This window comes from Hordeum vulgare, chromosome 2H (assembly GCF_904849725.1).
Source record: "Hordeum vulgare subsp. vulgare chromosome 2H, MorexV3_pseudomolecules_assembly, whole genome shotgun sequence".
NCBI lineage: Eukaryota > Viridiplantae > Streptophyta > Magnoliopsida > Poales > Poaceae > Hordeum > Hordeum vulgare.
Genome location: NC_058519.1, coordinates 475,917,629 through 475,989,717, shown reverse-complemented (window position 1 = coordinate 475,989,717; position 72,089 = coordinate 475,917,629). Strand labels below are relative to the sequence as shown.

General features: G+C 43.9%; 1 protein-coding gene across 1 annotated transcript; it reads right to left on the bottom strand.

The window, feature by feature from the left end:
* Nucleotides 1–54,224: 54,224 nt before the first annotated feature.
* Nucleotides 54,225–62,430, bottom strand: LOC123426728 (nicotinate phosphoribosyltransferase 2-like). The gene is made up of 15 exons (XM_045110602.1): nucleotides 62,092–62,430; nucleotides 60,353–60,497; nucleotides 59,827–59,946; nucleotides 59,569–59,703; nucleotides 59,409–59,470; nucleotides 59,180–59,255; nucleotides 58,521–58,622; nucleotides 58,331–58,447; nucleotides 57,320–57,378; nucleotides 56,637–56,811; nucleotides 56,119–56,253; nucleotides 55,936–56,034; nucleotides 55,597–55,705; nucleotides 54,637–54,749; nucleotides 54,225–54,548 (listed from the first exon to the last, which is right to left on the bottom strand). The coding sequence occupies exons 1-15, from the start codon at nucleotides 62,265–62,267 to the stop codon at nucleotides 54,471–54,473; spliced, it is 1,701 nt and encodes a 566-aa protein (XP_044966537.1). The 5' UTR covers nucleotides 62,268–62,430; the 3' UTR covers nucleotides 54,225–54,470.
* Between the last annotated feature and the right edge of the window lie 9,659 nt (nucleotides 62,431–72,089).

Sequence of the window (72,089 nt, the reverse complement as noted above, 5' to 3'; positions counted from 1 at the left end):
AGTTGATTATTATTTTACTCCTCCCTTTGATTACTTGCCGGCATATTCAATATGCTGACCTACACGGCTGCAACGTATCATGTTGCAGAGCACTTTTCCGACCAGGAGTGAGGCTACGATCTACGCTCAGCGACATGCCCTTGGAGTCGGATGGACTCGTCTACCTGATGCTTCCGCTAGTCTTCGTTAGATATCTCATGAGATGGCCTTCAGCCACTTTATTGTAATCCTTTATTGTAATAAAGTACTCTTTATGAGATTTCGTTTAATAAAGCTGTATGATTGAACTCTTGAATATATACATTATGTACTGAGTGTGTACCAGCATGATCTTGGGATGGTACGGAAACACCAGAGGCTTGACTCGTCTTGAGTCGGGTCGCTACATGAAGTGGAAGGAAAAATCTCGGGAAGCTAAGATGAAATATGACCCGAAGTTTGCCACTTCACCTATCTTTATCACCGATAATGATTATGAATTCTCTGTCGACCCTGAGATAATCTCTCTAGTTTAATCTGAGACGGTCGTAGCCCATCTTGCCAAACTACACGATATAGCCACCCTTTTCACTAATGAGGAGAAGATCCGCCATTACTATATCCTTAAGCTGTTTCCTTTCTCTCTAAAGGATGATGCTAAAGTCTGGTTCACCTCTCTTGCTCCTGGATGTGTGCGTAGTCCCCAGGAGATGGTCTATTACTTCTGTGAGAAATATTTCCCTGCCCATAAGAAGCAAGCTGCCTTGCAGGAAATATACAACTTTGCTCAACTCCAAGAAGAGAGTCTTCCACAAGCTTGGGGGAGGCTCGTCCAGCTACAAAATGCTTTGCCTGATCACCCTCTTAAGAAGAACGAGATACTTGATATCCTCTATAACGGACTTACCGATGCCTCTAGAGACCACCTAGATAGTTGTGCCGGTTGTGTTTTTAGGGAACGAACTGTAGAACAAGTTGAGACTCTACTGAATAACATCTTGATCAACGATAATGCTTGGATATTCCCGAACCACCTCCTAAGCCAACTCCTAAGAAAAGAGGTATTCTATTCCTCAGTCCCGAAGATATGCAAGAAGCCAAGAAATCTATGCAAGAGAAAGGCATTAGATCTGAAGATGTCAAAAATCTACCACCTATCGAAGAGATCCATGGTCTCGATAACCCGATACAGGTAGTACAAGTGAATTCTCTGTGTAGGTTTGATGAGAGTGATATTCCCTTTGATAAGTCTTCGTTCAGAGACTTTGTCTCGAGTATAACTGTTGGAGAAACCAGAGATACCACGCAAGCCACCATAGGAAGCATCCATTTCCCTTCCTTGCACTACCTTGCCCTCTTCATAGGTAGGTGCATTAACGGTAAGGGTGCACATTGTCACCTATGCGCTTCCGACCTTAGTATCCTTAAGAGCGCAGTAACAGGTGACACGAGCTTCAATATGGGAGCTCTAATAGCAAGGAGGCTGAATAAAAATGCCAGTGAGGGGGATTTATTTGGTGGAGATTATGCTACATGCTCAGCAAATTTTCATGGAGTATCCATCCGTCCAGAAGACCCTCCTCTCCGTACAGCCTACCTTGATCGTGTCGCTCTAACACACTACCAGTTCCTTGAGAGAGATCATGGATCCCTCCTATACCGCTTGATATTTAACCGGCTGCGTGTTTTCCATATTACCCTTTTTAAACACTGCAGGGGCTGTTATAGATTGCAACAAAGGCAATGTCACTTTCCATGTCAACGGTAATGAGCACACCGTGCACTTTCCGAAGAAACGATATCAAGTACATTGCATCAATGCTATCGAAAAGACTTCATCGATTCTTATTGGGAGCTTTGAATGCCCTATTCCTCGTGTCAAGATGAAGTATGATTTGCTTGTTGGGGAGATACATATCCCCATTGAGGTGACTTAGTGGCTATTCGAAAATTCTCCGTTCTCTCTTGCGATTCGAGAAGGTTTTGTCATAAGGACTTGATCAACCCCATTGACATATTTCTTTCGATGACCATGAAATGGGTGAATCAAAGAGTCACATACCTCTGTTTTGTGCTTTCATTTTCTCTTGCTTAGAAGAAAAAAGATAGAATTAGTTTAGTTTTTCCCTGTTTTCTGTTTTAGCGTCCCGGAGAAAAATACCTCGAAAATAAAAGTTCTCCGATGGTCCTGAAAATTTAGTATGATTTTTTATGGAATTTTTGAAAATTTCTGGGCCTGAGAGCTGGCCTGGGGGCCAGACCAGTGGGCCACAAGCCCTGCCACCGCCACCTACCACCATGGTGGCGGAGTGCAAGCTTGTGGGGCCCACAGGCACCCCCTCCACTCATTCCAGCTCCCAGCCTCTTCTTCCACGTCCAGAAAAAATTGTTTCGCAGCTCAAACCCGTGTTCTTGCTCATTTGGCACCTGATTTTCGATCTCCTTGCTCAAAGCACCATTCTCCGAACCGTTTTGGGGAAATTACTCCTTGGTAAGTGACTCCTCCATTGGTCCAATTAGTTTTTGCTCTAGTGCTTTATCCTTCGCGTATTCTTGCTACCTTGGTGACCCTGTTCTTGAGTTAGAAATGTTGATTTTAGCTGGTCCCAAGTAGTTTTAGCGCGTGATACGGTCTCTAGGCACTAGTAGGAGTAGTTTCTACAAGGTGTGGTGGATCTTCATTCACTTTTCTCTTAAACTTCAAAAATTTCAGCAAAAGGAAATTATGTTCAGGAGAAAGTTTCATGGTGGTTCCTCAAGTAAGAAGGGTCCTCGTCTCTCTTTTCGGGAGCCCGAACCTTTTCAACTAAGGGACGCACCGGTACAACCATGTGAATGGCCTTCCGATGAGTTCATGATCGAAGCAGGTTTCAAGGATGAGTTTAATACACTTGTCCGCAATGCCGGGTTAGAAGATTTCCTCTCAGATAAATGTGAACAGTATGCTATGCTCACTGCCTCTTTCGTGCGTAGATTTAAATTTTCAGTTGGCCGTGACTCATCCATACTGTTTGATCTGTACGATAAATCCTATACCATGGATTTGAAGGATTTCAATAGGATTTGCAAGATACCCGATGGGGGTAGTATTAATGATCCTTCTAAGTCTTCGGTCAGAGACTTTGTCTCCAGTATAACTGTTGGAGAAACCAGAGATATCACGCAAGCCACCATAGGAAGCATCCATTTCCCTGCCTTGCACTACCTTGCCCTCTTCATAGGTAGGTGCATTAACGGTAAGGGTGCACATTGTCACCTATGCGCTTCCGACCTTAGTACCCTTAAGAGCGCAGTAACAGGTGACAGGAGCTTCAATATGAGAGCTTTAATAGCAAGGAGGCTGAATAAAAATGTCAGTGAGGGGGATTTCTTTGGTGGAGTTTATGCTACACGCTTAGCAAATTTTCTTGGAGTATCCATCCGTCCAGAAGACCCTCCTCTCCGTACAGCCTACCTTGATCGTGTCGCTCTAACACGCTAGCAGTTCCTTGAGAGAGATCATGGATCCCTCCTATACCTCTTGATATTTAACCGGCAGCGTGTTTTCCATATTACCCTTCCTGCTCCTGCTTTCTTTGACTTTCAGGTAAAACGAAGATACTACATTACCATAGGAGAAGCAGAGGAGTATGAGAGGGAAGCGACTGCTGCTCGACTTCGTGAGGCAGCTATTCAGGCAGTGGCTGCAGCACTCCCGTATAACACCCATTATGATTTTGGGTTTCGCCAGGACCATCCTTGGGAGAAGACCGAGCTAAGCCAAAAGCCTAAGCTTGGGGGAGTACGTGTTCTCACCGACTTTACATTCATGCTTATGCTTTCACCTTGTTAGCCGGTGATTACACTTTGCCACTGTATTATCCATGCTAGTTTATTTTCGTTTTCTTGTTTTCTTGTTTTGTGTCCTTTTGAGAAAACCCAAAAAGATTTTTCTTTCTTCTTTTGCTTGTTGGGAGTTTTCCCATGTAAATAGTTTTCTTTTTCTTTGGGTCAAGGTAGAAAATATTGGTTACAATGTTTATTTGTTCTTGCATGCTTACCTGTTTAGCTTTCAACGAGCCATATTACTTTGTCTTCTCCTTTTTGTTTGCATGCAGATCCAGTTTAGTCCAATGCGCTTATTATTGTTCACATCGTTCGATCGTGCAAATGAAAGGCAACAATGATGATATATGATGAAGTGACTGAGACTGAAAAGCTGGTATGAACTCTCTATATATATTTTTTGTAAATATGACTAGCTTGCCGACCCAGATTTAGCTTTGTTGTGAGAGAACCATGTTTGCAATGTCAACTTAGAGATCATAGTTTCTGATGCCATGCTTATTTAGCTGAGAGCTTATAATGGTTTGTCTTGAATGCCAACATAGATTTTGAGATGACTATGATGTAGTATGATAGGATGGTATTCTCCTTTGAATGTTTCAAGTGGCTTGACTTGGCGCATGTTCATGCATGTAGTTGAAATAAAATCAACATAGCCTCTATGATGTTCGTGTTCATGGTGATTTATATCTTGTTCATGCTTGCATTCAATGTTAGTCAAACTCACTGCATCTTGATGACTGTTGTCGCTCTCTAGTTGGTCGCTTCCCAGTCTTTTGCTAGCCTTCACTTGTACTAAGCGGAATACTGCTTGTGCATCCACTTCCATAAACCCAAAAGTTATTCCATGAGAGTCCACCATACCTACCTATTTGCGGTATCTACATGCCGTTCCAAGTAAATTTGCATGTGCCACTCTCTAAACCTTCAAGAAATAATCTGTTTTGCATGCCCGAACCGCTCATGTGGTGACAGGGGGCTATTGGTATCTTCCATGCTAGGAGTGTTATCCTCGACATGTGTTTGTTCACTGTCATTCACGAGAAAGGGGCCGGTAATTGGAATGCCCAATTCCACGCTTAAATCGAAAACATAACTGTAAAACAAGACTACCCCCGGATTGATGTTAGTATGGACGGTACCCGAGGATTCGGCTAGCCGTGGAGTGTGATTGATTGGTGGTGGGGGAGTTAAAACTTTACTTTTCTGTTTGGGAACCGCCTATAGCATGAGTAGCATGGAAGATATTGAGAACTCTTGGTCATTGCGTTGACAATGAAAGCATGCCACCCAAAATTATTATCTCTGTTTTCAAAGCTTGAGCTCTGGCACCTCTGCAAATCAATGCTTCCCTCTGCGAAGGGCCTGTCTATTTATTTTCCTGTTGAGTCATCCTCCTCTTATATAAGCACCAATTAGAGAGCACCTCTGTCATTTTTATGCTTTGCTTTTGATTGATATTGAGTATGACTATGACTGGATCTTCGTTGCTATGAATTACAATGTTTAGTCAGCCCTTGATCTTTGAAAGTGCTCTGCATTTATATTTCGTGGTCTCAAAAAGAGCTAGCGAGATACCACCTATTCATATGGCTTCATGCTTGTTTTGATTGAAGTGTTGGTATTTGAAACTCATTATTATTTGCTCGTTAGCTGATTATGCCATTGATATTAGTTTACCGTGAGACCTTTGTGTCACTTGCTTATGTGGTTAACTTGTGATCTTGCTGAAATTCTGGTTATGAGTTAGACATAGTTGCAACAACAAGATCAAACAAAGTTTTTCAAAGTTTTTCTTTCTCTCTCAGTTTGTCAACTGAGTTGCTTGAGGACAAGCAAGGTTTTAAGCTTGGGGGAGTTGATACGTCTCCATCGTATCTACTTTTCCAAACTCTTTTGCCTTTGTTTTGGACTCTAATTTGCATGATTTGAATGGAACTAACCTGGACTGACGCTGTTTTCAGCAGAATTGCCTTGGTGTTATTTTTGTGCACAAATCAAAGTTCTCCAAACGTCCTGAAAATTTACGGGGAGCAGTTTTGGAAAATAAGAAAAATATTTGCGCCAAGTTCCACCTGAGGGGGTGGGCCAGTGGGCCCCAAGCCCTGGCTCCGCCACCACCCCCCTGGTGGCGGTGGGCAGGCTTGTGGGGCCCACACAGCTCTGTCGCCCCCAACCTCAGGTCTATAAGGTCACTTTTGCCCTAGAAAAAATAAAAAGAGAAGTTTTCGTCGCGTTTGCAATACGGAGCCGCCGCCACCACCTGTTCTTCATCTAGAGGGCAGATCTGGAGTCCGTCTTGGGCTCCGGAGAGGGGAAATCGTTGCCATCGTCATCATCAACCTTCCTCCCTCTCCAATTCCATGAAGCTCTTCATAGTTCGTGAGTAATCTATTCGTAGTCTCGCTGGGTGGTGATGAGTAGGATGAGATCTATCATGTAATCGAGTTAGTTTTGATGGGGATTGATCCCTAGTATCCACTATGTTCTGAGATTGATGTTGCTACTACTTTGCCATGCTTAATGCTTGTCACTAGGGCCTGAGTGCCATGATTTCAGATCTGAAATTATTATGTTGTCACCAATATATGTGTGTTTTAGATCCGATCTTGCAAGTTGTAGTTACCTACTATGTGTTATGATCCGGCAACCTCGGAGTGACAATAACCGGAACCACTCCCGATGATGACCATAGTTTGAGGAGTTCATGTGTTCACCAAGTGCTAATGCGTTGGTCCAATTCTTTATTAAAAGGAGAACCTTAATATCCCATAGTTTCCTTTTGGACCCCGCTGCCACGGGAGGGATGGACAATAGATGTCATGCAAGTTCTTTTCCCTAAGCACGTATGACGACACACGGAATGCGTGCCTACATCACATTAACGAACGGGAGCTAGCCACATATCTCTCCGTTTTATAGTTGTTGCATGATGAATATCATCCAAACAAATCACCGACCCATTGCCTACGAGTTTGTCCTACTGCTGCTGCTACTACTGTTGCTACTTGCTACTGCTGTCACTACCGCTGTTCCTTGCCACTACCGTTACTCGCTACTTTGTTGTTACTACTTTGCTTGCAGATACTAATCTTTCAGGTGTGCTTGAATCTGATAAATTCAGCTGCTAATACTTGAGAGTATTCTCTCACCTCCCGTCGTGTGAATCAACAATATTGGGTCGAATACTCTACCCTCAAAAATTGCTACGATCCCACGCGCTGGTGGGCGTCAACAACATTCTTCTAGTTTCGATTGCCGGAGAGTGCTAGCAGCATTCTTCTGGTGCCGTTGCAAGGGGAAGAACAGTTGACATCAGGGATTTGTCTACTTTGTGTGTTCTTGCCATTGCATTAGTTGCATAGCTTTGAGTTCTCCACGGTAATACGTGGAAGTGGGAAAGTTTGAGAAGCTTATTATCCTTGAATAATTGGTACCCTATAAATTGTTCTTCGTGGATGCTTTGGGGTCCTAGAAGCCTGGTGGTGCCTCAGAGCTCAATCATTGTGGTCTAAATCTCCGGGCAAGCTTCCGGGTCTCCAATTAGGCTGTAGAGATTGCCTCGAGCATTTGACATTACCTCAAAGTCATATTCCATTGGGGTGAGGCTTCGTGGTGTCGTTGGGAGCCTCCAATTAAGTTGTGGAGATTGCCCAAACCTTGTTTGTACGGGTTCGGTGACTACCCTCAAGGGTCCCTTAGTGGAATCACGACATCATGCATTGTGCAAGGGCATGAGGAGATTACGGTGGCCTTAGTGGCAGATTCCTTCCCCCTTATAAAAGGGGTCTTCTTCCCCAAAGGTCCCTATCCATTGAGCTCGTGTTCTTCCCCCATTGTTGACCTTAGAGCTTGCTAAACCTCAATCCCTTCAATGATTCTTGCTAGATATTGAGGGAAAATAGAGAGGAGATCTAGATCCACATCTCCACCAATCACTTTCTCCTCTATGCTAGGGGACCCCTTGGATCTTGATCTCGGAGTTCTTTGTGAGCTCCTTGTTCTTCCTCTCATATTCCTCCATAGCTTTTGTTGTTGTGGCGAGATTTGAGTGTGAGGGACTTGTCCACTTCGTGTGTTCTCACCATTGCGTTCGTTTCATCGATTTGAGTTCTCCACGGTAATATGTGCAAGTGAGAAAAGTTTGAGACGCTTATTACCCCCGAGTGCTTGGTACCCTAGATATTGTTCTGCATGGATGCTTTGACGTCCTAGAAGCTTGGTGGTGCATCGGAGCTCAATCATTGTGGTGGAAAGCTTCGGGCAAGCTTAGGGTTCTCCAATTAGGTTGTGGAGATTGCTCCGAGCATTTGAGGTTACCTATAAGCCTTATTCCTTTGTGGCAAAACTTCGTGGTGTCGTTGGGAGCCTCCAATTAAGTTGTAGAGATTGCCCCAACATTGTTTGTACGGGTTCGGTGACCGCCCTCAAGGGTCCTTTAGTGGAATCATGACATCTTGCATTATGCGAGGGCATGAGGAGATTATGGTGGCCTTAGTGGCAGATTCCTTCCCCCCTTATAAAAGGTGTATTCTTCCCCAAAGGTCCCTATCCGTTGAGCTTGTGTTCTTCCTCCATTGTTAACCTTCTTAGTGCTTCTAACCCTTAATCCCTCCAATGATTCCTGCTAGTTCTTGTGGTAAAAGGGAGAGGAGACCTAGATCCACATCTCCACCAATCACTTTCTCCTCTATGTGAGGGGAACCCCCTCAATCTTGATCTTGGAGATCTTTGTAAGCTCCTTGTTCTTAATCACATATTCCTCCATATCTTTTGTTGTTGTGGAGGGATTTGAGTGTGAGGGACTTGTCCACTTCATGTGTTCTTGCCATTGCATTAGTTGCATCGTTTTGAGTTCTCCACGGTAATACGTGGAAGTGAGAAAAGTTTGAGAAGCATATTATCCTTGAATAATTGGTACCCTATAAATTGTTCTTCGCGGATGCTTTGGGTTCCTAGAAGCCTGGTGGTGCCTCAGAGCTCAATCATTATGGTGTAAAGCTCCGGGCAAGCTTCGGGGTCTCCAATTAGGCTGTGGAGATTTCCTTGAGCATTTTACGTTACCTCGTAGCCATATTCCATTGGGGTGAGGCTTCGTGGTGTCGTTGGGAGCCTCCAATTAAGTTGTGGAGATTTCCCCAAACTTGTCTATACGGGTTCGGTGACCACCTTCAAGGGTCCCTTAGTGGAATCACGACATCTTGCATTGTGCGAGGGCATGAGGAGATTACGGTGGCCTTAGTGGCATATTCCTTCCCCCTTATAAAAGGGGTATTCTTCCCCAAAGGTCCCTATCCGTTGAGCTCGTGTTCTTCCCGCATTGTTGACCTTCTTAGAGCTTGCTAACCCACAATCCCTTCAATGATTCTTGCTAGATATTGAGGGAAAATAGAGAGGAGACCTAGATCCACATCTCCACCAATCACTTTCTCCTCTATGTCTGGGGAACCCCTTGGATCTTGATCTTGGAGTTCTTTGTGAGATCCTTGTTCTTCCTCTCATATTCCTCCATAGATTTTGCTGTTGTCGAGGGATTTTAGTGTGAGGGACTTGTCCACTTCGTGTGTTCTTGACATTGCATTAGTTGCATCGGTTTGAGTTCTCCATGATAATACGTGGAACTAAGAAAAGTTTGAGAAGCTTGTTACCCTTGAGTACTTAGTACCTTAGAGATTTTTCTTCGTGGATGCTTTGTTGTCCTAGAAGCTTGGTGGTGCCTTGGAACTCAATCATTGTGGTGTAAAGCTTTGGGCAAGCTTCGGGGTCTCCAATTAAACCGTGGAGATTCCCCGAGCATTTGGGGTCACCTCGAAGGCATATTCCATTGTGGTGAACCTTCGTGCTGTCGTTGGGAGCCTTTAAATAAGTTGTGGAGATTTCCCCAACCTTGTTTGTATGGGTTCGGTGACCGCCCTCAAGTGTCCTTTAGTGGAATCACGAAATCTCGCATTTTGCGAGGGCATGAGGATATTACGGTGGCCTTAGTGGCAGATCCCCCCCCTTATAAAACGAGTCTTCTTACCCAAAGGTCCCTACGCGTTGAGCTAGTGTTCTTCCCTCGTTGTTGACCTTCTTAGAGCTTGATAACCCTCAATCCCTCCAATGATTCTTACTAGTTCTTGAGGGAAAACAGAGAGGTCATCTAGATCCACATCTCCACCAATCACTTTCTCCTCTATGTGAGGGAACCCCTTGGATCCTGATCTTGGAGTTCTTTGTGAGCTCCTTGTTCTTCCTCTCATATTCCCCCATAGATTTTGTTGTTGTTGAGGGATTTGAGTGTGATGGACTTGACCACTTCGTGTGTTCTTTCCATTGCATTAGTTGCATCGGTTTGAGTTCTCCACCGCAATACGTATAAGTGAGAAAAGTTTCACAAGCTTATTACCGTTGGGTGCTTGGTACCCTAGAGATTGTTCTTCACGGATTCTTTGGCGTCCTAGAAGTTTGGTGATGCCTCGGAGCTCAATCATTGTGGTTTAAAGCTCCGGGCAAGCTTCGGGGTCTCCAAATAGGTTGTGGAGATTGCCCCAAGCATTTCAGGTCACCTCGTAGCCATATTCCATTGTGGTGAAGCTTCGTGGTGTCGTTGGGAGCCTCCAATTAAGTTGTGAAGATTTCCCCAATCTTGTTTGTACGGGTTCGGTGACCGCCCTCAAGGGTCCCTTAGTGGAATCACGGGATCTTCCATTGTGCAAGGGCATGAGATGATTACAGTGGCCTTAGTGGTAGATACCTTCCCCCTTATAAAAGGGTTCTTCTTCCCCAAAGGTCCCTATCCGTTGAGCTCTTGTTCTTCCCCAATTATTGAATTTCTTAGATCTTGCTAACCCTCAATCGCTCCAATGATTCTTGCTAGTTCTTGAGGGAAAAGAGAGAGGAGATCTAGATTCTCATATCCACCAATCACTTTCTCCTCTACATGCGGGGAACCACTTGGAACTTGATCTTGGAGTTCTTTGTGAGCTCCTTTTCTTCCTCTCATATATCTCCATAGGTTTTGTTGTTTTGGAGGTATTTGAGTGTGAGGGACTTGTCCATTTCCTCTGCTCTTGCCATTGCATTAGTTGCATCGGTTTGAGTTCTCCATGTTAATACTTGGAAGTGAGAAATGTTTCAGAAGCTTATTACCCTTGAGTGCTTGGTACCCAAGAGATTGTACTTCGTGGGTGCTTTGGCTTCCTAGAAGCTTGGTGGTGCCTCGGAGCTCAATCATTGTGGTATAAAGCTCCGGGCAAGCTTCCGGGTCTCCAATTAGGTTGTGGAGATTTCCCCGAGCATTTGAGGTCACCTCGAAGCCATATTCCATTGTGGTGAAGCTTCGTGTTGTCCCTGGGAGCCTCCAATTAAGTTGCGGAGATTGCCCCAACCTTGTTTTTACAGGTTCGGTTACCGCCATCATGGGTCCCTAATGGAATCACGGTATCTTGCGTTGTGCGAGAGCGTGAGGATATTACAATGGCCTTAGTGTCAGATCCCCCCCCCCCTTATAAAAGGGGTCTTCTTCCCCAAATGTCCCTATCGGTTGAGCTCGTGTTCTTCCCCCATTGTTCACCTTCTCAGAGCTTGCTAACCGTCAATCCCTCCAACGATACTTGTTAGTTCTTGAGGAAAAAGAGAGAGGAGATCTAGATCCACATGTCCACCGATAACTTTCTCTTCTATGTGAGGGGAACCCCTTGGATCTTGACTTTGGAGTTCTTTGTGAGCTTCTTGTTCATCCTCTCATATTCCTGCATAGATTTTGTTGTTGTGGAGGGAATTTAGTGTAAGAGACTTGTCCACTTCGTGTGTTTGAGTTCTCCACGGTAATACATGGAAATGAGAAAAGTTTGAGAAGCTTATTACCCTTGGGTGCTTGGTACCCTAGAGATTGTTCTTCGTGGCTGCTTTGGCATCCTAGAAGCTTGGTGGTGCCTCGGAGCTCAATCATTGTGGTGTAAAGCTCCGGACAAGGTTCGTGGTCTCCAATTAGGTCGTGGAGATTACCCTGAGCTTTGGAGGTTACCTTGAAGCCATATTCCATTGCGGTGAAGCTTCATGGTGTCGTTGGGAGCCTCCAATTAAATTGTGGAGATTGCCCCAACCTTGTTTTTACGGGTTCGGTGACCGCACTCAAGGCCCCTTAGTGTAATCACGACATCTGGCATTGTGCGAGGACTTGAGGAGATTACGGTGGCCTTTGTGGAAGATTGCTTCCCACCTTATAAAAGGGGTCTTCATCCCCAAAGGTCCCTATCCGTTTAGCTCGTATTCTTCCCCCACTATTGGCCTTCTTAGAGTTTACTAATCCTCAATCCCTCCAATGATTCTTGCTAGTTCTTGAGGGAAAAGAAAGAGGAGATCTAGATCCACATATCCACTAATCACTTTCACCTCTATGTGAGGGGAACCCATTGGATCTTGATCTTGGAGTTCTTTGTGAGCTCCTTGTTCTTCCTCTCATATTCCTCCATAGCTTTTGTTGTTCTGGATGGATCTGAGTGTGAGGGATTTGTCCACTTCGTGTGTCCTTGCCATTGCATTAGTTGCATCGGGTTGAGTTCTCCACGGTAATATCTAGAAGTGAGAAAAATTTGAGAAGCTTATTACCCTTGAGTGCTTGGTACCCTAGAGATTGTTCTTCATGGATGCTTTGGCGTCTTAGAAACTTGGTATTGCCTCATAGCTCAATCATTGTGGTGTAATGTTTCGGGCAAGCTTCGGGGTCTCCAATTAGGTTGTGGAGATTGCCCCGAGCATTTGAGGTTACCTCGAGGCTATATTTCATTGTGGTGAAGCTTCGTGATGTCGTTGGGAGCCTCCAATTAAGTTATGGAGATTGTCCCAACCTTGTTTGTACGGGTTCGGTGACCGCCCTCAAGGGTCCCTTAGTGGAATCATGTCATGTTGCATTGTGCAAGGGCGTGAGAATATTATGGTGGCCTTAGTGGCATATTCCTTCCCCCCTTATAAAAGGGGTCTTCTTCCTCAAAGGTCCCTATCCGTTGATCTCATGTTCTTTCCCCATTGTTGACCTTCTTAGAGCTTCCTAACCCTTAATCCCTCCAGTGATTCTTGCTAGTTCTTGAGGCAAAAGAGAGAGGAGATCTAGATCCACATCTCCACCAATAACTTTCTCCTCTATATGAGGGGAACCCCTTGGATCTTGACCTTGGAGTTCTTTGTGAGCTCCTTGTTCTTCCTCTCATATTCCTCATAGATTTTGTTGTTGTGGAGGGATTTGAGTGTGAGAGACTTGTCCATTTCATGTGTTCTTGCCATTGCATTAGTTGCATCAGTTTGAGTTCTCCATGGTAATACATGGAAGTCAAAAAAGTTTGAGAAGCTTATTACCCTTGCGTGCTTGGTACCCTAGAGATTGTTCTTCGTAGATGCTTTAGCGTCCTAGGAGCTTGGTGGTGCCTCAGAGCTCAATCATTGTGGTTTAAAGTTCCGGGCAAGCTTTAGGGTCTCCGATTAGGCTGTTGAGATTACTCGAGCATTTGAGATCACCTCGAAGCCATATTCTATTGTGGTGAAGCTTCGTGGTTCATTTGGAGCCTCCAATTAAGTTGTGGATATTACCCCAACCTTGTTTGTATCTCGTTCGGTGACCACCCTCAAGGGTTCATTAGTGGAATCACGACATCTTGCATTGTGCAAGGGCATGAGGAGATTATGGTGGCCTTAGTTGAAGATTCCTTCCCCCCTTATAAAAGGGGTCTTCTTCCCCAAAGGTCCTATCCATTGAGCTTGTGTTCTTCCCCCATTGTTGACCTTCTTAGAGCTTTCTAACCCTCAATACCCCCAATGGTTCTTGCTAGTTTTTCAGGGAAAAGAGACAGGAGATCTAGATCCACATCTCCACCAATCACTTTCTCCTCTATGAGAGGGGAACCCCTTCGATCTTGATCTTGGAGTTCTTTGTGACCTCCTTCTTCTTCCTCTCACATTCATCGATAGCTTTTTTTGTTGTGGAGGGATTTGAGTGTGAGGGACTTTTTCACTTCGTGTGTTCTTGCCACTACATTAGTTGCATCAATTTGAGTTCTCCACGGTAATACGTGGAAGTGAGAAAAGTTTGAGAAGCTTATTACCCGTGAGTGCTTGGTACCCTAGAGATTGTTCTTTGTGGATGCTTTGGCATCCTAGAAGCTTGGTGGTTCCACTAAGCTCAATTATTGTGGTGTAAAGATTCGGGCAAGCTTCGAGGTCTCCAATTAGATTGTGGAGATTGCCTCGAGCATTTGATGTTACCTCGAAGCCATATTCCATTGTGGTGAAGCTTCGTGGTGTCGTTGGGTATGGACATTGCCTCAACCTTGGTTGTACGGGTTTAGTGACCGACCTCAAGGGTCCCTTACTGGAATCACGTCATCTTGCATTGTGACAGGGCGTGAGGAGATTACGGTGGCCTTAGTGGCAGATTCCTTCCCCACTTATAAAAAGGGATCTTCTTACCAAAAGGTCCCTATCCGTTTGAGTTCTCCACGATAATACGTGGAAGCAAGAAAAGTTTAGAAGATTATTACCCTTGAGTGCTTGGTACCCTAGCGATTGTTCTTTATGGATGCTTTGGTGTCCTACGTGGAAGTGAGAAAAGTTTAGAAGCATATTACCCTTCAGTGCTTTGTAAACTAGAGATTGTTGTTCATGGATGCTTTGGCGTCCTAGAAGCTTGGTGGTGCCTCGGAGCTCAATCATTGTGGTGTAAAGGTCCGGGCAAGCTTCGGGGTCTCTAATTAGGTTGTGGAGATTGCCCCGAGCATTTGAGGTTACCTCGAAGCCATATTCCATTGTGGTGAAGCTTTGTGGTGTCATTGGGAGCCTACAATTAAGTTATGGAGATTGCCCCAACCTTGTTTCTAAGGATTCGGTGACCGCCATCAAGGGCCCCTTAGTGGAATCACGACATCTTGCATTGTGCGAGAGCGTGAGGAGATTACACTGGCCTTAGTGGCAGATTCCTTCCCCCCTTATAAAAGGGGTCTTCTTCCCCAAACGTCCCTATCCGTTGAGCTCGTGTTCTTCTCCCATTGATGACCTTCTTAGAGCTTGCTAACCGTCAATCCCTCCAATGATTCTTGTTAGTTCTTGAGGGAAAAGAGAGAGGAGATCTAGATCCACATCTTAACTAATCACTTTCTCCTCTATGTGAGGGAACCCTTTGGATCTTGAGCTTGGAGTTCTATGTGAGCTCCTTGTTCTTCCTCTCATATTCCTCCGTAGCTTTTGTAGTTATGGAGGGATTTGAGTGTGAGGGACTTAACCACTTCGTGTGTTCTTGACATTGCATTAGTTGCATCGGTTTGAGTTCTCCATGGTGATACGTGGAAGTGAAGTTTGAGAAGCTTGTTACCCTTGGGTACTTGGTACCCTAGAAATTGTTCTTTGTGGATGCTTTGGAGTCCTAGAAGCTTGGTAGTGCCTAATACGTCTCCAACATATCTATAATTTTTGATGGTTCCATGCTATTATCTTGTCAAAGTTTCGATGTTTTGTATGCCTTTTATATCTTTTTTGGGACTAACTTATTAACTCAGTGCCAAGTTCCAGTTCCTGTTTTTTCCGTGTTTTTGACCCTTTTCAGAGGAGAATATTAAACGGAGTCCAAATGGAATAAAACCTCCGAAAAGATTTTTTTTCCGGAACAAAAGATACGCAGGGGCCATGAGAACCAAGGCAGAGGCCACCAGGGGAGGCCACAAGCCCCCTAGGCGCGGCGAGGTGGCCGCGCCTAGCCGGCTTGTGGGCCCCCTGTGGCTCGTCTGCCCTACTTCTTCCGCCTATAAATCCCCGACAAATCCAAAACCACGGGAGAGATCCACGAAAATATTTTTCCGCCGCCGCAAGCTTCTGTCTCCGCAAGATCCCATCTGGGGCACGTTCCGGTGCCGTGTCGGAGGGGGGATTCGGATACGGAGGGATTCTTCATCAACACCATTGCCTCTCCGATGATGTGTGAGTAGTTCACCATAGACCTTCTGGTCCATAGCTAGTAGCTAGATGGCTCCTTCTCTCTCTTGGATCTTCAATACAAAGTTCTCCATGATCTTCATGGATATCTATCCAATGTAATCTTCTTTTGCGGTGTCTTTGTCGAGATCCGATGAATTGTGGATTTATGATCAGATTATCTATGAATCTTATTTGAGTTTCTTCTGATCTCTTATATGCATGATTTCATAACCTTGTAATTCTCTTCGAGTTGTGGGTTTTGTTTGGCCAACTTGATCTATGATTCTTGCAATGGGAGAAGTGCTTGGTTTTGGGTTCATACCGTGCGGTGACCTCATCCAGTGACAAAAGGGGTAGCGAGCCACGCATCGTGTTGTTTCCATCAAGGGTTAAAAGATGGGGTTTATATCTATTGCATGAATTTTCCCTCTACATCATGTCATCTTGATTAAGGCGTTACTCTGTTCGTCATGAACTCAATACACTAGATGCATGTTGGATAGCGGTCGATGTGTGGAGTAATAGTAGTAGATGTAGACAGTATTGGTCTACTTGTCTCGGACGTGATGCTTATATGTATGATCATTGCCTTAGATATCATCATGACTTTGCGCGGTTCTATCAATTGCTCGACAGTAATTTGTTCACCCACCGTAATATTTGCTATCTTGAGAGAAGCCTCTAGTGAAAACTATGGCCCCCGGGTCTACTTCACATCATATTTTCAGCCTTACACTTTTACTTCGTTGCACTTTCCGCCTTCAGATCTCACCTTGCAATCAATCGTGAAGGGATTGACAACCCCTTTGTAGCGTTGGGTGCAAGTTTGCTGTTTTTGCGCACGTACTTTGGAAACTTGGCTTGATACTCCTACTGGATTGATACCTTGGTTCTCAAAACTGAGGGAAATACTTACTGCTACTGTGCTGCATCACCCTTACCTTTTCAAGGGAAAAACCAACGCAAGCTCAAGAGGTAGCAAGAAGAATTTATGGCGCCGTTGTCGGGGAGGATCAAGTCAAGAATAGTCTCACGTCAACGTGTCAATTTCTGGCACCGGGGACTATTCTAAGTGAAGCTTATCCAAGTAAGTGTCGCAAACTCATCTCCTGCATTTACTTTTTTGCCTCTCGTTTTCCTCTCCCCCACTTCTAAAAAACAAAAATTTACAAAAATATTTGCCTTTTTCGTTCGCCCTTTTCTTCCGCTTGCTTTCTGTTCGCTTGTGTGCTTGTCTGCTTGCTGAAGTCACCATGACTGAAAACACCAAACTTTGTGACTTCTTGAATACTAATAATAATGATTTTATTAGTACTCCGATTGCTCCCGCCACTAGTGTGGAATCATATGAAATCAATGTTGCTTTGTTGAATCTTGTTATGAAAGAGCAATTCTCCGGCCTTCCTAGTGAAGATGTCGCATCCCATCTTAATACCTTCATTGAGTTTTGCGATATGCAAAATAAGAAAGATGTGGATAATGATGTGATTAAATTGAAGCTATTTCCGTTCTCATTGCGAGATCGAGCAAAAACTTGGTTTTCATCTTTGCCCAAAAATAGTATTGATTCTTGGAACAAGTGCAAAGATGCTTATATATCCAAGTATTTTCCATCGGTTAAGATTATGTCTCTCCGTAATGATATCATGAATTTTAAGCAACTTGATCATGAACATGTTGCACAATCTTGGGAGAGAATGAAATTAATGATTAGAAATTGTCCCGCTCATGGCTTGAGTCTTTGGATGATTATACAAATCTTCTACGCTGGTTTGAATTTTGCTTCTAGAAATACATTGGACTCCGCCTCGAGTGGAACCTTCATGGAAATCACATTATGATAAGCCACAAAACTCCTAGACAATATCATGACAAACTATTCTCAGTGGCACACTGAAAGGTCACCTACTAGTAAAAAGGTACACGCTATAGAAGAGATTAACTCGTTGAGTGCTAAGATGGATGAGTTAATGAAATTGTTTGCTAGTAAAGGTGCTCCTTTAGATCCACATGATATGCCCTTGTCTTCCTTGATAGAGAGTAGCAATGAGAGCTTGGACGCTAATTTTGTTTGTAGGAATAATTTTGGCAACAACAATGCTTTTAGAGGAAACTATATTCCTAGGCCTTTTCCTAGTAATCCCTCTAATAACTTTGGCAACTCCTACAACAATGCTCATGGAAATTACAACAAATTACCCTCTGATCTAGAGAGTAATATTAAAGAGTTTATCAACTCGCAAAAGATATTCAATGCGTCCATAGAAGAAAAACTACTCAAAATTGATGATTTGGCTAGGAGCGTTGATAGAATGTCTATTGATATTGATTCTTTGAAAGTTAGATGTTCTCCTCCCAAGATCAATATGGATGAAACTTTGAAAGCTATGCGTGTTTCCATAAATGAGAGTAAATAAAGAACCGCCCAAATTCGTGCTAGACATGAATGGCTTAAAAAGGCGTGTTCTTGTGATGATAATCACGAAGATCTTAAAGTGCTTGGCGTGAATCCCATTGAATCCTTGTTTTCTAGTGTCAAACCTAATGATGATGGTGCTGGATATGAATCCACCTTGGTTGAAAAACACCGCAATGATTCAGAGTCTATCTATCTTGATGCTAAAAGCATTGAAAGTGGAGTAGAGGATATCAAAACTTTGAGTAGTAATGAAACTACTACTTTGGATTTCAAGGAATTCAATTATGATAGTTGCTCTTTGATTGAATGTATTTCCTTGATGCAATCCATGCTAAACTCTCCACACACTTATAGCTAAAACAAGGCCTTTACCGATCATATCGTCGATGCTATGATAAAATCTCTTGAAGAGAAACTTGAATTGGAAGTTTATATTCCTAGAAAACTTCATGATGAGTGGGAACCTACTATCAAAATCAAAATAAAAAACTATGAATGCAATGCTTTGTGTGATTTGGGTACTAGCGTTTCCGCGATTCCAAAGTCTTTATGTGATATTCTAGGCTTTAATGAGATTGATGAGTGCTCTCTTAATTTGCATCTTGCGGATTCTACCGTTAAGAAACCCATGGGAAGAATCAATGATGTTCTTATTATTGCAAATAGGAACTATGCACCCGTGGATTTCATTGTGCTTGATATTGATTGCAATCCTACATGTCCTATCATTCTTGGTAGACCTTTCCTAAGGACTATTGGTGCTATCATCGATATGAAGGAATGGAATACTAGATTTCAATTTCCTTTAAAGAAGGGCATGGAAAATTTTCCTAGAAAGAAAATAAGTTTGCCTTATGAATCCATGATGAGGGCTATTTATGGTTTGAGTACCAAAGACGACGACACGTGATTTTATCACCTTATGCCTAGCTAAGGGCTTTAAACAATAGCGCTTGTTGGGAGGCAACCCAATGAATTTATCTTTGCTTTTTTGCTTTCTGTTTTGTTGCGTCCACGCCATCATAATTCTGTTATGATTGTATATTTTGTGTTTCTTTTTGTGTTTGAGCCAAGTAAAACCTTTATGACTAGTTTGGTGATGGTTGTTTGATCCTGCTAGAAAAAGGCAGAAACTTTTCGCTCACGAAATTATTTTTAATTTTTATCCAGAAAGAGGTTTTGAGTTGATTCTTTTTGCTGCTGGTTGATATGCCAATTTTCCAAACTGTCGTAATTTTTCAGAATTTTTGAGATACCAGAAGTATACTATGTATACAGATTGCTACAGACTGGTTTGTTTTTGACAGATTCTGTTTTTCTTGTGTCGGTTGCTTATTTTGATGAAACTATGGATAGTATTGGGCGGGGGGGTATTAGCCATGGAAAAGTGACAATACAGTAATCTAACACCAATATAAATAGAAATAAAGTTTGCTACAGTATCTAAAGAGGTGGTAGTTTGTTTTCTTGTGCTAATGATATCACGAGTTTCTGTTTAAGTTTTGTGTTGTGACGTTTTCAAGTTTTGGGTGATGTTCTCATGGACAAAGGAATAAAGAGTGGAAAGAGCTCAAGCTTGGGGATGCCCAAGGCATCCCAAGCCAAATTCAAGGACATCAAAAAGCCTAAGCTTGGGGACGCCCCGGGAAGGCATCCCCTCTTTCGTCTTCAATCCATCGGTAACATTACTTGGAGCTATATTTTTATTCACCACATGATATGTGTTTTGCTTGAAGCGTCTTGTATCGTAGGAGTCTTTTCTTTTTGTTTTGTCACAATCATCCTTGCTGCACACCTTTTGAGACAGGCATGCACTCATCATGAATTTGCTAGAATACTCTTTGAGCTTCGCTTATATCTTTTGAGTTAGGCAATTTAGCTCACATGTGCTTCACTTATATCTTTTGAGCTAGATAACTTTGCTCTAAGTGCTTCACTTCGATCTTTTAGAGCACAACGGTGTTATATTTTGGAGAAATAAGAACTCTCGATCTTCACTTATATCTTTTTGAGAGTGATCTCTCTGAGTAACTTGGTAGTTGGCTTGTGCTATGAAGGTAGTCCCAAAGGTGATAGGTACCCAAAGAGGATACAATAAAACTTGCATATTCATGTGCATTGATTAGAAAGAGAAGTTTGATTCCTCTCAAATAGTTTTGGGACATGGATTTGGTAATATTAATAGTTATGTTAGTAGGGTGTTGTGAATCTAGAAATACTTGTGTTGAAGTTAGTGATTCCCGTAACATGCACGTATGGTGAACCGCTACGTTAGGAAGTCGGAGCATAATTGATATATTGATTGTCATCCCTTGTGTTGCGTTGGGATCGCATGATGGTTAACACCTACCAACCCTTCCCCTAGGAGTATGCATTTAGCACTTTGTTTTGATTACTAATAAAAACTTTCGCAATAAGTATGTGAGTTCTTCATGACTAATGTGAGTTCATGGTATAGATGCACTTTCACCTTCCACCATTGCTAGCCTCTCTAGTGCCGTGCAACTTTCGCTGGTGCACAAACCCACCATATGCCTTCCTCAAAACATCCACTATACCTACCTACTATGGCATTTTCATAGCCATTTCGAGATATATTGCCATGCAACTCCCACCGTTCCGTCTCATGACTTGTGTCGTCACTTACATATTGCCTTTGCATGATCGTAAGATAGCTAGCGAGATGTTTTCAACGTCATACGCCAAGCTAGATTGTTGCACATCCCGGTACACTGCCAGAGGCATTTCCTATAGAGTCATCATTGCTCTAAGTATTGAGTTGTGAGTAAATAAAAGTGTGATGATCATCATTATTAGAGCATTGTCCCATGTGAGGAAATAAAAATAAAGAGGCCAGAGTTGCCCAAAAAAAAGAGAGAGATATGGAAAGAGGCCAATGAAAAAGGTTTGAGAAAGTAAGAGTGCGAAAACAATTACTTGGCCAATACCAGGGTTTTGCATGATTTAAATTAGTTGTGTGGGGATGATGGAGCATGGCCAGACTATATGATTTTGTAGGGATAATTTTCATTGGCCTTGTTATTTCGAAAGTTCATGATTACCTTGCTAGTTTGCTTGAAGTATTATTGTCACATGTCAATAGCAAACTATTGTTTTGAATCTTACGAATCTAAACATTCATGTCACATGAAAGAAGTTACAACGGACAAATATGCTAGGTAGCATTCCATATCAAAAATTCAGTCTTTATCACTTCCCTACTCGAGGACGAGCAGGAGTTAAGCTTGGGGATGCTTGATACGTCTCCAACGTATCTATAATTTTTGATGGTTCCATGCTATTATCTTGTCAAACTTTGGATGTTTTGTATGCCTTTTATATCTTTTTTGGGACTAAATTATTAACTCAGTGCCAAGTGCAGTTCCTGTTTTTTCCGTGTTTTTGACCCTTTTCAGAAGAGAATATTAAACGGAGTCCAAACGGAATAAAACCTCTGAAAAGATTTTTTTTCCGGAACAGAAGATACGCAGGGGGCGTGAGAACCAAGGCAGAGGTTACCAGGGGAGGCCACAAGCCCCCTAGGTGCGGCCAGGGGGCCGCGCCTAGCAGGCTTGTGGGCCCCGTGTGGCTCGTCTGCCCTACTTCTTCCGCCTATAAATCCCCAAAAAATCGAAAACCACGGGAGAGATCCACGAAAATACTTTTCCGCCGCCGCAAGCTTCTATCTCCGCAAGATCCCATCTGGGGCACGTTCTGGTGCCCTGCCGGAGGGGGGATTCGGATACGGAGGGCTTCTTCATCAACACCATTGCTTCTCCGTTGATGTGTGAGTAGTTCACCATAGACCTTCGGGTCCATATCTAGTAGCTAGATGGCTTCTTCTCTTTCTTGGATCTTCAATACAAAGTTCTCCATGATCTTCATGGAGATCTATCCGATGTAATCTTCTTTTGCGGTGTGTTTGTCGAGATCCGATGAATTGTGGATTTTTGATCAGATTATCTATGAATCTTATTTGAGTTTCTTCTGATCTCTTATATGCATGATTTCATATCCTTGTAATTCTCTTCGAACTGTGGGTTTTGTTTGGCCAACTTGATCTATGATTCTTGCAATGGGAGAAGTGCTTGGTTTTGGGTTCATACTGTGCGGTGACCTCACCCAGTGACAGAAGGGGTAGTGAGGCACGCATCATGTTGTTGCCATCAAGGGTAAAAAGATGGGGCTTATATCTATTGCATGAATTTTCCCTCTACATCATGTCATCTTGCTTAAGGCGTTACTCTGTTCGTCATGAACTCAATACACTAGATGCATGCTAGATAGCGGTCGATGTGTGGAGTAATAGTAGTAGATGCAGACAATATCAGTCTACTTGTCTCGGATATGATGCCTATATGTATGATTATTGCCTTAGATATCGTCATGACTTTGCGCGGTTCTATCAATTGCGCGAGAGTAATTCGTTCACCCACTGTTATATTTGCTATCTTGAGAGAAGCCTCTAGTGAACACTATGGCCCCCGGGTCTACTTCACGTCATATTTTCAGCCTTACACTTTTACTTCGTTGCACTTCCCGCCTTCAGATCTCACCTTGCAATCAATCGTGAAGGGATTGACACCCCCTTTGTAGCGTTGGGTGCAAGTTTGCTGTTTTTGCGCAGGTACTTTGGAAACTTGGCTTGATACTCCTACTGGATTGATACCTCGGTTCTCAAAACTGAGGAAAATACTTACTGCTACTGTGTTGCATCACCCTTTCCTCTTCAAGGGAAAAACCAACGCAAGCTCAAGAGGTAGCAGTGCCTCGAAGCTCAATCATTGTGGTGTAATGCTCCGGGCAAGCATCAGGCTCTCCAATTAAGTTGTGGAATTTGCCCCGAGCATTTGAGGTCATCACGGAGCCACATTCCATTGTGGTGAAGCTTGGTGGTGTCGTTGGGAGCCTCCAATTAATTTGTGGAGATTGTCCCAACCTTGCTTGTACGAGTTAGGTGACCGCCCTCAAGGGCCCTGATGGGGATATGTACCAAGGGTAGGGTCTTAGGCCTGACTTACATGCCCCACCCAAGGACAATACATTAGAGGACTCTGAAATTACAAAGAAGATCCCGACTGAAATCACCAAGGCGCACGAGTTAGTCGACAGAACATCCACTTGGAGTTTTCTCCCTCCATTCGATAGTTTCCTTTCACTAGGAAGAACTAGAGATGAGTCGACCGCAGAAGATTAGAAACGTCTCTAGGGAGGCCAATGGACAGGCATTCGATTGGTCGTCATGAGTAGCATTTATTACATACGTTATAAGTAACATTTACCTTAATTACCATTATCGAACCCTTGGTTTCCGGGGATTGATGAGGGGCAGCGTACCCTACATCAGCCACCCCTCCCCTCTGGCACAAGGGTTGGCACCCCTTATAACTCACACATTCCACACGACAAAAGCTCCCGAGCACTGAGACGTAGGGCTGTTACCTCCACGAGAGGGGAGTGAACTCATACATTCGTGTGTACAATCTCGTTGTAGCTAGGACTCTGCCCTCTACATACGTACCCCTAACTTCTACTATCACACTTGTTCCCACGATAGTTGGCGGCCACCATGGGGCAGGCGTCTAAGCTATTCCGGCGAGTTTACAATTTTCTTCTTCGTCATGTCTTCTGGTGGCGGTTTGTTCTTGGGCCACGAGATCCATTTAGGTGTGCTGACCTTCGTCGCTGATGTCTCGACATTTCTTCAGGAAGCGCCTCTTGACATTGAGGCACTCCCGATCCGCGGGCCGATGCACTTCTGTGCAAGCACCTGCGGCTTTCTTCTTCGGCAACTGCCGACGCCGGTGTCATTTGCTCTCCCCACTGTTCGTCACCGCAAGCGATCTGGTCGCTCGCGGCTCCAGTGTTGGGTGACACATGCGGCGGCTCGCCAAGCGTCATCTCCTCAGATTGCAGCTATCGAGCCTGCCGAATTGCTTCGTTGCGTGTTCGACTCGCCGTCGGATCAGTCTGACGTTCCTTCTGAGTGTGAGAGCTGCAATCCAACGGCTGAGTTTCTTATGGCGGGTTCACATCAAAGCCCGCCTGGTTTTGGCCGCGGAGGGCGCGAGGTTGGAGAACCATCGAATGGGCAGCAGCCCCGAGATGAGGAAATTCTCAATGAGCGCACCCGCCAGCGTCTACCAGTTTCCAGTCGACGTTAGCGAAAGTTATTTCCGAGTGGATCCCAAAACAATGTCCAGGTATTCCGTACTCCAGTTCTGAATATTGCAGCCACTGCTAGGATTGCAGATTCCATTCAACAGTCAGGTTCAGAGGCTGGCAGAGGTTTGGAGCAGATCCGAGCATTGCTTCATGCAGCGCAACAGCAGAATTGGGCTATTTCTGAGTCGCACAACAGATTACACAGTGATTCACCCAGGGTAGACAAAGTTCAGTCGGCTCACTGCCCGGGGTCACCTCTGTGTCGCGGGGGCGGAGGTTACCGTGAAGATGAGTACAGAGACGAGGGGTGAGATAAGTTTACTATATCTCTGAAGTGTTGACTCCTTCCAACCAAAGATACCCTCAATATGAGTAGCTCGTTTATGGTATATATCTGTCAGCGAAGAAGGTAGCACACTACTTCCAAGATCACTCGGTCTCAATCGTCAGTGATGCTCCATTGTGTGATATCCTCAACAACTGAGACGCGACTGGTCAAGTGGCCAAATGGGCTATTGAGTTCCTATACTTTAATATTAAGTTTGAAGCAAAGAAGGCAATCAAATTTCAAGAGCTTGCTGACTTCATGGCCGAGTAGATAGAACAGCAGGAGCCAACTCAAATCCACTCGGCGCACTGGACCATGTTCTTTGATGGCTCTAAGATGTTGAATGGGTCTGGTGCTGCATGGTATTCGTATCTCCAAAGGGTGACAAGCTTAGAGCAACTCTAGCAGACCCCGCATCCGACCGGCCCGTGAAACACGTTTGCAGTTCGCGCAAAACCGCTTTTGCAGGACGGCGCGAGCTGGCACAGATATAGACCCCGCATAATGGACCCATAAAAAAGCATATTCGCGGAATATACTTTTTGTATGGGTCGGCTTCTGCGGGTTCTGATCTGGCGCGGCTCCTCCCGGCCATTAAAACTTAGATTTGCAACTTAAATTGATCTAGCACAATGCTTTTCTTTGCTTTCTTCATTCTTCATCTTTTGTTCCAAATAAGTAGATGTTGCTTCCCCTCTAGTTGCACATGCAGTCGCATCATTGCCTTCCCAAAACCAACATCTATTAAGTTTCTTTCTATCAACAAATCAAGGAGTGCACTAACATCTATTAAGTTTCTTTCTATCAACAAATCAATGTATTGGCCTTCCCAAAACCAAAATGAGCATCCATCGTCCTACACAAAAGAATGAGCAAGCTCGAAGTGAGCTAGCACAATTGAACTAAAGAATGAGCTATGGAACGAGCTACCGCAAGTGCACGTACCCCGTCATTTTCGCATTTGTAGAACACCCATCTGGTGTGCTTCGGCGTGCCCGAAGTGAGCCACAACACTTGGCGCGTGTAGTCATCGCACTCTATGAGCGGCATCAGCACGCCACAAAGACGATGCGCAAGCGCCGAGCCCGGTGGACGGCCGGATGAGTCCATGCCCGCAAACCTTCGGCGACGGCGGGCGGACGAACCCGTGCCTGCATACGGTGATGGGACCTTGTCTGGGCTGCGGGAGAGGCTCCCTGACCACTCGATCACCTGGGGCAGTAACCGGCGGCTGGAAAAATCCAAATACGGCGGCCCGCGATGAAGTGCCGCAGATATGCAAATCCGGCGGCCCAGCGATGCAGGGGGGAAGGGAGGGGAGGCCTCGTGCGTGTGGCGGCCTTTCGGCGTGCTCCTGCCGACTGCTGTCGCCGGAATCTTGGGCGATGGCCGGCGGCGGCGCGAGAGGGGGGAGAGGAGAGGTGGTTGGTGGGAGAAAGCGCGAAATGAAATGTCCCCCCACCAACCGCTTCCGCTTATATGCAGGGCACCGCACCCGCGAGGGGGACTCCCGCGTTTTCCCGGGTTGGGGTCGGGAGTTTGCCGCGCCCCCTAAATTTTTTTGTGGGTCGGGGCGGGATGCGGGGTCTGATCAGGCTGGTTTTTCCGCCCTAACCCGCATTTTCGCGGTTATTTTGCGGGTCGGGGCGGGATGTGGGGTCTGCTAGAGTTGCTCTTAGTGATGTCCTCAAAATTCACTTTGATTCCTCCAATAATGAAGCTGAATACGAGGCACTCCTCTACGGGTTACGTATGGCCATCTGATGTCTACTACGCAACCTTCTCCTTGTATACGTTGTTGGGCCTCCAAGTCCAGAGGTTTGTAGGACAGTAGCAATTTTCCCTCAAGTAGGTGACCTAAGGTTTATCAATCCGCGGGAGGCATAGGATGAAGATGGTCTCTCTCAAGCAACCCCTGCAACCAAATAACAAAGAGTCTCTTGTGTCCCCAACACACCCAATACAATGGTAAGTTGTATAGGTGCACTAGTCCGGCGAAGAGATGGTGATACAAGTGCAATATGGATAGTAGATATAGGTTTTTGTAATCTGAAATTATAAAAACAGCAAGTTAATTAATAATAAAAGTGAGCACGAACGGTATTGCAATGCGTGGAAACAAGGCCTAGGGTTCATACTTTCACTAGTGAAGTTCTCTCAACAATGATAACATAATTGGATCATATAACTAGCCCTCAACATGCAACAAAGAGTCACTCCAAAGTAACTAATAGCAGAGAACAAACGAAGAGATTATTGTCGGGTACGAAACCACCACAAAGTTATTCTTTCTGATCGATCTATTCAAGAGTCCGTAGTAAAATAACATGAAGCTATTTTTTCCGTTCAATCTATCCTAGAGTTCGTACTAGAATAACACCTTAAGACACACATCAACCAAGACCCTAATGTCACCTAGATACTCCATTGTCACCTCAAGTATTCGTGGGCATGATTATACGATATGCATCACACAATCTCAGAATCATCTATTCAACTAACACATAGAACTTCAAAGAGTGCCCCAAAGTTTCTACCGGAGAGTCAAAACGTGTGCCAACCCGTATGCATAGGTTCCCGATGTCACGAAACCCGCAAGTTGATCACCAAAACATACATCAAGTACTCACCTGAATATCCCATTGTCACCACAGATAGACACGTGCAAGACATACATCAAGTGTTCTTAAAGACTCAATCCGATAAGATAACTTCAAAGGGGAAACTCTATTCATTACAAGAAGGGAGAGGGGAAAGAACATCATAGGATCCAACTATAGTAGCAAAGCCCGCGGTACATCGAGATCATGACATCTCAAGAACACGAGAGAGAGAGATCAAACACATAGCTATTGGTACATACCCTCAGCCCCGAGGGAGAACTACTCCCTCCTCATCATGGAGATCATCAGGATGATGAAGATGGCCACATGAGATGGATTCCCCCTCTGGCAGGGTGCCGGAACGGGCTCCCGATTGGTTTTCGGTGGCTACAAAGGCTTGCGACGGCGGAACTCCTGATCTAGGTTTCTTTTTGGGGGGTTTTGTATTTACAGGAATTTATGGCGGTGGAATTACGTCAGTTGGGCCCACGAGGAGGTCACGAGCCTGCTAGGACCTCCCCCCAGCGGGGGGGTGGGGGTGGGGGCAGGGCACACCTACCAGGCTCGTGACTCCCTCGTGGCTCTTCTGGCCTTCTTCCAAAGCTTCGGGGGGTCTCTTTTGGTCCAAAAAAATCATCGCGAAAGTTTTATTCCATTTGGACTCCGTTTGATATTCCTATCTGAAAAAGGTCAAAAACAAGGAAAAAATAGGAACTGGCACTGGGCTTTAGGTCAATAGGTTAGTCCCAAAAATAATATAAAATAGCATATTCATGCATATAAAACATCCAAAGTTGATAATATAATAGCATGGAACGATCAAAAATTATAGATACGTTGGAGACGTATCAAGCATCCCCAATCTTAATTCCTGCTCGTCCTCGAGCAGGTAAATGATAAAAACAGAATTTTTGATGTGGAATGCTACCTAACATATGTTGTAACATCAATATTCAGATACATATGATTCAAAGCAAAATGTTTAATATTGACATAAGAGCAATAATACTTCGAGCATACTAACAAAGCAATCATGTCTTCTCGAAATAACATGGCCAAAGAGAGTTATCCCTACAATATCATATAGTCTAGCTATGCTCCATCTTCCCCACACAACGTATTTAAATTATGCACAACCCCGGTATTAGTCAAGCAATTGTTTTCACACTTTTACTTTCTCAAACCTTTTCAACTGTCACGCAATACATGAGCGTGAGCCATGGACATAGCACTATAGGTGGAATAGAATATGGTGGTGGTTGTGAGGCAAAAACACTTCGAGTGATGAGCGACCCTCTCACTCGGGGGCTTGGCTGCGAACCAGTCTTCGGCTAAGTTTAATAAACACTCTGAGTGATGAGCGACCCTCTGACTCGGAGGCTTAGCTGCGAAACAGTCTTCACCTAAGTTAAAAACACTTCGAGTGGTGAATGATCTTCCCACTTGGGGGCTTAGCTGCGAAGCAGTCTTCGCCTAAGTTTTTTAGAAAAACTTTCTCGAGTGGCGAGCACTCCTCTCATTCGGGGACTTAGCTGCTAACCAGTCTTCGCCTAAGTTTAAAAAACACTCTCAGTGATGAGCGGCCCTCTCACTCGGAGGCTTAGCTGTGAACCAGTCTTCGTCTAAGTTAAAAACACTCCGAGTGGTGAACGGTCTTCCCACTCGGGGGCTTAGGTGCGAACCAGTCTTCGCCTAAGTTTAAAAAAATCCTGAGTGACGAGCACTCCTCTCACTCGAGGACTTAGCCGCGAACAAGTATTCGCCTAAGTTTAAATTTTTTCCCCGAGTGACGAGCACTCCTCTCACTCGGGGACTTAGCCGCGAACAAGTTTTCGCCTAAGTTAAAAACCTTGCTGAGTGAATAGCATTCTATATACTTGAGAGCTTAGCTGTGAATCAGTCTTCGCCTAAGTTAAAAACACTCCGAGTGGTGAGTGGTCCTTCCACTCGGGGGGGCTTAGCTAAGAACCAGTCTTCGCCTAAGTCTAAAAACTCTCCCAAGTGACGAGCACTCCTCTCACTCGGGGACTTAGCCGCGAACAAGTTTTCTCCTAAGTTAAAAACCTTGCCGAGTGACGAGCACTCCTCTCACTCGGAAACTTAGCTACGAACCATTCTTCGTCTAAGTTAAAAACACTCCGAGTGGTGAGCGATCCTCCCACTCGAGGGCTTAGCTGCAAATCAGTCTTCGCCTAAGTTCAAAAGAAACTCTCCCGAGTGACGAGCACTCCTCCCATTAGGGGACTTCAACGCAAACAAGTTTTTGCCAAAGTTAAAAGCCTTGCCGAGTGAGTAGCATCCTATTCACTCAAGAACTTAGTTGCGGATGAGTCTTTGTCTAAGTTAGAAACTATCCCGAGTGACGAGCATTCCTCTCACTCGGGGACTTAGCCTCGAACAAGTTTTCGTCTAAGTTAGAAAGTCCCCCGAGTGACGAGTGCTCCTCTCACTCAAAGACTTAGCTGCGAGTCAGACCTTGCCTAAGTTAAAGACTGCTCCAAGTGATAGTCGACACATTCACTCAAAACTTAGTTGTGAACCAGTTTTCGCCGAAGTTCAAAATTCTTCCGAATAATGAGCATCAATCTCACTCGAAAACCAAACAGACTTAGCCAAACAAAGACTTGGAAAGCAAAATGCGGATAAATCCAGGATCTCTCGAACGGATAAAACTTGTCCACACAAATGGAAGTACTCAGGCATAAGGCCTGAACGAAGTTTTAAAGGGTTACACCATCACTCGGCATACCGAGGCAAATAAAAGTTTTAACTGCAAGCGAAGTTTTTCTCAAGCACCGCTGGGGCTCGCGGGCTCGATGAAGGTCTCCAGATCTATCCCGTCAGCGATCCGAGTGGCTGCTTTGATGAAGGTCTCCATGAAGTCTTCGAATTGAAGTTTCTTCGTGTTGGCCACCTGGAGAGCCTTCAACTTGTCCTCCTTGGCGTCCTTGCAATGGACCCGGATGAGTGAAAGCGCCACGTCAGCTCTGCAGCGAGCATCATATTTTTTCCATGCATGTACTCGACTAGGAATCTCATTGAGGCGAATCGTCATTGACTCAAGGTCAGTCTCGAGGGTGTCTTCTGGCCACAATTCTTTGTCGATCTTCACCAGCGCAGCCTTCAGTCGAGTGATATACCCTTGAACACTCCTGAGACGACCGTCAAGGCGAAACATGTTCATGGCCACAACGTCGCCGACGGGTGACTTTGTGGGGTCCAGATTTGGCTCGATCTCCTCAGTTTCCTTGTCAAAGTCTTGACAGAATTCTACACGAAGGGGAAATGAAAGGTTGGTCACGCTGTTGTTCTGTGGAAATCAAGGAAATTCAATCGACGGAAGAAAGTTACCTTGAAGCATGCCGAACATCTTCTTCGCAAAGTCTCCCAAGTAGTTCTCTAGACTGCTGCTTCTCTTGGTCAGCTGTTCAGCCCTTTTGATCCAATCGGTTCGTTCTTGCTTGAGTTTGGTATTCTCTTCTTGCAACTTACTCACTGTGGCAAGCTTCTTCTCAGCAGCCTCGGTTTTCTCTCTCGCCACCTTCTGAGCATCAGCGAGTTCCTCGTCTTTATCTTCAAGCGCCTTCTTCACGGTATCTAAAGAAATAACATTGTTGAGTCGCGCTTGGAGTCGGCGGTTCTCATCACGCATGCCTGTTTGAGTGTGGACACTAGGTTCAAAGGATAAAATATGAAAGTGATAGTGCAATTAGTCGATAAGGATTACCTCCCACGGTCTTCAGCTCGGTCTGTGCGCGGTCTAGGTCATTCTTGGTCACCTCTAGATCCAGCTGAAGGTGGTTTTTCTCCTTCTCCAGGTCGACGTACTTAGTCCCGAGCTCACAAGCTTTTTGAAATCAGCAAAGAAGTAGTTCAGTCAACACTAATATTTCTCCACTCCCTAGTGGAAAAGAGCAAGTTCAGTCGGCTGGATGGCGGCCCGCTGCCCCACCCCACACTCCTGCAAAGCGTCATATCATGGTTGATGGAAATGATGTCCATGAAACCTGCAGGATAAGTCTTGCCAGCTCGGACCTTTCCATCCCTAAGACAAGCATTCAGAGGTGGAGACACTAAAAAATAGACTCACTCGACAAACCGAGTGACAAGCGTACTCCGAGTACGAAAAAGGACATTGAGTCCAAGTTCTTAAGACCACTGCCCATCGTAAACAATTGACAGACATCTCGGGGACTACACCCAGTGGGTGCACTCAGCGTGCCCCCACTGGATATGACACTACTCGACTAGGTCCGTTCTGTCCGAGTAACCAAAAAAAGTGCAAACAAGCAAAATTGTCTCTACCAGACCCCCGCCGATGCAAGTACTCGACGACGGTCTCGGGGACTACACCAAGTGGGTGCACTCAACGTGCCCCCGCTGGACCTACTATCACTCGACTAGGTCCGACTTGTCGAGTGCCAAGCGACTATCAAAACATATCTAAGACCCATGTCGATGTCATCGCCATTCGCCAACGATCTCGGGGACTACACCTAGTGGGTGCACTCAGCGTGCCCCCATTGGACCAGAAACCACTCGACAAAGACATGATCTAACTCGAGGGGAAAACAAGCAAGCATGCACCAAAAGAAAACACCCATTGTGTGTAGAGTCAAGATGGACAGGAATTCAATCATAAATGAACTTACAATCGCACTTACTCGGACATTGGCATGAAGTGCTGAATTGGCATCATAAGCCAACTTGCTGGCCTCATAGGCCTCCTTCACTCACAGCATCATTTGCTCAGCCTGGATCATGTCCTCTTTACCAGCTCCAGTCTGGTCCTCTGAGACGTGGTGCAGAGAGAACGCGGGCATCACTTGAGTTGGTGCTGCAGCTGAGGTCACAAGAGTGGCCTGAAATTGCCCAATTAGCGCTGAGACCACAAGAGTTGAAGATGCTGGTGGGGCATTCGACAGCGGAACCTCAAGTCCAGTTGTGACTCGGGAAGATTCGCCAAGTTCTTGAGACAATGCAGCAGTCGACCTGCGAGGCTCCTGATCGGTTCCATGTGGATGACGTCAGTAACTACCAATCGCCGACATTAACTTATTCCATTAACGAATCGTCTCCAAAAAATAGAGCAGAGTGAAGGTTTGCTTTACTTCGTTGAGAGGTGGCTGTGTTAGCAGTGTCCACTTCCATGTGCTCTCCCTCATTTCGCGGAGGCGACGTCACCGAGGTAGCAACTCTAGCAAACATATTCCACTCGTTCAACAAAGACGTGAGATTCCATAACAGCAGAAGAAGGAAAATGAACACTCATGTTGAGGTGACGGGCATGAAGATCTTCATATGGGGTTGAGCCTTCCGAGGTTTTTGTGCGGCGGACCTGGGTTGTTTCACAGCCTTTTTAGTTGACTCAAAGGTCGCGGCCCGGTCGCGCATTGGATTCCTGGTGCGTGATGCCAAGGTTCTGCTTGGGACAACTGCTGGGTCTTGGCGCTGCTTGGATCATTGCTCGGTGCACGGAGGAGACTGAACATCTTCCTCGCTCCCCTCTAAGTCGTCGTCACCACCTTCACTGTTGTCTACGCTTCCGCATGTGCTCTCTTCTCCTTCATGAGGTTGTCCTCCATTTGGCATGGGCAAGTACATGTTCATTAACTCCTGCAAGATACAAACAGTAAAATCAGTCGGCTGAAGACCCGATCACTCGAAGAAATATGAAAGCATTCGACAAAGATATAACTCACCAGGTTTGGCGGCGGGTTCGCGGCAGAGAAGGGCAGGATTTGCTTGGCTCCAAGAGGATTGTCAGAGACTCCAATGATGCTTCTGAGCCATAGCGCAACAGTCTCCCCAGAGACTTCATCTGGATGTGACCGAGTGGTGTCTTCAACGCCCGAATAGTGCCACATAGTGTGATCCCTCGCTTGAAGGGGCTGGATTCGCCGACTGAGAAACGCCTCTAGTAGGTCCACACCAGTCACTCCGCTATGGATCAGATTTACTACCACATTCACTAAATTCCTACCTGGACTTTCTCTCCCTGTGTCACGTTCAATGTTCTGGGAGTAGTGGGTCACTCCAATGTGAAGGGGGGAAGGCCAGTCGACATATTGGGAGACGCAACATATTTACAGTAAAACCAAGTCGACTGCCAGCCCCGAACAGATTCAGGAAAGGTCATCGACGAAAACGCACTCTTGCTCCTCTTTTGGACTCCCAGGCCACCGCATAGCTGGGTGACATGGGTCTTACTATCACTTGATTTGGCCTTTTTAACTGACTGAGATCGGATGGTGAAGATGTGTTTGAACAAACCCCAGTGAGGTGAACAACCCAGGAAGCATTCACACAATGTTATGAATGCGGCGAGGTACGCACTGGCATTCAGAGGGAAATGGTGAAGTTGTGCGCCGAAGAAATTCAAGAACCCACGGAAGAACGGATGGGGAGGCAGAGAAAAAACGCGCTCGACGTGGGAGAGGAGGAGGACTCGCTCACCTTCGCGCGGCTTCAGCTCAGTCTCTCCATCCGGCAATCTCCATGACCTGTCGGCTATCAGCTCGTCAGCGACGAGGTTCTTGACGTCCTCCGCCATGACGGTCGATCGAAGGAAATCCCCTTGGATCCACCCCGACGACACCGAAGACCGGGCGCCCGACGGCTTCTTCCCCTTGGCTCCCTTCTTGGCATGCTCGAGCTTCTCCGTATTCCCCTTCGTCATCGCGGCGGCGGTTGTCGAGGCAAAGCCAAGCGGCGTGCGTGGAGCAGAGAGGGGCGGAGGAAAAGAGGGGGATGGAGGAGGAGTACCGTACCAGCCCTAGCACCATCCCATTTTATAACTGCCCGAGTGAGTCGCCAACCTGTGGGCCCGTCGGATCCCTGTGTATCTCGATTTCAGAGGAAGAGCGGTATGTGGCATTAAAGACGGTGCGAAAATCAAGGCATCATGCCCCCACTTTCCCCGGTTGTTGCGTCATCATCGCGCGGAGCGTGCTTACCAATTTTTCGAATCCCGTGAAGTCCAGGCCTAACGAAGCAACCCGTTGCATCAAGAGACCATGCTTACCGCTCGAACGTGATTTCGTGCTCAAGTTCACTCGGACGCATGTCAAGACAGAATCGATCAGGGTGAATGACAAAGACTTCAATCAACGCATACTTCTGTGAAGCCCTAAAATGCATTCATAATTTGTGTGTCTTATCAAGGTCTGCATCGGCCCTTCTTTCACTCGAACCCCGATCCATTCGGGGGCTAATGATGGGGATATGTACCTAGGGTAGGGTCTTAGGCGTGACCAACATGCCCCACCCAAGGACACTACATTGGAGGATTTAGAGATTAGAACGAAGATTCCGACTGAAATCACCATGGCGCATGAGTCACTCGACAAAGCAACCACTTGGAGTTTTCTCCCTCCATTCGACAGTTGCTTTCACTCGGAAGAACTAGAAGCGTATCTAGGGAGGCCAACGGGCACGCATTCGACTAGTCGTCATCAGTAGCATTCATTACATATGTTATCAGTAACATTTACCTTTATTACCATTATCGAACCCTTGATTGTCGGGGATTGATGAGGGGCAACATACTCTATATAAGCTACCCAACCCTCTGGCACAACGGTTCACACCCCTTGTAACTCACACATTCCACACGACAAAATATCCCGAGCACTCAGACGTAGGGCTCTTACCACCACGAGAGGGGCCTGAACTCATACATTAGTGTGTACAATCTCGTCGTAGCTACGACTCCGCCCTCTCCTTACGTACCCCTAACTTATACTATCAGACTTGTTCCCACGACATGCCCCTTAGTGGAATCACGGCATCTTGCATTGTGCGAGGGCGTGAGGAGATTACAGTGGCCTTAGTGACAGATTACTCCCCGCCCATTATAAAAGGGGTCTACTTTCCCAAAGGTTCATATCCGTTGAGCTCGTGTTCTTCCCCCATTGTTGACCTTGTTAGAGCTAGCTAACTCTCAATCCCTCCAATGATTCTTTCTAGTTCTTGAGGGAAGATAGAGAGGATATCTAGATCCACATCTCCACTAATCCCTTTCTCCTCTATGTGAGGGGAACCCCTTGGATCTTGATCTTGGAGTTCTTTGTGAGCTCCTTGTTCTTCCTCTCATATTCCTCCATAGCTTTTGCTGTTGTGGAGGGATTTGAGTGTGAGGGACTTGTCCACTTCGTGTGTTCTTGACATTGCATTAGTTGCATCGGTTTGTGTTCTCCACGGTAATACGTGGAAGTGAGAAAAGTTTGAGAAGCTTGTTACCCTTGAGTGCTTGGTACCCTAGAGATTATTCTTCATGGATGCTTTGGCGTCCTAGAAGTTGGTGGTGCCTCGGAGCTCAATCAATATGGCGTAAAGCTCCGAGCAAGTTTCGGGGTCTCCAATTAGGTTATGGAGATTGCCTCGAGAATTTGAGGTCACCTCGAAGCCATATTCCATCATGGTGAAGCTTCATGGTGTCGTTGGGAGCCTCCAATTATGTTGTGGAGATTGCCCCAACATTGTTTGTACGGGTTTGGTGACCGCCCTCAAGGGTCCCTTAGTGGAATCACGACATCTTGCATTGTGCGGGGGCGTGCGGAGATTACGGTGGCCTTAGTGGCAGATTTGTTCCCCTTATAAAAGGGATCTTCTTCCCCAAAGGTCCCCATATGTTGAGCTCGTGCTCTTCCCCCATTTTAGACCTTCTTAGAGCTTGCTAACTTTCAATCCCTCCAATGATTCTTGCTAGTTCTTGAGGGAAAATAGAAAGGATATCTAGATCCAGATCTCCATCAATCTCTTTCTCCTCTATGTGAAGGGACCCCTTGGATCTTGATCTTGGAGTTTTTTGTGAGCTCCTTGTTCTTCCCCTCATATTCCTCCATAGCTTTTGTTGTTGTGGAGGTAATGAGTGTGAGAGACTTGACCACTTCATGTATTCTTGACATTGCATTAGTTGCGTTGATTTGAGTTGTCCACGGTGATACATGGAACTGAAGTTTGAGAAGCTTGTTACCCTTGGGTACTTGGTACCCTAGAAATTGTTCTTTGTGCATGCTTTAGTGTCCTAGAAGCTTGGTGGTGCCTCGGAGCTCAATCATTGTGGTATAAAGCTCTGGGCAAGCTTCGGGGTCTCCAATTAAGTTTTGGAGATTGCCCCGAGCATTTGAGGTCATCACAGAGCCACATTCCATTGTGGTGAAGCTTCATGGTGTCGTTAGGAGCCTCACTTAAGTTGTGGAGATTTCCCCAACCTTGTTTGTACGAGTTCAGTGACCGCCCTCAAGGGCCCCTTAGTGGAATCACGACATCTTGCATTGTGTGAGGGCGTGAGGAGATTACGGTGGCCTTAGTGGCAGATTCCTCCCCCCCCCTATAAAAGGGGTCTTCTTATCCAATGGTTTTATATTCGTTGAGCTCATGTTCTTCCCCCATTGTTGACCCTCTTAGATCTTGCTAACTCTCAATCCATGCAATGATTCTTGCTAGTTCTTGAGGGAAAATAGAGAGGAGATCTAGATCCACATCTCCACCAATCACTTTCGCCTCTATGTGTGGGGAACCCATTGGGTCTTGATCTTGGAGTTCTTTGTGAGCTCCTTGTTCTTCCTCTCATATTCCTCCATAGCTTTTGTTGTTGTGGAGGGATTTGAGTGTGAGGGACTTGACCACTTCATGTGTTCTTGACATTGTATTAGTTGCATTGGTTTGATTTCTCCACGGTGATATGTGGAAGTGAAATTTGAGAAGCTTGTTACCCTTGGGTACTTGGTGCCCTAGAAATTGTTGTTCGTGGATGCTTTGGCATCCTAGAAACTTGGTGGTACCTTGGAGCTCTATCATTGTGGTTTAAAGATCCGGGCAAGTTTCGGGGTCTCGAATTTAGTTGTGGAGATTGCCCCGAGTATTGGAGGTCACCTCGAAGCCATATTCCATTGTGGTGAAGCTTCATGGTGTTGTTCGGAGCCTCCAATTAAGTTGTGGAGATTGCCCCAACCTTGTTTGTACGGGTTCGATGACCGCCCTCAAGGGTCCCTTAGTGTAATCACGACATCTTGCATTATGCGAGGGCGTGCGGAGACTACGGTGGCCTTAGTGCCAGAAAAGGGATCTTCTTCCCCAAAGGTCTTCATCCGTCGAGCTCGTGTTCTTCCCCCATTTTTGACCTTCTTAGAGCTTGCTAACTCTCAATGCTTCTAATGATTCTTGATAGTTCTTGAGGGAAAATAGAGAGGATATCTAGATCCACACCTCCACCAATCTCTTTCTCCTCTATGTTAGGGGAACCCCTTGGATCTTGATCTGGAGTTTTTTGTGAGCTCCTTGTTCTTCCCCTCATATTCCTCCATAGCTTTTGTTGTTCTGGAGGGAATTGAGTGTGAGGGACTTGACCACTTCATGTGTTCTTGACATTGCATTAGTTGCATCGGTTTGAGTTGTCCACGGTGATACATGGAAGTGAAGTTTGAGAAGCTTGTTACCCTTGGGTACTTGGTACCCTAGAAATTGTTCTTTGTGCATGCTTTGGTGTCCTAAAAGCTTGGTGGTGCCTCGGAGCTCAATCATTGTGGTTTAAAGCTCTGGGCAAGCTTCGGGGTCTCCAATTAAGTTGTGGAGATTTCCCCGAGCATTTGAGGTCATCATAGAGCCACAATCCATTATGGTGAAGCTTCGTGGTGTCATTGGGAGCCTCCAACTAAGTTGTGGAGATTGCCCCAACCTTGTTTGTACGCGTTCAGTGACCGCCCTCAAGGGCCCCTTAGTGGAATCACGGCATCTTGCATTGTGTGAGGGCGTGAGGAGATTATGGTGGCCTTAGTGACAGATTCCTCCCCCCTTATAAAAGGGGTCTTCTTACCCAATGGTTTTCTATTCGTTGAGCTCATGTTCTTCTCCCATTGTTGACCATCTTAGATCTTGCTAACTCTTAATCCATGCAATGATTCTTGCTAGTTCTTGAGGGAAAATAGAGAGGAGATCTAGATCCACATCTCCGCCAATCACTTTCTCCTCTATGTGAGGGGAACCCATTGGATCTTGATCTTGGGGTTCTTTGTGAGATCCTTGTTCTTCCTCTCATATTCCTCCATAGCTTTTGTTGTTGTGGAGGGATTTGAGTGTGAGGGACTTGACCACTTAGTGTGTTATTGACATTGCATTAGTTGCATTGGTTTGATTTCTCCACGGTGATATGTGGAAGTGAAATTTGAGAAGCTTGTTACCCTTGGGTACTTGGTACCCTAGAAATTGTTGTTCATGGATGCTTTAGCGTCCTAGAAAGTTGGTGGTTCCTCGGAGCTCTATCATTGTGGTGTATAGCTCCGGGAAAGCTTCGGGGTCTCAAATTATGTTGTGGAGATTTCCCCGAGCATTGGAGGTCATCGCGGAGCCACAGTCAATTGTGGTGAAGCTTCGTGATGTCGTTGGGAGCCTCGAATTAAGTTGTGGAGATTGGCCTAACCTTGTTTGTATGGTTTTAGAGACCGCCCTCAAGGGCGCCTTAGTGGAATCACGGCATCTTGCATTGTGCAAGGGTGTGAGGAGATTATGGTGGCCTTAGTGGTAGATTCCTTCCCCCCTTATAAAAGGCGTCTCCTTCCCCAATGGTTTTCTATGCGTTGAGATCGTGTTCTTCCCCCATTGTTGATCCTCTTAGATCTTTCTAACTCTCAATCCCTCCAATGATTCTTGCTAGTTCTTGAGGGAAAAGAGAGAGGAGATCTAGATCCACATCTCCACCAATCAGTTTCTCCTCTATGTGAGGGAACCCCTTGGATCTTGACCTTGGAGTTCTTTGTGAGCTCCTTGTTCTTCATCTCATATTCCTCCCTAGCTTTTGTTGTTGTGGAGGGATTTGAGTGTGAGGGACTTGACCACTTCGTGTGTTCTTTACATTGCATTGGTTGCATCGGTTTGAGTTCTCCACGGTGATACGTGGAAGTGAAGTTTGAGAAGCTTGTTACCCTTGGGTACTTGGTACCCTAGAAATTGTTCTTCGTGGATGCTTTGGCATCCTAGAAGCTTGGTGGTGCCTTGGAGCTCAATCATTATGGTGTAAAGCTCTGGGCAAGCGTCGGGGTGTCCAGTTAAGTTCTGGAGATTGCACCGAGCATTTGAGGTCTTCACGGAGCCACGGTCGATTGTGGTGAAGCTTCGTGGTGTCGTTGGGAGCCTCCAACTGAGTTGTGGAGATTGCCCCAACCTTGTTTGTATGGGTATTACGGTGGCCTTAGTGGTATCTTGAGGAGCATTGTGCCTCCACACCGCTCCAAACAGATATTAGCATCCGCAAGGGTGTGAACTTCAGGATACATCGTTGTCTTTGCATGCCTCGGTTAGCTCTTACCCGAGCCTTTTACTTATGCACTTTACTTTGTGATAGCCATATTGTTTCTTGTTATATATCTTGCTATCACTTAGTTGTTTATCGTGCTTAGCATAAGTTGTTGGTGCACATAGGTGAGACTAGTTGTTTTAGGTTTTGTGCTTGACAAATTAAACGTTAGTTTTTTTCCGCATTTGTTCAAGCCTAAACCGTAATTGTTTTAAAGCGCCTATTCACCCCCCCCCTTCTAGGCGACATCCACGTCCTTTCACGTGGTTCATAAGATTGATTAGAAAAAAGGTCAATTTGATCATACTTTCTCTAATAGAAATAGAATCTTTGGAGCGATTCTTCGTTGCATGGGATTACCATGTGGTTCAATTATGTTAATAATGTTGAGAGATGGCACTGGTGAAACTATGGACCTAACCTTGTTTCCAAGCACTGAGACACAATTTTGCTCACTTTTGTTACTTTCTACCTTTTTATTTTTAATTGTTCGGATATAAAAAGATATTTCTACCATCCATATTACACATCTATCATCATCTTTTTGCCAAACTAGTGGACCTATACAACTAACAATTGTATTGGGTGTGTTGGGGACACAAGATACTCTTCGTATTTGATTGCATGATTATTTGAGAGACCATCTTCATCATACACCTCCTATGGATTGATAAACCTTAGATCATTCACTGGAGGGAAATTTACTGTTGTCCTACAAAACTCTCCGCTTGAAGGCCCATCAAAGTCGACAAAATAAAGTTGTGTAGTAGACATCAAGCTATTTACGACATTGTTGTCGTGGAGGTGAGTGCTTGAAGGTATATTATTTAGATCTTGCAATTGAATCTTTTAGTTTCTTGTTTTTCACTAGTTTGATTTATAAAATTAAATGATAGAAAATGGACGTGAAGTTGTGCCAAATTGTTTATCTTTATAAAGTTTTTTCTTGAAAACATGGATTCCAATAATTGCTATGAAGTTTTAAAAGAAGAATTTAACACAATGTTTTGTGTGAGCTCCTTGAATCTTGAGAATGATTGTAATGTTACTTGTATGAATTATTTGAATATCCATGATGCTAATGATTTGCAAAGCCATAATCTTGGGGATGCTATGTTTGATAAAGATGATCTTTTTAGTCCCCTACTTTTTATGAGCAAATTTATTATGATGATAGCATGCCTCCTATTTATGATAATTACAACAATGATGAAACTGGGTTTGGAAGAGTGTCAACTCTAGGTAATAACGATCCCGGTATTTTGGAGGGCCTTGAATCTTTTTTATATTGATACAAGTGGATTTGGAGAGGCCATGACTTTATTTAGTGTTGAATCCACTATTTTGGAAGATGTGTCAATTGATTATTTTGAGAAAAAATTGCTATCTATGATGATTAGTGTGATGACATGTATGCTATAAAGAGTAATTATAACCATGAAACTTGTCATCGTGATTTTAATGTTTAATTTGTTTATGTTAATCAAGAATCACATGATAGTTATTTTGTTGATTTGCTCCCACTATTATTATTGAGAAGAAATTTTCTTATGTGGCAAGCATTAATTTTTTATGCATGTGGATCATGAAAAGAATGCTTTATGTGATAGTTATATTGTTGAATTTGTTCATGATGCTACTGAAAATTACTATGAGAGAGGAAGATATGCTCATACATACCTCTCTATGTGTTGAAAGTTTTAAAGTTACACTTGTTTTGCCTTCGTATGCTAGATGATTCGTGTATTAATAAATTGTTTGCTTATAAAATTTCTATGCATAGGAAGTGAGTTAGGCTTAAATGCATGTGATATTGTTGGAAATATGCCCTAGAGGCAATAATGAAGTGGTTATTATTATATTTCCTAGTTCATGATAATTGTCTATTATTCATGCTACAATTGTATTAATCGGAAACCATAATGCATGTGTGAATATATAGATCACAATGTGTCCCTAGTGAGCCTCTAGTTGGCTAGCTCGTTGATCAATAGATGATCATGGTTTCCTGATCATGGACATTGGATGTCATTGTTAACGGGATCACATCATTGGGGAATGATGTGATGGACAAGACCCAATCCTAAGCATAGCACTAGATCGTGTTGTTCCTCTGCTAAAGCTTTTCTAATGTCAAGTATCATTTTCTTAGACCATGAGATTGTGCAACTCCCAGATACCGTAGGAGTGATTTGGGTGTATCAAACTTCACAACATAAATGGGTGATTATAAAGGTGCACTACAGGTATCTCCGAAAGTGTCTGTTGGGTTGTACGAATCGAGACTGGGATTTGTCACTCCGTGTGACGGAGAGGTATCTCTGGTCCCACTCTGTAATACGTCATCATACTGAGCTCAAAGTGACTAAGGAGTTAGCCACGGGATGATGTGCTATGGAACGAGTAAAGAGCCTTGCTCATAACAAGATTGAACAAGGTATAGGGATACCGATGATCGAATATCGGGCAAGTATCATACCGGTAGACAAAATGGAATTGCATACGGAATTGACCGAATCTCCGACATCATGGTTCATCCGATGAGATCATCATGGAAAATGTGGGAACCAACATGGATATATAGACCCCACTATTGGTTGTTGACCGGAGAGGTGTCTCGGTCATGTCTGCATGCTTCCCGAACCCGTAGGGTCTACACACCTAAGGTTCGATGACACTAGGGTTATATGGCAATAGTGTACGTGGTTACCAAAGGTTGTTCGGAGTCCCGGATGAGATCCCGGATGCCAGGAGGAGTTTCGAAATGGTTCGGAGGTAAAGATTCATATATAGGAAGTGAGGATTTGATCGCCGGAAGTGTTTCGGGCATCACCGGTAATGTACCGGGACCACCGAAAGGATTCCGAGGGTCCACCGGGAAGGGCCACAAGCCCTAAAGGGGCACATGGGCCAAAAGTGGATGGGAACCATCCCCTAGGTGAGCTAGTGCGCCACCACTAAAGTCCCAAGGCGCAACAAGGGGTGGAGGGGGCAAAAACCTAGGCGTGCAGGGGCACCTTTGGGCCCAAGGCCCACCCTAGGGCGCCTCCACCCTTTGGCTGCCGCCCTCCTTGCCCATCTAGGGATGCTGCACCCCTTAGGGTGGGAAACCCAAAGGGTGGACACCCTCCTCCCTATCCTCCTATATATAGTGGAAGGTTTGGGGCTGTTTGGAGACACAACTTCTCTCTCTCTCGGCGCAGCCCTACTCCTCCTCCTCCTCGTCCTCCGTAGTGCTTGGCGAAGTTGTGTCGGAATACCACGCAGCTCCACCGCCACCACGCCATCGTGCTGCCGGAGCTCTCCCTCAACCTATCCTCCCTCCTTGTTGGATCAAGGGGTTGGAGATGTCACCGGGTTGCACGTGTGTTGAACGCGGAGGCGCCGTTGTTCGGCGCATGGATTAGAATCCACCACGATCTGAATCGCTGCGAGTATGAATCCATCAACCGCGTTCTAGCAATGCTTCCGCTTAGCGATCTTCAAAGGTATGAAGATGCACTACCCCTTTGCTCGTTGCCGGTCTCTCCATAGATAGATCCTTGTGTGACGTAGGAAATTTTTGAAATTACTATGTTCCCCAACAGTGGCATATGAGCCAAGGTTCTATGCATAGATTCTATACACGAGTAGAACACAAAAGTTGTGGGCGATGATTTTGTCAATTGCTTGCCATTACTAGTATTATCTCGATTCGGCGGCATCATGGGATCAAGCGGCCCAGACCGACTTTACACGTACTCTTACGTGAGACTGGTTCCACCGACCGACATGCATTTGCTGCATAAGGTGGCTAGCGGGTGTTTGTCTCTCCCACTTTAGTCGGATCGGATTCGATGAAGAGGGTCCTTATGAAGGGTAAATAGCATTGGCATATCAACGTTGTGGCTATCACATAGGTAAGAAGCGTTCTTGGTACAAACCCTAATCAGCCATGTAAAACTTGGAACAACAATTAGAGGACGTCTAACTTGTTTTTGTAGGGTATGCTATGTGATGTGATATGGCCAAAAGGATGTGATGTATGAGATTGATCATGTTCTTGTAATAGGATTCACGACTTGCATGTCGATGAGTATGACAATCGGCAGGAGCCATAGGAGTTGTCTTAATTTATTGTATGAGATGCAACGCCATGTGATTACATTACTTTATTGCTAAACGTTAGCTATAGTAATAGAAGTAATAGTTGGTGTGACGACTTCACGAAGACACAATGATGGAGATCATGGTGTCATGCCGGTGACAATGATGATCATGGTTCCCCAGAGATGGAGATCAAAGGAGCAATATGATATTGGCCATATCATGTCAATATATGATTGCATGTGATGTTTATCATGTTTTTCATCTTAATTCTTAGGATGACGGTAGCAAACATAAGATGATCCCTCATTAAAATTTCGAGATATGTACTCCCCTAAGTGTGCACTGTTGCGAAGGATCGTTGTCTCGAAGCACCACGTGATGATCGGGTGTGATAGATTCTAACATTCGCATACAACGAGTGTAAGCCAGTTTACACACGCAAAACACTCAACGAGCCTAGCATGTACCGAAAGGTCGAACATGAGTCGTATGGTTGATACGATCAGCTTGGAGATGCTCACCATTGATGACTAGTCCGTCTCACGTGATGATAGGACATAGGCTAGTCGACGTGGATCATGTTTCACTTGGATGACTAGAGGGATGTCTATCTAAGTGGGAGTTCATCAGTAATTTGATTAGATCAACTTAATTATCATGAACTTAGTCTAAAATTGTCTTTACAAATATTGTAGATCCAATGGCAAACGCAAATGTCACATTCAACTTCAACGCGTTCCTAGAGAAAACCAAGCTAAAAGATGATGGGAGCAACTATGAGGATTGGGCTCGTAACTTAAAACTCATCCTCACTGCTTCCAAGAAGGCATATATCCTTAATGCACTGCTAGGTGATCCTCCCGTTCCCACGGCAACCCAGGACGTTAGGAACGCCTGGCAGTCGCGGAGTGATGACTACTCTATCGTTTAGTGCGGCATGCTTTACAGTTTAGAACCGGGGCTCCAAAGGCGTTTTGAGCAACACAGAGCATATGAGATGTTCGAGGAGCTGAAACTTGTTTTTCAAGCTCATCCTGGGTCCAGAGATATGAAGTCTCTGACAAGTTCTTTAGCTATAAGTGGAGGAGAATAGTTCTGTTAGTGAGCACATGCTCAGAATGTTTGGGTTGCACAACCGCTTGACTCAGCTGGGAGTTGAACTTCCGGATGATGCGGTCATTGACAGAATCCTCCAGTCGCTTCCACCTAGCTATAAAGGCTTTGTGATGAATTACAACATGCAAGGGATGGAAAAGACCATTCCCGAGTTGTACTCAATGCTGAAATCTGCGGAGGTAGAAATTAAGTAAGAACATCAAGTGTTGATGGTGAATAAGACCAGCAGTTTCAAGAAAGGCAAAGGTAAAAAGAACTTCAAGAAGGACGGCAAAGCAGTTGCTGCGCCCGGTAAACCAGTTGCCAGGAAGAAGCCAAAGAAAGTACCTAACCCTGAGACTGAGTGTTATTATTGCAAGGGAACCGGTCACTGGAAGCGGAATTGCCCCAAGTACTTAGCGGATAAGAAGGTCGGCAACGTCAAAGGTATATGTGATATACTTGTTATTGATGTGTACCTTGCCAGCGCTCGTAGTAGCTCCTGGGTATTTGATACTGGTGCTTTTGCTCACATTTGTAACTCTAAGCAGGAACTGCGGAACAAGCGTAGACTGGCTAAGGACGAGGTGACGATGCGCGTCGGGAATGGTTCCAAGGTCAATGTGATCACCGTCGGCACGCTACCTCTACATCTACCTTCGGGGTTAGTTTTAAACCTAAATACTTGTTATTTAGTACCAGCTTTGAGCATGAACATTGTATCGGGATCTCGCTTGATGCAAGATGCCTACTCATTTAAATATCAGAATAATGGTTGTTCTATTTATATGAGTGGTATGTTATGGTCATGCCCCGCTGGTCAATGGTTTATTCTTGATGAATCTCGATCGTGATGTTACACATATTCATAGTGTGTATCAAAAGATGTAAGGTTGATAATGATAGTCCCACGTACTTGTGGCACTGCCTCCTTGGTCATATCGGTGTCAAGCGCATGAAGAAACTCCATACATATGGACTTTTGGAGTCTCTTGATTTTGAATCATTTGACACATGTGAACCGTGCCTCATGGGCAATATGACCAAGACTCCATTCTCTGGAACAATGGAGCGAGCACCCAACTTATTCGAAATAATACATACCGATGTATGCAGTCCAGTGAGCGTTGAGGCTCACGGTGGCTATCGTTATGTTCTCACCCTCACTGATGATCTAAGTACATATGGGTATGTTTACTTAATGAAGCACAAGTATGAAACCTTTTTAAGGTTCAAGAGATTTCAGAGTGAGGTGGAGAATCAACATGACAAGAAAATAAAGTTCTTACGATCTGATCATGGAGGAGAATAATTGAGTCACGAGTTTGGCACGCACCTAAGGAAATGTGGAATTGTTTCACAACTCATGCCGCCTGGCACACCGCAACGTAACGGTGTGTCTGAATGTCGTAATCGCACTTTATTGGATATGGTATGATCTATGATGTCTCTTACCGATTTACCATTATCATTTTGAGGATATGCATTGGAAACTGCCGCATTAACTTTAAATAGGGCACCGTCTAAATCCATTAAGACGACACCGTATGAATTATGGTTTGGCAAGAAACCTAAGATGTCGTTTCTGAAAGTTTGGGGCTGCGATGCTTATGTGAAGAAACTTCAACCAGAGAAGCTCGGACCCAAAGCGGAAAAATGCGTCTTCATAGGATACCCTAAGGAAACTACTGGGTACACCTTCTATCTTAGATCCAAAGGAAAAATATTTGTTGCCAAGAACGGATCCTTTCTAGAGAAAGAGTTTCTCTCGGAAGAAGTAAGTGGGAGGAAAATAGACCTTGATGAGGTAATTGTACCTCCTCTCGAACCGGAGAGTAGCGCAGCACAAGAAAATGTTTCTGAGGTGCCTGCACCGGCTAGAGAAGAAGTTAATGATGATGATCATGAAACTTCAGATCAAGTTGCTTTTGAACCTCGAAGGTCCACAAGGACACGTTCCGCACCAGAGTGGTATGACAATACTGTCATGGAAATCATGTTGTTGGACAACAGTGAACCTTCGAACTATGAAGAAGCGATGGCGGGCCCGGATTCCAACGAATGGCTTGAGGCCATGAAATCCGAGATAGGATCCATGTATGAGAACGAAGTATGGACTTTGGTGGACTTGCCCGATGATCGCGAACCATAGAAAATAAATGGATCTTTAAGAAGAAGACTGACGTGGATGGTAATGTGACCATCTATAAGGCTCGACTTGTCGCTAAGGGTTATCGACAAGTTCAAGGGATTGACTACGATGAGACCTTCTTACCCATAGCGATGTTGAAGTCGGTCTGAATCATGTTAGCAATTGCCGCATTTTATGATTTTGAAATCTGGCAAATGGACATCAAAACGGCATTCCTGAACGGCTTTCTTAAGGAAGAATTGTATATGATACAGCCGGAAGGTTTTGTCTATCCTAGCAATGCTAACAAGGTATGCAAGCTCCATCGCTCCATGTATGGGCTTGTGCAAGCATCTCGGAGTTGGAACATTTGCTTTGATGAGGTGATCAAAGCGTTTGGGTTTGTACAAACTTATGGAGAAGCATGTATTTACAAGAAAGTGAGTGGGAGCTCTGTAGCATTTATCATATTATATGTGGATGACATATTATTGATGGGAAGTAATATAGAACTATTGGAAAGCATAAAGTCCTATCTGAATAAGAGTTTTTCAATGAAGGACCTTCGAGAAGCTGCTTACATATTAGGCATTAAGATATATAGATAGATCGAGACACCTCATAGGTCTTTCACAAAGCACATGCCTTTACAAGATATTGAAGAAGTTCAATATGGATAAGGCTAAGAAGGGGTTCTTGTCTGTATTACAAGGTGTGATGTTGAGTACGACTCAACGCCCGACCACGGCAGAAGATAGAGAAAAGATGAGTACCGTCCCCTATGCTTCAACCATAGGCTCTACTATGTATGCCATGATGTGTACCATACCTCATGTGAACCTTGCCATAAGTTTGGTAGGGAGGTATCAGAGTGATCTAGGAGTGGATCCCTAGATAGCTGTCAAGAACATTCTTAAGTACCTGAAAAGGACTAAAGATATGTTTCTCGTTTATGGAGGTGCCGAAGAGCTCGTCGTAAAGGGTTACGTTGATGCTAGCTTCAACGCAGATCCGGGTGACTCCAAGTCACAAACCCGGATACGTGTATATTTTGAATAATGGGGCAGTTAGCTGGTGCAGTTGCAAGCAAAGCGTTGTGGCGGCATCTACATGTGAAGCGGAGTACATAGCTGCTTCGGAAGCAGCACAGGAATGAGTCTGGATGAAGGAGTTCATCACCGACCTAGGAGTGATTCCCAGTGCGTCGGGCCCGATGACTCTTTTCTGTGACAACACGGGAGCTATTGCCATTGCAAAGGAGCCCAGGTTTCACAAGAAGACCAAGCACATCAAGCGTCGCTTCAACTCCATTCGTGGATACATCTAGGAAGGAGATATAGATATTTGTAAAGTACATGCGGATCTGAATGTCGCAGATCCGTTGACTAAACCTCTTCCACGAGCGAAACATGATCAACCCCAGAACTCTATGGGTGTTCGATTCATCACAATGTAACTAGATTATTGACTCTAGTGCAAGTGGGAGACTGTCGGAAATATGCCCTAGAGGCAATAATAAAGGGATCCCATAATAAGGTGGTTATTGTTATATTTCCTAGTTCATGATAATTGTCTATTATTCATGCTACAATTGTATTAACCGGAAATCGTAATGCATGTGTGAATATATAGATCACAATGTGTCCCTAGTGGGCCTCTTGTTGGCTAGCTCGTTGATCAATAGATGATCATGGTTTTCCTGATCATGGGCATTGGATGTCATTGATAACAGGGGGGAATGATGTGATGGACAAGACCCAATCCTAAACATAGCACTAGATCGTGTTGTTCGTCTGCTAAAGCTTTTCTAATGTCAAGTATCATTTCCTTAGACCGTGAGATTGTGCAACTCCCGGATACCGTAGGAGTGCTTTGGGTATATCAAACGTCACAACGTAACTGGGTGATTATAAAGGTGCACTACACGTATCTCCGAAAGTGTTTGTTGGGTTGTACGAATCGAGACTAGGATTTGTCACTCCGTGTGACGGAGAGGTATCTCTGGGCCCACTCGATAATACGTCATCATACTGAGCTCAAAGTGACTAAGGAGTTAGCCACAAGATGATGTGCCACGGAACGAGTAAAGAGACTTGCTGGTAACGAGATCGAACAAGGTATAGGGATACCGACAATCGAATCTCACGCAAGTATCATACCAGTAGACAAAGGGAATTGCATACGGGATTGGTCGAATCCCTGACATCATGGTTCATCCGATGAGATCATCATGGAACATGTGGAAACCAGCATGGATATCCGGACCCCGCTATTGGTTATTGACCTGAGAGGTGTCTCGGTCATGTCTGCATGCTTCCCAAACCCGTAGGGTTTACACACTTAAGGTTCGATGACGCTAGGGTTATATGGGAATAGTGTATGTCGTTACCGAAGGTTGTTCAGAGTCTCGGATGAGATCCCGGACATCACGAGGTGTTCTGAAATGATCCGGAGGTAAAGATTCATATATAGGAAGTGAGGATTTGATCGCCAGAAGTGTTTTGGGCGTCACCGGTAATGTACCGGGACTACCGGAAGGGTTCTGAGGGTCCACTGGGAAGGGCCACAAGCCCCTAAGGGGTACATGGGCCAAAAGTGTATGGGAACCAGCCCCTAGGTGTGCTGGTGTGCCACCACTAAAGGCCCAAGGCGCAGCAAGGGGTGGAGGGGGCAAAACCCTAGGCGTGAAGGGGCACCTTTGGGCCCAAGGCCCACCCTAGGGCGCCTCCACCCTTGGTCGCCGCCCTCCTTGCCCATCTAGCGCTGCCACACCCCTTAGGGTGGGAAACCCTAAGGATGGGCACCCTCCTTCCTCTCCTCCTATATACAGTGGAGGGTTTGGGGCTGTTTGGAGACACAACTTCTCTCTCTCTCTCGACGCAGCCCTACTCCTCCTCCTCCTCATCCTCCGTAGTGCTTGGCGAAGCCCTGTCGAAATACCACGCAGCTCCACCATATCCATGCCGTCATGTTGCCGGAGCTCTCTCTCAACCTCTCCTCCCTCCTTGCTGGATCAAGGCATCGGAGACGTCACTGGGCTGCACGTGTGTTGAACACGGAGGCGCCGTTGTTCGGCGCATAGATCAGAATCCACCGCGATCTGAATCACTGCGAGTACAACTCCAACAACCATGTTATAGCAACGCTTTCTCTTAACGATCTTCAAAGGTATGGAGATGTTCTACCCCTTTGCTCGTTGTTGGTCTCTCCATAAATAGATCCGTGTGTGATGTAGGAAAAATTTCAAATTACTACGTTCCCCAACAGATATATGATTCATGATGCTCTATTCCATGTTTGATTCCTACTTTTATGTGTGCATCACTAAAAATATCAATGCCTCGCTAAAAGGCAACAAAAAATCATTTCTTGGGATGCAGCCAATATTTTTACTTACTATTTTTGTGTGTCGACATGATTAATGCTATTGTAGTATTAATGATTTTTATATTTTGTAATCAAGTGCCAAGTAGCCCTTGGGATGTTGCAAATGCATGCTTGTTAGGTTCTGTGCAGAAACAGAAACTTTTGCATGCAGTGATTGAATTATTTCTCTTTACTTGAACGTGATCAATTGCTGAAATGTTTACACAATACTGAACTACGATTTGTATGTAAGGTCCTAAGTTTTCAGAATTTTGTGAGTGACAAAAGTATGATAATTAGTTAGATCTTTACGTACAGTTCTGTTTTTGATAGATTATGTTCCGTTTTCTTTGTTTGCATGTTTTAAAGTTTCCATGACATATGTTTGGTGATGTGAATTGTGAAAATGATAGAGTACAACATAAATTACTTGAGAACGATTATAAATCTTGTCTTGACAATACCCAAGTGAATGATTTATTTTTATACTAACCCATCTCATGAGTTTCGTTAAGTTTTGCTTGAATGAAGATGTCAAGTTTTGGGTGAGATGACGGTAGAAGGAGAAAAAGGAGCGGCAAGACCCTAAGCTTGAGGATGCCCAAAGCGGCCCAAGGTAATATCTTAGGAGTAACCAAGAATTTAAGCATGTGGATGCCTCATTCGTCTTCAACACTATCTGCATACTTCACTTGGAACTATATTTTAATTCTTTACATGATATGCATATTCTTGGAGTATATTTTTGTTTTGTTTGTTGTTTGATATGATCATTAGATCTGAATTTTTTATTTTTAGAGAGTCCACTTAGCTACCTATTTACTTAACTACTCTTTATTATTCACTTATATCTTTTGGAGTAGTTTATTGTTTACTCTTGTGCTTCACTTATATCTTCCGAGTAAAAAAAATTGAATGAAATGAATGTTGTGTGCTTCGTTTATTATATGTATGTTGAGATGTAAACATGCAATCTCTATGTAGTCAATTAAAGTAAGAGTGATACTATGATGGTACATATATTTAATCAAGTAAGGGAGATATATTATAATGGCAATGAGCATTAGTTTGTTTAAGTTGAATCTATCATGTTGTGGTGATAAGTATCTCCTAGTGAAGGATGGATGATTGGCTTGGTACATGTTTACACATGTTTGATAAATTTCAAATTCAGCCCTGGTGGTGTTCAAGTTTGTAGGTTACCACCATGATTATATCTTCTCAATAATATTTCTATTAGAGAATGCATGTGTGTGTTTTTGTGCTCATTAAAGTGGTTGCCTCTCAGTATTTTCCTAGCCTATTCCTTTAGTAAGCGAAAATGATGCTTGTGCATTGAATCCTTGAAACAAGTTTATGCCATAAATTATCCTCCATACCTACCTACACATTGTATTTCATTGTCATTTCAAGTAAATTTGCATGTGTCGCCTCTAAATATTCAGATATACTTTCTTTTTGTGTTCCCGTACAACTCATGAAGCGGTAGTGGTAGTTAATATCTTCCATGCTAAATGTGTTTTACTCATGACGAGAGTTTATTCGCTTGTCATATTTATGAGCAAGACTAGTAATAGGGATTCCCAGTTCCAAACAAAAAATAAGAAAAAAATGTTGACAAAAGACACTCCCCAAAAAAATTGAAAGTTGACACGCACCCATGGATTCAGCTATTCATGATTTGTGTTAGTATGGTGAAGGGAGTGTAACAGCATGGAAACCGTCATTGATGTGTTTAGCATGAAAAATATTAAAAAATTATCATTAAATCATTGACAAGAAAGATAACAAGTCCGTGAACGCATAGAGAGTCAAATTAGCTCAGTCCGGTTATAAGTTCCCTACCATCGTTGGATGCGGCGCGCGTTACATTAGATGTACATGAAGTTTGACCTTCCTACATAGTGAGTTGTTGTTTCTTCTTCACTAGAAGGGTTGGACGCGCTTTGGTGCGTTGTTGGTGCTGTTCGGCTTCTTAAAGAAACAATCTCTTTCAAAAATTAGATGTATCAATTTTTTTGAAAAGACAATTTTTTTAAGTTTGATCAAAGTTATAGAGAAATATATTAAAATCCATAATATCAAATTGGTATGATCAGATTCATCGTGAAATGAATTTCCATCCCTTTTTGTTTAATATTGTGAATGTTGATATTTTTGCTCTCAACTTGATCAAAGATTAAATTTTTTTTGACTTTCCAACAAACTAAGACCCAAATATATTTTGGAACGGGTGGGAGAGATGATGGAATGTGTTTTATTTTATTTATAATGTGCTGATTTGGTGGGCCTTTTATAGTGTGATTATGTGTTATCTGCTAACCAACCTATATTTATGTGGGTAATTTTTTGTACATTAGTGCTGCAATATCAAAGGACGAGGCTTCTTCTTTTTAGATGATGGGAGGATTTGCGGGATTGATATGTTTTTATAGGCGGGTTGCTGCTGATTGATTTGAAAAATCGTTGGCTCGGTCAAAACTGTAAACCAAATCCAAAATTGAATAACTCAATTGAATGAAAGAGATTCAAAATTAGAGAACATAATGAGTTAAAAGAATTGAATTAGAGAACTGCGCCATTCATGTTATTGGGTTTTCATAATGTCTTTGCTCCCTCTATTTCAAAATATTAGATGCATTAGTTTTTTTTTGAAAATTCAAACATCTTTAAGTTCGATTAAATTTGTAGAGAAATATATCAATATCGATAATATCAAATTGGTGTCATTCGATTCATCATGATATAAATTTTCATATTTTACTTATTTAATATGTGGATGTTGGTATTTTTGGCTCTGAACTTGATGAATGTTAAATAAAAATTTCTTTTGTAAAAACTAATACACCTTATATTTTGAAACAGACGAAGTATTTCGTTTGGCAAGTTGGAGAAATGATGAAGTGTGTTTTATTTTTATTTATAATCTGGTGTTTTTGGTGGGCCTTTTGCTGTGTGATTGCAAGTTCTCAACTAATCAACCCATACTTATGTGATCCATTTACATAGGTGGTTGCATGTATTATATTTGTGTTAACGCATCACATGTTTGCGCTTTTTTTTCTAGGTGCCAAAAGGGTGCATGGGGTTGATATGTTTTTATATGTCGATTGTTGTTGATTGATTTGTAAAAAACCCAGTCAAAATATGAACTACATCCAAAATCGAGTACGTCAATCAAATGGAAGAGCTTCAAAACTAGAGAGTGTAACGAATAAAAAAAAGAATGAGAGGGCTCATTAAAAAAATATTGACCTAGTCAAAATTGAGTGGCCATATTTTATATGGAAGACCTCATTTGATTAAGTGGCCTCTAAACTAAGGGAGCATAATGTATTTACATATATAGATGAGTGACCCAATTCCATCTGCTTAAGAAATTATTGACCTGGTCAAAATTGGATGACTCAATTTTAATTGGAGACCACAATTGAATGTGGGCCATTCAAAATTAAGGAGGTTAGTTTTATAGAGGATATAAAAGAATTGAATGACCCAATTCCTATTAAAGCTTCAATTAATCGTGGGCTTTAAAACTAGAAAGCTTGTAGTGTCATAAAAGATGACCAGCCAGCATGACGCCACCATGCGTAAGAGTGGAAATGGTGATGCTCGAGATCTACTACTCCACACTGTCCTCATGCCGTATAGAATTCATAAAATTAGCTTGCACAACGATATTATATTATGAGATGGAGGGAGTATTAGTAAAACAATCATGATCACCATCACCAACCAATCCAATCTTCTTTTTTTGCAACGAACTCAACTCTGTTGAGCTTACATTGTGTAATACGGAGTACAACGGTAGTTGGAAAGCACATCACCCGTCCTTTTCTGCTAGCTGTTTGAGTGTGTCCTTTGTATTCATCTCCAGGCAGCCTCACATAAATAAGCCAAGCAAGATCAAAACTAGAGCCGACACATGGTGCGCCTCAAGTTTCAGCCTCGCAAATGTGTCGGTGTGTGCTGCAAAGCAACAACCATGCTCCTCCCAACTGATGCTTATTCTTTAATAATTCCATAACACTTCATATAGGATTCCACCAGCCTTTATACTGGCAATGAATTTGTACATATGGAAACTGGAGATCAAAAATAAAATTCTACGAGATGGGGCTATGAGCTGATGGATCGTCATGTTGTACAACAGCACTGCTCTAACTTTCTTTGACGTAGTATAACGTATTACTATGCTTGCAAGAATGTGGTCCGACTCCAACTTGTGCAGCCATCTACTGTAATTCGCCTACTGGCGCCTCGTTCAGCCATAGGTAATGAATGAACTCATACAGCTTTGCACTCACACTCACCTGCGTCAATGCAACAAGATTTACGTTACAACTCTTGTGTGATAAGAGACAAACAAATGTAATTGAATGAAGATTTAAAAACTGGAACCTTGTAAGGTGTCGGATTTAGCCGCCTGATGTGATCCGGCCGCAGTTTTTCGAGCTGTTGCATACAGCGGCTTCTGATCTTCTCCAGCGGGGGCAGCTCTGCTCTAGGTTTATCTGCGCAGAACACAGATGCACACATATAATTGATGTTTAATCCACTGTGACAATACTAATCGGTCCACAGTTTAACAGGCTTGTTCCACTTTTACAATCACCAGCTTGAGTGTCCGTTTTCTCCAACGTGCATGGAAGCACGTCTTTGCATTAAGAAGCAGGCGCTAATCCAAATAGCTAGCTTTCCACCACTCAGGGTTGGAGGACGCAGCACTAAGAGGTAGTTGATCTTTCTACATCAAGTCTAGGAAAATATCAACACGACAGAGCACTAGAAAATGCCATTACAAGATAACTGGTTCAGGTGAGCCTTTCATGCCACTCCTTTCTTTTTAACAAATTTCGTGATCTGAATGGCTGCTATGCAACAAAACAACCCCATCGTATAGTCATCCTAATTACTCGTTCAGCAACCACTTTCCGAATTAGCCAACGCATAGTGATCCTAATTACTCGTTCGGCAACCACTTTCCGAATTAGCCATGGTGGACAAAGTTGCTGCAAGAAATAACTAGATCCGAACATGTTAGGAGTAGTGGGAGTGTGTCTGGTGGTGTTGTCCAGTTGGACCTCAAGTGTGGCAAGGCTGTTCCTCGTATTTGTGTTGCCTGTTGTTGGCTGCATGGCTGCAGGCAAGCCAACTGCAGTTGCCTTGTTGTTTTATGTATGGGGTAATCTGAATGCAGACTTTGTGAGTTTGTCCGATTCCGTTACGAAACCCATCATTTGTAACGGTTTTCCCAAAATTAAGTGGCAGCTCTTTCTTCAATAGTGAATTGCAGAGCTCCTGCCCTTTTGAAGGTTTTTGGAAGAAAACTCATCGCTGTAAATGCTAAGAGGTCCATACCTGAACTCCCAGGCCAGTAACAATGTAGCAGCTCCTCAACATGCTGGGGGACAACATAAGCCCTCTTGGATTCAAGGAACGGGTGACGACAAAGAATTCGCTCTCCTTCCTGGAATATTTCAAAGATGTGAAGTTCAGTTAAAAATAAATAAGAATCAGCCACTATAGACGAAGTCAACAAAGGATATGAAAGGTGACAACAGTCGCATGACAATAATGTGAAGCATATGGCATATAGGATCGACTCAGTATACTCCATTCTAAGGTAGATTATGATTGACAATAGTGTGACAGGTATAGAACCTCACATCTGAATAGAGAACACACGTGCATTGTTACCTTTGGTGATGGTTCACTTTCACGTATCATGATGTCTACCAACGGATAGCCTTCTTTTCCATACAATCTGAAACACCGCTTTTTGCATGGAATAGAGACCTGCAACATAACATGACACCATCCTTAAGTATCAGGAAAGCAAAATTATGCAAATCTTTTTCAAAGTATAAACAGTAAACATACTTTTGCCACATCCTCGGAAAGTTTGATACGAGGTCTACTGTTGATCTCAACTAGCTTAAAGACACATCCAAGAGCAGCTTGGGAATAACACGTTACAAGATAAGTTCCGATTCCAAAGGCATCAACTTCATGACCCTGTAAAGAAGATGAAAATAAAATAAAGAAAAATTATGTAGTTCATGATCATTAGCGCCACAGAAGCACACACAGACGCATATAACAGCATAAGTACATGACACGAAGTTCTTGATGTATTATCACCTCACTTCGCTGTAAGGTACTATGTACAATGCAAGGTGCTTAGATAGAGGTGCTTATGAGAACAAATCATTTTTTTCTTAAGCACCGGTGCTTATTTGCATAGCACATATGCTTAATTAGGCACCCACTGCTATGAAACAAGCACCGTTGCTTAAGCAAAAATCAGTTTATTTTTACAAGCACCTCTCTAAGCACCATGCATTGTACACGGTCTAAGAGAACTTGTGAAGTCACTCAATAATGAGACAGCATTTTACCTGCTTGTTCAGAGCATCAATTGTTTCCTCATTCAGGTCATTGCTAGCAGTAATGATCATCTTCCCGAAGCCAGGTATATTGAATTCCTTTTCTATTGCATGAAAAACTTTTCGGGTTTCAATTGACAGATAGGCTAGATCACCAGAGTCTAATCTGATACCAGATGCCTTGTACCTACAAAAGAAATATATTTGTCCAAACTGATTGTTTCAATCTTTTCTTTTACCAAAACAATGACGACATGATTAAGTGACTTATAACACTTTTCATGACTATATAAACACAAAACATTAAAGACCAAAACAAATAGATGTCATCTTTAGATTATCAGAGCAGGAGGGGATCAAGAGTACTGGGATATTATGGATTATTTTGCAAGCACACATGAATCTGACAGTAACTTGTTTTGGAGGGCTTAAGCATATAAAAAGAAGAAGTTGTAAGATTAAACCACTCCTAAATTTGATATCACTGGGATGTAGTTTCTGATTAACTTAGTTTCTTTGGTAATTTCTTGGATAAGGGATTTCCTGAATTTTGCTACTCTAAAGGGCAGCCCGGTGCACGTATCTCCAGCTTGCGCAGGGTCCGACAACTTTCGTTGTTTTGTACGCAGCCTTTCCCTCCAGTACTGATAACCCAATGCACATGGAATAGGTGTCCAAGAATAGGTTTGACATACCCTAAGTCATGGAGTGCTAGAGCTACCGCACAGAAATTTGGAATCCCACTTCGCATAACCTGAAAAAAAAATTGTGAGATTGTGCTCCAGATAATGCAGGGACAGCATAAATAAGCTAATAATATACACGTGAAGAATACAAATGGTAGAAGAGGGAGAATAGGTCATGTACGTGCACTTGCATGGTCATCATTTGTTAGACAACAAAAAACAAGGATAAAGTTGTACAAACATCAATACAGAGTTGACTACACCTTCCTGGAGTAAAGCCAGGCTGATGTCCTAACTTCGAGCTAAGCTTAGAAGCATGAGCTCCCGGCTTAAAAGAAGTCGACATTCTCAGAATTCTAGAAATAAAACAAACATATACAAGAAGTATTGAAGCATGTATCCGCCAATTTTGATGCCAAAACATGCATTCTAATGCCCTGTGGAGAAATAATAAATCCCCTACATAAAAGGTTCCTGAACACAAACTAGCATATTTTCTCACGAAAATTTGCATACTATTAAATACCGAATGCACATACATGGATTTTTTTCAGATTTTTTTTTAATTTCAATTTTTGTGAACTAAAGGGTGCAGGCGACCTCAGGCGCAACAAATCAATCCAAATAACAGCGCTGACATCCTAACCATGTCTAAGTTGGATAAACTTCCATCTTAAAATACAAGAGCCAGACTGCTCAGAGATACTCCCTCCGTTCCAAAATATAAGACCTTTTAGGGATTTCACTAGGAGACTACATTCGGAGTAAAATGAGTGAATCTGTACTCTAAAATATGTCTATGTACATCCGTATGTAGTTTATAGTACAATCTCTAAAAGGTCTTATATTTAGGAACGGAGGGAGTATAACAGAGCATGGTAGTTTAAGAAAATACCAACAAAGGAGCTTGAGAAGAACATTGCAAAAAACTATCATGTGCTAAGTTTCAGACCTCATTCAGACATGAATAACAGCAGAACAAGGGAAAAAGTTGCAGGCTGCAATAAGTTAACAGCTCACATCATATGTGTCCACCAGTGCTAGAAAGCTGCTTGGAAAAGCCAACGCATATGATGCAAATGCAGCAAGCTCACTTTGATTTGTATCGCCAAATACATTACGTAATGAATCTGCTACCTGACATAAACAAAAAATAACATAAGAATGCTGCAACAAGCAAAAACTGCACAACAAAGTTCTGCAATTGTACCTGAATCTTGCAAAGCCATTCTTTCACTAAACTAACAAAATCCTTGCAGATTTTTGAACCATCTTTGTTCCTTAGGGTCCTGTCTGGGATCTCATCAAGGCTCTGGAAGATTTAAAGCAATTGCCAAATCAGTCGTCGATCTAAATAACAATGGATGCCAGGAAAAAAGAACTTTCAGAATGCCAGAGATATGTAAGGATGAGTTCTAAAGATGCAAATGCAAGGGGCGGTACCAAATGTCGCGGACATTGCACATAAGTGTATACAAGAGAAGAGTTGATATGTTCAGAAAATGATTTATATCTGTATGTTCGAAATATTGTACCATGTTAATTAGCAAGCAAAGACACCAATTGTCCACAAAAATATAAACTAGCAAGGAGAATGATAAAAAGTACCTAGTATCCTAGAAAAAAATGAATATGGACATGCACGTGCATGTTATGTAAGAAAATAAAGATTTGAGTGCTAGTATGACGAGAAAACAAATATTCAAACTTTAATCCTGCTACGACATGGGGCTCAGCAACCAGTGTAGTGAAGAATTGTTTGACTAATGAAACTACATCATGAACAGAGGCACGGAAGGTGCTCCAATGATAGCACATTATTGCATATGTAATAGTGTTCATCAACAACAGGAATGGTATTTTACTAACCATATATGAGCTGACATAAGCATGAGAATGTGTTCCACGGAGTGGTATGCCAAATAGATGTCCTGCCAATACATTACTGCAAAAACAAGAGAACAAAATTAACCAATGGTGCACTATAGCAACACTAACATTTTCAGGAGAAAAAAAAATCTAAGGAGAAAAAGAGAAGGGAAATGATACAAGGAGATAGAGGACATATATGATCTTCCAATGATGTGAAAGAACTCACCTGGTTGCATCAAAGCCTCCCATGAAACAATACTTTGAAGCACTTATTGCGCCATCAGGCCCCTGCAAACATAAATCCAGAGGTACATTTCAGATTTCACATGTATTTGTATAAAATTAAAGCTAAACTGATGGTGCAGAAAGGATAGAAGAAGTCACACCTGTGCTCGTCTTAAACCAAATTCCATTAGAACCTTTGACTTTCCAGCAACATGACGGTGCCGTGCAGCATTGGTGGTTACCAAAGAGGCATAGTTGATCAGATTTACAAATGGAGTCTCAAGTAGTTGAACCACCTGATGATGTCATAACAAGAGTAAGTTGCTATAGCAAAAAATTCAAACTTCAGTTCATGCTCAGAATTAAAGTTTGTGACTGACATTATTAGACATAACAGCTGGTTAGGGCTTTCTACTTACAGCAACAGGACCCTCGACTCTCATCAAGGGCACTTTTGGAAAGACTACCGAGCCCTCAGGAATGGAGTACACTTCAACATCAGAGCAATCAATTCCACGGAGATAATCAAAGAATGAATCCTAGAAATTACAATTATATCAGTAAATAAGTGTTTCTCAGATCAAATAACTGAATGAGCATGACATATATGCACACTAAAAGTTGGGTGAGGAATAGCTTATACAAGGAACCACACACAAAGTTTCAAGTTACCCTTTCTTACATGTAGTATTTGAGGTGGACTTTTTGTAGCCCATGAATCAGCCTGGCTATACACAGGACCAACCAAAAAGCCTATTCATAACCTAGCAGCTAATCTCAGGACCAATTTACCATTTGAAGAAAGAAAGAATATTGCATACTCCCTCCGTCCTAAAATAAGTGTCTTGAGCTTAGTACAAATTTATACTAGAGCTAGTATAAAGTTGAGACACTTATTTTGGGACGGAGGGAGTATAATATATGTATATGGCATTCAGATGATACCTCACACATTGGCATGACTGACTGCAGGAAAGAAATCTCATCTTCTGTGAACTTAAAGTTTGCAATGAATTTTATACATTCCTCAAGACCGGCAAAAACAGTAAACTCTCCACCAAATGGATTTTTCCTAAAGTACAGGTCAAACCTGTAAAATGAAAAGGAACAAAATCAGCATGCAGTTGAGTACGTCCGAGTTGTTAGCTAACATTGTAGGTCCATATTAAGTGAAATTGACTCAACAGAGATCAAAGCATGCCAAGTGAGCCCATTGGGATGAAGCAAACTACATGGGCATATATGACCATACAAACACAGAGAAAATGTCTTCACTAACTTTTCTCTTTTAACTCAATTTACATATGTCTTTGGGTAGCTTCTGAGTTTTATTATCATGTTGTTCAAAGCTATATGCAGAAGTACCTCGCTCCTCGAATATTCTGCCAATGACAAAATTACATAGACTTTTCTCTTCTTGTAACTTCCCCAGGTCCGAAAACAGTCACTTTCCCCTTTAAAAAAAATGAAAATTGGCATAACATACCACCGCCTCCCCCACCCCCCACCCCTCTCGCAAGAATAGTTAAATATATGAAACCCAAGAACCAATAGTCTCTTTTGTTGACTCAAGTAAGTAGCAAAGTTCATTGTTCATTCAAGCACGTCACATCATTAATGTCCACATCCATTTGTTTCCTCTGCACAAGGAGTATTATACCACCATTTAGAATACACTTCATGTTCACACTGAAAATTCTAATTCATTCAACCATGTGACATCATTCAAATGTCCACATCTATTTGTTTCCTCTCCACCCGGAGTAAATCATATCACCAATTAGAAAATATTGATTAACACTGCAAGTTCTAGAGAACCCACAATGACATAATAAATTGATGTACCTATATGCTAGAATCCACACATGAGGTGCCACATACTAAAACAACAATGGAGGGGGGGGGGGAACCTAATAGAAAGGCCAGTCCAATTTTGTTAACACAAGAACATCTGGACCCACATGAAAGCAATGGCAAGCCCATCAATAAACGATGGTTGCACTCACAATTTTGACATAAAGGGATTAACTAAACAATGCACATTCAGAAGGGCTTTCCAAAGTACTGCATAGCAGAACAATCAAGAAGCAAGCAAAAAATGCCACTTCAGTTATTTATTTTATTTTAAAAAGAAAAAGAGGATAGCCCCGGCCTACGCAGCCACACATATAACAAGAATAACAAAAATAAATATTCGCAAAAGATATATTAAGACCAGCATACAACATTTTTGTTTTGTTTCAGTTATTACTGACAAGGAAGATGATCAAAACTACAGGCAAGAGGGAACCAAAGACAGAGTATCAGTTAGCCAACTACGCAACTACCAGGTAATAAACCATCAAAGCGCAAAGCTGCGGCCGTCTTACCCAATAACGTAGAGGGCACGAAAAAGATGCCAGACCACAGCAATGACAGAATTGCACGAGAACAAAAACCAAACTACCGCATAGATTGAAACCAAACTATTCGCCACGGCAACGAGAGAATTGCAGCAACAGTCCAAGTATCTCCCAAAAAATCAGACCTCTCGCCAATTCATTCCCCCGAACATAACCCGGACGGAACCAACCAACTCACCAGCTGGCACCAGATCACACCACCCGTCGATCCAATCCAATCGGCACGACCGAACCAGAGATACGCGAAGCGGAGGACACGAGGCAGAGGCGAGGGGTGCTTACACGGCGTGGTCGGCGTGCTTGCCGGCCTTCCAGTAGGCGTAGGCCATGGAGAACTGGTACTGATCGGTGAGCAGCGCCGTGGCCATGGGGTTCGTGGGCGGCCCCACCTGCGCCCTCGCCGCCGCCGCCAGCGAACCATTGGCGCCGGCGCCCACGCTAGGCGCCGTCGCCTCCATACTTGGGCTCTGGAACGCGAGAGCTTCCGCTAGGGTTCTCTGGGCTGAGGCGTGTGAAGCTTCAAGGGGAGGAAGGGGAGGCGGGAGGAGGACAATTGGAGGCCGGGAGGGGAAGGAGGAGGAGGAGGAGGAGACGCCAGGGGCCGATTTGGAATTTGGAAGTTTGGCTGGAAGCAGGCAAGGTATTTATAATAGGGGTGATAAGTTTCATAGGTGTACCACTGAAAGTTGGTAATGTCACATGGTGCCCTCGCATGCTTATGTTTTTTAATCACATTTGATGATTTGTAAAAGGATGCTTACAATATGCTGGATTGTCAATACGCTTCCTTAGCTTACTATAGACTGTTTCTTAATGTCGACAGAAACAAAAAAAAAATTCACTGAACAAACATCCTTAAAAAGGCTGAAATAAATTTAAAAAAATGTAGGCATCAATGTCTACATTTGATGATTTCTAAAAAGACGCTTACAATATGCTTGGATTGTCAATACGCTTCCTTAGCTTACTATAGATTGTTTCTTAATGTCGACCGAAACATCTTCTCTTAGTGAACGAACATCGTCAGAAAGATCGAAATAAATTAAGAAAAATACGGGCACCAATGTCATAACTAGGACCTTAAACTTTAATAGGTTGGTTCCACCATACGAAACTAACCATCCAAGCTATGTTGCTCCTTCACATTTTATTATTCCCAGGTTGATTTCGACGGATTTAGATCACTCGTGCTAACAAAAAATTATTTCAAAGGAGACTGAGAAAAATCAAGTCAATAGTGTTTTCGATAAATTTCAAGCATAGGAATTTTGGTCGTACCATTATACATGCACGAAAAGAAAGTACATCGCAAGTAATTAGGACGGATCATCTTCCACTCTTCTTACGTGTTGCTTTCACCTTTGAACTTTCATTTGGCATTGTCATTGTCAATGTATTACCCAAAAGATCTCAATCAATTTCGTAGCTCTCACAAACTATGGCACTTGATCATTTTGAAGCTCCTTGTATTTTTCCTACGAGTCTGGTCTATAACAACGTTTTGATCACCAACTAAAGAAAAAAGTGTCTTGATCCTGGGAAATTTCATCCAGAGACAAATAACGCAATAATATACTTCCTCTGTTCCAAAAATTTTGTCCGAGGTTTGTCCAGAAATGGATTTATCTAAATACTAAAATATGAGTATATACATTCATATATAGACAAAAAATTTAAGACAAAGGGAGTACCATCTTGGACTGAAATGGAATTCTCCTGTAACTATAGGGCAAAAGTAGAAGTCGCCCCCCAGCACATTCTGTTTTTGGCCGGATTACTCCACGCATGCCTTTTTGGACGCAATCTGGAGAGCCTTTCTCGCTGCTCTCTTGCGATGCAAAGTATACTCGCCGGAAGGCTACTCCTGCATGACAGTGGGCCTTGGAATTACATGATCCCAGCGGCAGCGAGAGGCTTGTTTGGGCCACGGATGGGCATGACGACATGTGGCGGTTGGTGAGTGGCGGCTCTGTTTTTGATTCGTTTCTTCCTTTTTGTTCTGTAATGGAAGCACGGGCCCGTTTGTTGTGGAGACAGGCGTGGCATGCGGGAATCTTCCGGGATCCCGTCGCCGGACTCTGATCTCATGTGGCCGCCGCCGCCGGCGACGGGACCCTGGTTAGTGGCAGAGGAAAATTCGTAGGCACAGGCGACGGCGCATATGATAATCGTTGTTAAATCGAAAGGCCGTGCCAACGTAGCCAGTCGTTTCTACTTTTTTTTTTTGGATTTAGGAAAGAGTAGTCAGTCGTTGTTGTTCTCGAAGGCTGGCTACACATACACAAAAGAGACATTGCAACCTACTCCCTCCGTTCTTAAATATAAGTCTTTTAAGATATTTCATTAGGAGTCTACATACGAATCAAAATAAGTGAATTTATACTCTAAAATATGTCTATATACATCCGTATGTAGTTCACTAGTGAAACTTTTTTAAAGACTAACGGAGGAAGTATGACCGGACGACGGGACCGGGAAGGCAGGAAATGTGGCCTTGCGAGCAGAGCACATGTATGGTTGGATGCGGAGAAATCTGCGACCATTTAAAATCCAATCAAAAAGGTGGGTTTGGGACGCTATGTTGTGAGCTCCGTTGTCCGTTCCAAACTACTCCCATCCATGCCTACATTTGTATATCTATATAAATATAAGACAACTAATATGGATCGAAGATGTAAGAGCATCTATAACCAGACCCTTTAAATTCTGATCAAACGTTCGGAATGGTCGTTCGGTCACTATCCGATCATAAAAATTCGATTCAGATGGACCTCTCAAACCGGCCACAAACGTCCGGGCTGACCAGCACCCCATTTTCTTCTCAAATATGAGACGGAAATGAGGGAGCCCGGGCACGCCCGTCACATCGGACCCGATAGCCCGACCCTACCTTAAATTGCATCAAATCCCCCAAACCCTTCCTCCTCCTTTCGTCGCCCGACCCCTCGCCGTCCGGCACCCTTGCTCTCCATTCTCATCACCTGTCTCGATCCGCCGTCATGATGTATTCCACCCCGTCCCCGATCGCCGCCTCAGAGACGTTGTCCGCCTTGTCCGTCGACAGTCCTTCCTCCGCTTCGTCTTGCAAGCCGGAGAACATTGCCCGTAAGTTGCGCCGTCGCCGACAGCGACAGAGGGAATTGGTCGCACAGGTACATGCGGGCATCGTCGATGAGATGTCTCCCCCGGCGTGTCGGGCTCCCCTCGCCCCATCCATGCAAGCGTAGGCGCGGATTGTGTCGTCCGGCACCGTCGAGACCGAGGAGGAGGAGAATGAGACGGTCGGCTGGACCATTTCGGAGAGATTTTCGGCCACCCAGCAGCCGTTAGTCCAAGAGTGTGAGTCACCGTAGCTCGTTCGGGAGGGGGTGAGCACGGGCAACCCCACCGTCCGGGCTGCACTCAACATGTTCGACGAAATGTCTCAACAAGACCGGGTACGTTTGCTCCTGATCGATCTAATGATTAATGTTTCGTATAGTTCACTAGTTCGGACAAGATGATTGCTTGCAAACCATGAACGTGTAGGAGGCATACTTGGAAAGTATGATCAATGAGAATGAAGATCCGGTCCATGTGGAATAAGACGGGTTGCAACTCACACGCGATGCGGAGGATGCAAAAGTCATGCTCGCAGATGAATCCACTTTGGATGAACATGGCAAGAAATGGCTTGTGGACAGGAAGAAGGAGATCAACGATCGTAGAGTGTTGGAGGCGGCCAGGGCGGCTACGGCGGCGGCAGCGGAGCGGGCGGCCAGGATGCAGGCGGTGGAGGTAGCCCGGATGCACACGACGATCGTTGCCAGGATGCAGGCGGAGGAGGCAACCCGAATGCAGGCGCAGATGGATGCCAGGCGGAGTAGGATGCATGGACGAACTCGTCCGCCCAGTGATCCTACAACACTTGTCGGTCGGACATTGATTTCATTTTGGCTTGTCCGTTTGGTTGAACTATGATATCGTTTTTTGTTTAAAACTGTTGAATTCAAATAATTTGTATCGAATGATCGATGTGCATGGATTTGTATGGATTTGAGAGTCTGGATATGAGGTATGTGGAATTGTGGATGCACGAAGCGAAATATGAGGGGCTGTCCGGATGCAACCGCGGGCGTGTCTGGGAGCGTCCGCGGGCATATAGGGGGCCGGATTTGTCGAGTCCGACTGTAGATGCTCTAATATAAGTCATATATCTATATATTTAACACTGTGTGAAAATTACATATTTGTGAAATGGTAAAAAAACAAATAAAGTGTTTAAAGACAGAACTTTGCCAAAAATAATTGCTGGTATACAACACGCTAAAACATTTGGATGTATGTAGATTTTTTAAAGCGTCCTCTCTCCTTCCCATCGATGGCTAGGATAGTTTCTTTTTCTCCAAACTTCGCTGGCGAGTCCGTGGATTTGCCTCCCCTCTATTTGTCCCTTCATTGCAGCGCACAGGGCTGGCCCTGCGAAGGGCGGGAGGGGCGGCCGCCTCGGGCCACTGAAATCAAGGGGCAGGGCCCAGCCCAGGTATGTGTGCACTTCTACCATCGGCAACCGCTCACGCGAGGCGCCATGAAAGCTTAGAAGTCGTTCGATCGATCTCCTGGAAGAAGAAAGCTGAAACGTTATGTTTCTTTAGCGGCTGGGCCTTGGGCCTTTTTGTTTAGGTAGTCTTTTGGTTTAGCACTAAACAAAGCTCTGAAAACATTGTGATGGGCCACACCTGGCTAGCAATCCCCTTTTGTTTTAGTAGTTAGAAAATGGTTGTTGGTCACGTGGTCAAGTCTAATTCCAAAATGACGGTGGGACACAAAGTGAGCTCCATTTCAAAATACTGGTTCAGCAGAATTAGCAATCTCCCTTTTTTAGTTGGAGAAAATCCCCTTTTCTTGAAGATGAAATTAGCGATCAATTGATCATAAAAAGATTTAAACTAATTCCAATAATCTTAATAGTTGGAGCTAATTTGGCTTATAAGATGACATCCACAATTTGGCTTGATTTGATGTGTGACATCCAACGACCAACGATCGATCTAGTATGGCTAATACCTGATCTCTTGACACCCCGTCATCAGCCTCACATGATCGAGTCGAGAGGCTGAGTCACAAAAAGAAGACCACATTGCACCGACTGGTCATCGTGACCGCCAAAATTTTACATATAATATGTCTCTTATTCTTTTTCCACGGATAACGACAATATTAATGACTTTGCATATAAGAAAGTTAGATTTTTTCGAGAGAATATTTATAAACTACTCCCTCTGTTCCTAAATACTTGTTCTTGGAGAGAACTAGACTAGTTCTCTCCAACAACAAGTATTGTGGTACAGAGGGAGTACTTGACATGATTATCATTTTTAGGCATTTAATTGTTTATTCATAACATTTTATATAGATATATACTCCATTTGCTCTTAAATATAAGGTATATTAGTTTTCCAAAAAGTTAAACGCTATCTATGCTTGAGCAACCTTACTGCAAGATATATAAATATTTACAATACTAAATATTAAAATATATTTCATGTTGAATCCAATGATAATTGTATTCTAGATATTGATATTTTTGTCCATAAAATTGATCAAAGTTAAGGTTTTTGATTTATTTTTTAAATAATAGACCTTATATTTAAAAACGAAGGAAGTATTAATTGTCGTAATGATTATATTAAAGGGTCCATGTTTTAGTGTCGCCCCGGGCCCCCAAAATCTTAGGACCGGGCCTGGCACCGCATTCACCCCGGCTAGTAATATAGGTTAGGGTCTTTTATTCCTCGCGGGTGCAGTGCTCAGACGAATGGCAGCGCTTCTTCTTCTTCTTCTTCTTCTTCTTCTTCTTCAAGTTTGACTTATGAGCTTCCATATTCCTCGAGTTTGTCTGGACATAGTTGACGAAGCTCCAATGTGGATCCATGTTGTCTCCTTGGAGGGCGAGGTTAGGGTTTTCTTGTCGTACATGCACGACAGCGAGATTTGATGTGAGTTGCTTCAGATCTATTCAAAGGTTCAATGTGTCAACTATGGTTTGAGAGAGTTGTTCCTTAGGTGCACGTGCACGAAGACTTACTAGCTTTATTCACAATGCCAAGCCGACTATGGTAAGGGAGCGGTGACGTATGCTCATTCTCATAGCGATAGTGGTTGTCGAGTGGTCTAGATATCTCATTGTAATATTTATTATGTTTGAAGTGCTTTTATACGTATCATGAGATATTTCCGCCAAAAAAACATGTAGAATGTTGGTCCTATCATTGCCCAAGGGTACAGTCTCTCATAAACAAGCTTTATATCCGTTTTACAAATAAAGCCGCATGTTTTTACCTACATGATGTTGAGAAGTGCTCTTAGTCATCACTAAGTGGTTCAGAAATCCCTTATGTTCTCTATTCTAATATGATTGACTATGAATAGATCGAATTTTTTCCCCGCTAGAAGAAAACCTAAGAGAAGCTAATCAAGAAAAGGGAAAGACAAAATAAACCAATCACCCTAAATATCACTAGAAGTGCGCAGCTAGACCCCTCTAGCATGTCATCAAGAAGAAGTACAACGGAGATCTGGTCACCTCGTAAGAGATTCTATAGTCGGATGCTTCAATTCCGTCTCAAACGTGGACGAACGGCCCGGTCACTTACCGATCACAAAAATGCAATCCAGACGGGCGTCTCAAACGGGCCTCAAACGTTTGGCTGACCGGCATGTTGGGTAACGTAGCACAAATTCAAAATTGTCCTACGCATATTCAGATCTTCCTATGGAGAGACCAGCAACGAGAGAGGGGTAAGATGTCACATCCCTAACCCTTAAGCAAGATAGCATTGTGCTCATGTCTTCTTTGCATTTGCATCTAAGAAGTTTCAACAAAAACAACAAAGTGGCAAAGGAAATACTCAAAACCCTAGCCACCATTTCAATTAAAGGAAATCTCAAACTAGTTCAAAATCAATGAACCCAAAATGGCCTCAAGAAATGTTCAAACTTTCTGATAAATCATGAAAGTAAATGAGCATTGGAGAAAACTATTTTTTTGACACTTTAAGCATTTTAAATAAATGCAAAAGCCACTGGTTTCAAACTTTAAAAATTGAAATCAGAAACTATAATTTTCCAAAAATGTTGAAAACCTTGGAAATGAGTGGGGATATTATAACAAATATTTCAGGAGGTCTAAAATAGTTTTTACTTTTTGTTTTGGAGCTGAATTAATTGGCAAATCAATAATTAGCAAAACAGAAAAACAAAAACAGAGAAAATGGAAAAAAAAACTTACCTGTCGCCTAAGCCTGGCCCGGCCCATCTCCCCGCTCGTTCCCTCCCTCGCGCTAGTAGGCAGCAGGAGGTGGCCGCCGCCCCCTCCGGCGCGGCCACGCACCTGCGTGCCTGCCTGGCCGCCACCTCGCGCTGGCGACGACGGGGATAAGCTCCCCAGAGCTTCCCCTATCCATTCCCCGCCTCGGTTCTCCTCCTCCTCCTTGCTGCCGCCATTAGAGCCGAGCTCGAGCTCGAGCTGCCCGTGCCCCTGACCATAGGATTCCCTCCCAGAGCACGCCATTAGCTCCGCCTCGTCGCCCTGGTCATCTCTGCAGAAGCCGAAGCTTCCTCGAGCCCTGCAACACCCGCAACGCCGTCGTCTTCCACCTCCGGCCGCCGGACCTCTCCCATCGATTCGTCGCCCCCAAGCCTTCCCCGAGCCGTCTAAGCTCTGCTCTGCACTCCCTGTGAGCATGCGGTCGTTTCCCCTAAGTTTCCCGCGTCGATCCCCTCCTCTAGCTCTAGTTTCACCGGAGCCCGACAAGGACCGCCGCTGCCGCTCGTCGCCGGTAGCCCTCTGATGTTCAGCTCGTCCTTCCGAGGGCACCAGCAGCTCCAGGACGACACGTAGATGCCGTAGCAGCTAAGAACCGAGCGTAGATCCCCCTGATTCAAAGACCCCGATGATGCCCGAGCTTCGGCCGCCGCCCCGGCTCGTCGCCGACGCCTCTTCCGGCAACCCTAGCCTCCCCCAGTTGGTCCTGCCAGATCGGCCACTTCGCGAGCATGCTGTAGCTGCCAACCGCGTGCGTTTTGGTGCTGTGCAGCGCCGTCTAGGTCGCCTCCAGCGAGCCCTCCGCCGCGGGTCTGGTCGCCGGCGACCACCCTCCGGTGGGCGTCGACGTGGCCGACCATTAGGGCGTAATCGCCTTCCCCTCAATCGCTGCCAGAGGGCCCCACGCCTGGTCAAACCCCAATTAGGGGCTGGTCAGCGCGGGTTTAGTCCCAGAGAGGCTCACCAGTGGGGCCCCCCTGTCAGGTTTGCCCTGAACAGGTCGGCTGACCTGCTGACGTCAGCCTGATGCAATAAATAGAATTTCCAGTATAAAACTAATTCAGGAAATTGCTAAAATTTGTAAAAATCATAGAAATTAATCTGTAACTCCAATGAAAATAATTTATATATGAAAAAGTATCAGAAAAATTCAAGGATTTTGATTATGCTATTTTCAACCATGTTTAAAAAAGTTACATAACCCTAAATTGTGGAATAAGGAATAATTCAATTCTTTTAATCACTTTATAAATGGAATTTGCAAAAATATTCAAATTTCATTATATATGCAATGATCACACACTGCCCTAATTACAAATCAGTATCATAACATGACGTTCATGCATGTTAACACCAAGTTGATCTGAGCATCAGGTCGAATCAATTAAACCGGTATCCGAGAATACCCCGTTTGAATTGCTATTCGAATGTGATTCAAATCAACTCTAAACCTATTACATGTTGAAAATAATAACTTATCACCCTGCATTCTCATGCCATGTTCATGCATCATCTTGAGTGCATATGATTGTTATTGAATGTTGCCATTCATTTCGGTAGGCTCCGCACCCCCGAATTCCATCGAATATCCGTCTGACGGATATCGTTCCTCCTCTGAGCAACAAGGCAAGCAACCCTTTTGATCATCCCGATAACTCCTATGTTCTTGCTCCTGCACCTATTTATTGCATTAGGATCAAATGCTTCAACTGCTTTTGCCACGATAGTTGGACCCACTTCCTTTGCATGACTTAACCTTGTCACAGTAAATAGCCGAACCTTGCAACCTAGCATACCTGGTAGTTGCTTGAGCTATGATGTGCCTTATCCTGCTATGCATGCTATGCTTAGAGTTGTGTATGGTCTGTCATCTGGGAGATGAACAGAAATGTGGAATGTGTTCGGTGAGCAAAGGTTGTGTGTTGAACTTGATTTGGTAAAGGTACCGGTGAAAGGCTGTGTAGGAGTACATGGCGGGTTGTTTCATTGGAACCGTCCTTAGGAACTGAGTTCCGTGTATGTAATCCAAGACTAGATACTACCACATGCTGGGCCCTGAAATATGACCCCGCTCGGCCTATTAATCGCGTAGTACTCGGTCCAGGAGTTGCAAGTAGTTTCTGGTGTTTATAGTAATGCTGGAGGCCGTGCATGGTGCTGACCTGAGAGGTGGACCGTGATGCGGTAGGCAGTGGCACTGTGTACCAAGTGGCACCCGGATGGTGGGCTTGGGAACCCTGCGCACATCGCTTGAGGCCGTGGCGGAAACCTCGGCCGGACTTCCGTACGGGTTACTCTCAGATAGGCGATAAACCTGGACTAGGTACTAGTGTGGTTAACGGTCGTGGCCGACTCCCTCGCTGGGCTTCCGCTTGAAGGTTGCCGAGGTGCATGACGTGCACATGGCGATAAGTGGCGAGAGCGTGTGTGACGAAGTACACCCCTGCAGGGTTATGATCTATTCGAATAGCCGCGTCCGCGGATATGGACTACTTGGAGACATATGTTGTTCATAGATAACTTCAATGGCTACTCATAAAATTGCCCAAATAAGCGTGAGTGTCGTGGACGGCATTTCCGTATGGAGACGGAATGATTCCACGATAGTGTATTGTTGTGGTGTTAGTGGACTCGTGTGCGAGAAATTAAGTTGTCAAAATTATTTAAAAATGCAAGTTGTCTAGCCACGAGGCAAATGCTGGCTTTCCGCATGAAACCCCACAATACCTTTTGATACCTGCATGAGTAGTTAGTTCTCCTAAAGTCTTGCTGAGTACCTTCGTACTCATGTTTGCTTAATCAATGTTGCAGAGGTTGCTAATGACCCTAATGGAGGGTTCTTCGTAGACATCGACGACGACGAGTAGCTGGTGTCCCAGCTACGATCTGGCCCTACGTCGGCTCTGTAGTATAGTCAGGCCATGTGCCTGCTAGTTGCCCTGTCTGTACCCAGACAGTTTATAACTCTTCCGCT

Coding starts and splice junctions, on each gene's coding strand:
- LOC123426728 (XM_045110602.1), bottom strand. CDS start 62,267: ATGGAGGCGACGGCGCCTAGCGTGGGCGCCGGCGCCAATGGTTCGCTG. Junction 60,498..62,091: donor AAGCACGCCGACCACGCCGT/GTAAGCACCCCT, acceptor TTCATTTTACAG/GTTTGACCTGTACTTTAGGA. Junction 57,379..58,330: donor CACTGGTGGACACATATGAT/GTGAGCTGTTAA, acceptor TTTTTTTTTCAG/GTTATGCGAAGTGGGATTCC.